Here is a 72,089-nt window from a genome sequence, read left to right as displayed (position 1 = left end):
AAATACCCATGTCTTGCCACAAATAAAATTTGTAACAACAATTCTTAGCCCAGTCTTTGTGTAATAAAACTAATAAAAGCAATAAAAAGTATTTTTTCTGTCATGACAAACTTGTTTATGTGTGCAGAGTAGGCATATAACTATATTACAGGACATTTAATCATGTCTCTTACTGGGGACAATGCAGCAGCTACATCCTATGAAGGAAGCTCTCCAGACACATTTGGCTACAGGGATCCCCAGAAGGCACATGGTACTGCAGCAGTTCTGGGTTTCTATTCTTTTCCACTAGCATGAATTGAAACTACTGCCTCTACAGTACAATATATTACATTAAAATGTAAGGCAGATATAACTGAGGGGAATAAGAGGAAGGAAGTCCAGAAATCTGTGATATTAACCAGGATGAATTAATTTGTTTTCAAATGTGTTTGATTCCTAAAGGCTTGAGTTACCATGTTTTAAAGCACCACTCATTTTCTTAGAGGTATTAGTCAGGGTACATGAGGTGCAAGATAAATAAGATTGGATAAATGTGTCTGTGGCTCAGATCAACATCCACTAAGCAAGAATCTGCCTGTCATTGTGTCTGCTTTGTATGCCACCACTGTTGATCCCTGAGTGCAAGGATTCATGGCATTATCACAGCTTCCTTCTCTAGACCTAAATGCTGGCTTCACCGCCATTTGTTTTTTTATTATTATATAGTAGGAAAATTGAATGACTCACGCTGCCCACACACACTGGCTCATGCATTTGTACACAGCTGTCATAGCCAAGGGTTGTCTAAATGACACACAGAGTGATGCTTTGAAAATTCACGGTAAAATGAGATCCCACTCCCATTTCGAAATTACTGTTCTTCCTACTTGCAAATGCATATGACACATCCACATTAAGAAACAAGCTTTTTTGCTATACCAGGGCTGATTGTTCAAGTGAAGACTTATTTCCCCAACACATCATCAATTTAAAGAGAAATATATCCCTCTTTATAGGATTTGTAGCTCTAGAAATATATAGTGAAAACATCATTAAAACGCTATTAATAACTACTGTTTAATTCTTAGTGGTTTTAGAGCAATTTTTGTAAACCACTATTACATTTTCATTGAACTTGTTCAGTTTTTTTAATGGATTTTAAAGCTAGAAGGGAGTGCCGAATCATTTAATTTGACCTCCTGTATTGCTTTTAAAACAGCATCCGGGTCGTCCTGTCTTGAGCTCATTGCATTTGTTTGTTTGAGTTGCACACATCTTTCAGTTTCACCTCATTCATTCTAATGGATCCCTGGGTAGAATTGCCCTTCAAAAATATCATGGAAGTCACATTTGAATTGGAAAGAAAGGAATCCTACCTCTTCGCTCCCAAAGACAAAAAAAAAAGACAGACATGAAGAGAAAATTCCTATGAAGTACTGCAAAGCAAGGCAATATTGATTACCAAGATTCCTCTCAATAAGTAAACCTATAAATAATCACCTGTTGTCCCCTAAGCCTAAGCAGCTTGTCCCCTGGCCTGAACTAATTTAGATCACTAATTGTGAAACTTCCAGGTCTCAACACCTCTTGTGTGTTTGAGGTATCTACTTTGGTATAAAACAAATTGCATCCCAGATGAGCCTAGTTTTCTTCATTAATTAATGAAGGAAGGTGATTAGTTCAGCTACAGACAGCTGCATTTGGGCAGATGAGTCTCATTCACAATGACTTGGTATTTAGCTGTCAAAAGAAACAAAAATTAGAAGACTGTAATGTAGTATTTCCCTGCGTCACATACAGCTATAGGATCTTCAATATAGGGAGAATGAGATCCTATAAGATCTCATCAGGGGTAAGCTGAAAATGTAACCTGTTAAAGGGTCTGACAGGTATTGCTGTCCTGCCTAGAAAAGAAAGTCTTCATGAGGAATAGGCTAAAATAGCTGCTTATTTCAGGGTTAGAAGCACCAAACAAGTATTAATGGGAAAACTGCTTGTCCGTCAGTAGACTTCTTAAAAACTGAGCTCTGCAAGAAATAATTGTCTCTCAAGGCCTTGTCAGTATCTAGGTGTAGCCATGAAATGGTGGAGTCAGACTACATGAACTGAAATGACAATAATCCATCGACAACACACAGCACTGCATAGCTTTTTTTATCCCTACTCTTTGTTCAAATCACAGCTGCACAAGTAATAGCTGAATGCACTGACTGCATCCCCAAACCGGTAACAAGCCATGCCATAAAGTATAAAAGTATATATATATATACTTTATATACATACCATATACCGTATGGTATATGCATATATATATACCATAAAGTATAAAAGATGCCATGGGGGCCACACCTTTGCTATTGTGGAAAAAGCTGGGGAGATGGGGAGGATGACTATACTGGCATCACCACATGAGCCAAAAGTAGTTTGTCTTTGAAAAATGACTGGACAACCTGGAACTTGAGAGACACAAAGGTTACGTTGGAGGATGTGCTGCATGCTTCAGAAAGTTTGCAGTCACTTTGCAATATCCTTTCTTTGACAGTGCATGCCCACAGTATTTAGTTTAGGTTTGGATTTCTCATTCAGACCAAGCTCCCAAGGAGCTGTATCCATTGATAGTGCTTTCTTTTATCTCTGGCTGGCTAAAAGACTCCATCCTAAGCAAGTCCATCTTAGTTATTTATGCCATTATTAACTCCCATCTGGATTGTAACAGTGCGTTTTATTTGAACATGAAGCAATCAGACCTTCAGAGACACTTACTAACTGATTACAGTGAACAAATTACATTACTTTCTCCACTGACTCCGCAAAATATTGAATTAAGCTCAAGATCGCAGTGTTTCTGAGGTCCAGGACTCCCTGGACCTCAGAAAGTTCTGTCAAAATGAAGCCTTACAGGGTGAGAAGAAAAGTTATTTGCCTGAGAAAGAACTGCCTTGTGGTCTAGTCTGCAGCCCCTGAATCCCACAGAGCACCACACTGCTTCCACCAAGGGGTCTATGTGAAAAATTAAACATTCTACAAAAGCTAAAGCTCATGAGCACTGACCCCGCCTCCCCAGGGATGAAACAAAAGAACAAAGCCCAAGCAATAAACGTTACTTGTGGCAATAAATACTTTAAGATTTCGATGGCAAGAAAACTGCTGCTACAGTGAACACATTCTAGACTGCCATCTCTGATAAAAATTGTCATGTTCAGATGGATTAATAATAATAGAAATTATAATATTTTTTCTGCATTTGCTACATATTATTTAGCTATTTTTTTCCTGACTTTTATTGCAGTTCTAGCTATGTGATTGACCAGAGAAAGTATATGCAAAGTAATCCCTTCTTCCCTTAATGAAATAAAAAGACAATATATACCATGACTAACTTGCTTCTATCAGAAGTTATAATTCTTCAGGCAGACACATGAAGGGCAGATTTTGCCCAGTTTACCTCTGCTCAGGAAGGACACGCTTCTCCCCGTTCTCTGCCAGACCACTCCTGAGGTTTATTACTAACTGAAAGATTATATCTGTAATAATGTTATTTTTCTACAAGGTAGTGCCCACCAGGAATAACAGATTAAATAGTGTTCTATCTTAGACAATTGTTAATGCACACCACATGAATTCTCTCCCGCCAGCTTCAATGATTCTTCCTGAGAGTTTACAGAAGCCTGTTTCACAAAAGCGCTTACTTGTTTTGCAAGCTTTTGCACATAGGAAACTGGGGAGGGATGGAGTTAAACGGGGGGGGGTGGGGGGGGGGATAAGGGAAAGAGGAGAGAAAAAATTAATTTGCAACACACAGAAGGATGAATAAGGATGTACAAATTTTACTGCCTGTAAGGGACTGTTTCTAGTTGCGAATAGTGACTTCTGTGAGATGTCAGGGATTTGCAGGATCCTCTCCCCCAAAACAGATTCCATGGTTTTAAGCACCTTTAGGAGAATGTTAGCTTTGAAGGCTGAATTTCCAATTGGTGTACAATGAGGGTCAAGGCAGAGAGGACCTCTGATGGGGAGAACTGTGAGAGGGGACCTGACACCCTTCATATGGCAGCAGCTATTAACAGCACTTCCCAAAGAGAAATGGCGGGAGAACAGCAAGCACTGCTCCTGAAACCAAACGCATCAATGTCAGTGTTGTCCTTGCTAGCTCAGATCCACAGCTTTCAGATGGCATATTTATTATTAATTATTATTAAATATATTTATTTAAATGTGCTTTGCATAGATAGACACACTGTCAGTCACCAAGGACTTAATATCTAAATTAGTTAGGACAAACAAACACAAGATGAAACAACACTGCAGCAATGAGCATGTGAGGGGATTACTAATGAAAGGAGAAAGAAGTAATGGTTTGAAGTGGTGGGTTATTTAAGTGAGCCCTTGAAGAAGAATCCACGGATTATGATCCATGATCAATATGATCATTACGATAGCCTAGGCCAACCACTTTATACGATGCAAGAAGCAGGCTGTAATGTCAAAATGGACATTCACTGAAATATTTCAACCTAGGTCTTGAACCAACCTCACAGGTAGGATTCAATTCCACATCTTAACACCTACTTCCCTGACTTTTTTTCTTCCAGTTAAATGGAAAAAAACATCAGAAAATGAGGACAAAGAAGTTTTCCTGATACAAGAGAAGAAGGGGTGCAGATAGTGAAGCACAGATAGGAGAAAGGGAACAAACAGAGCAAGAAGATGACCCAAATGGGCCATTCAGAGGGAACTGGAGTATGCATATACTCAACTAAAAAACATGGAGGGTGTTCTTAGGGTATACAGCCTTACAGGATTTTAGTGAGCTTACTATTTAAAAAGCTGGAGGTAGAAAGCCAGTTGCAGAATTAATAATATATGTTTAGAGTAGCTGAAAAGGATAATAACTGTATCAGCAAAGCACCACTAGATAAAGAGAGGAGGAATGAGTAGGGCATCAAGGCCAAATGAGAGCTAAAATGTCTTTGGCTCTTTAATAAAGAAAGGCTTTTATCTGAGGTCTTTTTCATTTCCAGATAGAACAGACCAGCAATTTATATCATTTATTAGATAAACCAGAATCCATTCTTCTGTGGGTGACTAGAATATATGTCTGAATTCTTTCAAAAAATGATAAAAGCAGTGGAAGAGGAAAATACATGGACTCATAAACTTTGAGGATCAGCTACTTCACCCCAGAGCACCATGTAGACATACCAGGCAAAAACAACTGAGAAAGAAATTACAGGAGAATAAGAGACTTTAAAAAGGTCATTTTTTGGATCTGTTACCTCTTAAGTGCATTCTTAAAAGGTTTCTTATAATCTTGATCCCGCTTTCCCCTTTAGTGACAATCTCAAATTGGCGACCCTTAATTTTCTTTCTGTAATACCAAAGCTGTGCTTTAGTAGAAATTCCTTAAAGCCCAAAATGGCTCATAAAACACTGGGGTTTCTGTTTGTTTTACATCAGAGTCTGCAGATGTTTCAGAGTGAATGTAAGCTAGGTCTGGCCTGTGTAGAGGTGAGTCCGGTGTAACAGTTTTCTCAGGCTTCAGAGAAGGAGCATTTAGGAACAGAAACCAAAGCTGGCAGCCACAGGGCAAATATTTAGTGTCTGCTACTCTTTGTGTGATATTCTTCTACTTTCACAAGTACGATTTTTAAAATTGTGTTGTATGGCTTCAATTCAATTTCTGAAGTGCATTTTTATAACAAAGAAATGCTGTTACTGCGATTCAGTGCCATGGGAAACAAGATTCTCAGTTTACAGGGCATAAGCACACCTCCCTTCCTAGCTACGTAGCTCACTTTTCCCCTGCAAAGATGACTTGTGGCACCAATAGCAAATTCTGACATGAAAAAATGATGTCAGAGAAGCACTTAATCTCTTTTCACCTGTTTTTTATGAACTCTAAATCCTGGAAACAAGAACCATACCCATGTTACTAAATATCCCAGCAATCCTATCTAAGTACTACCAGCAAAGCACTTCAACAAGATTCCTTCTAGCCTGTTTCTCCCATCCTGCAGTCTTAAAAACCCACCTAGGACACATACAATGCTTATTCTTCTTTATCAGATCTCATTCAAATACATCTGAGACATTGTTCCCAGGTCCAGAACACCTTCACAGGGCATTGGATATATTTTTCTCTCATTTAGAATTAATGTTCTTAATTAGCTCCATCAAGAAATAGTTGAAATCTAAAAGAACCCACTGAAAGTGTTATTTTAAGCATGCACATTTGTAGGAAAGTCACAGGATTCAGGGGACGTCTTTGTAATGGGGGAAAATAATACAAAGAAAGAAGCCTTTATCAACAATAATAGGTGGAGATTGGCCAAAAGCAGAGCCAAAAGCTGAAAATCCTCTTAGGTCATTTTCCAGGTAGGGTGTACAGACATCTAATAGACTATAGCTTTATGCTTTGAGAAGATATAATCATAGAGAAATTCCTTGTTAGGCATCTGACGCCTAGAGAAAAGGTTCCTATTTGTGGAGTGTACAGAATGTCTGAGTAGAAGTGTCTTGTGTAGCTCTCTTGTGTAGCTCCTCCCGTCCTATGCCTCTAGCATAATAATATGACCATAACATGGGTACAGACTGGAACACAAGAGGTTCCACTTAAACTTGAGAGGAAACTTCTTCTCAGTGAGGGTGATGGAACACTGGAACAGGCTGCCCAGGGAGGTTGTGGAGTCTCCTTCCCTGGAGACATTCAAAACCCGCCTGGACACATTCCTGTGTAACATTATCTAGGTGTTCCTGCTCCGGCAGGGGGATTGGACTAGATGATCTTTCGAGGTCCCTTCCAATCTCTAACATACTGTGATACTGTGAATATTGACAACAGACCCCACTGATATACTTTGCCAGGGAACTAGTGGCCTTTCAGCTCTTCTTTTAGCCCCTCTCTGCTCTTCCCGTGCCTCCCACATCCTGACATCCATGTTGGGAAGTCACATATTCCTCAAAAGAGGAGTTTCTTCTATCCTGTTTTCACCACAGCAGGACCAGCTCTCGCCTCTGACCTAGCGACCTGGAAGAGCAGGCTGTGGGCATCAGAAAACAAGGCTTGCTAGAACTGCTTGTGGATTCAAGGCATTCAATCTGCCTCAATAAAAGAGGTACAAGCATGACTCAGTAGGTCCTAATGGCTGCATTGGTAACAGTCGATAAAATGGACCAGAGCCTGTCCTCTAGTCTTGAGACCAATAATCACTGCACAGCACATACCAGTATAGATTAAGTCTCTTCCCTGTAAAGCACAAGCTAGGGTCAAACCCTGATAAACCCTGTCTGGGGGAGAATTCGGTGTCCTGTGCCAAAGCCCTATCAAGGACCATGCTGACCATTTAACAGTGTATAGATCCCCAGTCTAGTGCTCAGACCTCTACCCTTATTACATCTTCTAATATCAGCTATGAACTACAGTAGTGTATTAGTATAGCCACGACCACAGAAATAATGCATGTTCTCAAATGCAGTGGTGGGTGCACGAACAGATGGAGCTGTTCATGATAGATATTACAGACCTCCACAAGCAACTGGAAGAACCCCATGTACTGCTGCACATAAGCAATTAATTATGTTTTGTTTCTGTGCTTGATAGTGGTTAGATCTGTTTTCAAGGGGGAACTGCATTCTCCTGAATATTTAATGGTTTTAATTTATTTTAATTTCTGTAATTAATTGCAGGTCCTCTTTACTTACATGTAACTAAAGGGTGGGGGGAAAAGAGATGAATTTCTGAATAAACTTACAAGAGCTATTGTTTTAGTTCGAAAAACAAGGGAGTCTCAAATAGACTGATTACATTTTTTTTTAAATGCAGTAAAAGATAAAAAAGCCCAAACAGCAAAAATGGAGTTTTTCTGACAATCTCAACTTGCAATAAAATCTATTTTTAATGAGACAAAAAGTGAAGAAAGCACACCAAAAAAGTCTTAAGACCCTTCCACAAAGAAATTTGATTCTAACAACAAAACTGTCGTATTCACAGACAAAGATCTGTCCTTAAAATATCTGCAGAAGGGTTACAGAAATAAATCAACTACAGCCAAAACAAGAGTTCTATAGTCAGTACCACAGTACCACCTTGTGGGGAAATAAAAATGGCCTCAGCATTGAATTGCACTGCACAATTTCAGGAAATACCCATCAGATAACATAAAATTCTAAGACAAATGAAACAGACTCGGTCACCAGCAACATTATGTGATGCATGATTTCTCCCAGTGTCAACTGAGTTTTTTTGAAGAATCCACATTCCAGCCAAAATCCCCCATAAGTCTAATGTAAAGACTTTCTGGAAGAAAAATGTCTTATTTTACATTTGTTTGCATTCCTTTCTCGACTTCCACTTGCTGCAAAATTTATTTCTCTAGTTACACTGAATCAAGAGAACAATTGCATCAGGCATGTCAAATTCCACCCCCACAAAATGCTTCATAAAGTTAAAGGCTATGACAAAACCAAACTAATGCCAGGATCTCTGAGATGACTTTTTTTATTGCTTTTCTGTAACTGATGCAGAGATTAAAGACAGTAATATTCCTGAGTACATCTGAAGAAATAAGGTTATCAAATCCTCAGATGCCCAAAGGGAACTATCACCTGCTTTTCTCCATTTCTTTCACATAGTCGAAGAAATTTGTATGATTAAGTAATTGCTGGCTGTCAGAAGAAACAGTTGCCTAGTCATCATATTTGAAGAGCTCTATTAAATGTCATTTTCACACTTTCAAATATAACTTCTTACAGGCATCTCTGAATTTAATGCCACCAATAAAACAACCAGTTCTTTCTTTCCTGAGAGGTCTGAGCATTCACCAAACAAACAGGCAGGCTTCGCTTTGCATTTTACCAATGAGCAGCACTCTTAACATAGCTCTTCCTCACATTTTGTTTTGGGGTATTCTTTGCTGGAGACCAACAGTCAGGTCAAATTGGGATAAACTGTGCCAAAGTATACATAATAGTCTTTAATACAAAGTTGGAGGGAGAAGGCAAGGAGGGGAAGGAGAATTGGTGGCGTGGAGGGGGAAAGAGAGAGAATTTTTGTTTGGTTAGTTGTTTTAGGTTTTTTTCCCCCAATATAAAAATAAAGTTAAACCTTTTTGCATTCACACTGTGGAAAATCTTCCATTAATGGAAACAGCGCAGGATCAAACCCAGAAGAAACAAAATTGTTTACTCTTCACACAAAACTAGGCTGTGAATTTAGACATTCAGAGTTCTGGAGTGATCCATCTGCAGTTATATTTTGCTGAGAGAAGACTGACACTGACTTTAACTGGTTTAGGGTCAGATGCCAATGGTGGGGTTCCTCTCACCTCACTTTAACCAGAAACTTTACAATCAGTCTAGTTACCAATACTTACCTATCTAGTGTCATCTCAAGATTCCTGGACCTTCGGCTCATGACCTATGTCTTATTTACCAGCCCCATGCAGACGTCTCTGTAATCTCTGGGGACCTCCAAAGTCACTAGGTAGCTACGGATGGGAAGCTGAATCAAGCCCTAGGCGGCTAACCAAAGTCTGTCATATAGACTCCATCTACAGTCAACAAAGAGACATCTCCAAATAGCAATTTGTCACATCCTATCATATATGTACAACAGACTATAGACTTTCTCCCTATTTTTGCATCCTCATACTACACTTCAGGTTGCACATTGTACATATGATTTGGAAAATGTGATTTAAACTATAATGTACACATGATGCCACAAGCCTCAGCAGAAGGATACCAAAAAGCCAGCTCAAGTCCTATCATTAGTGGTGGCCTTAATCATCATCATCAGCAGCAAATGTGGTCTTATTGCTAGGTAGTGTTCATATGCAGGAAGCAATGCCTCTGCACCCAGCTGCTCTTCTAGGATACCATGCTGTACAGACCCGCCTTCCCTGCTCTCTTCCCAACACAGGCAAGGCAACATCTCTCTTCTCCAAACACACATTTCAGTTGGCAGAAAGACTTCAAAACCGATGCCTCCCTCTCACCAAGTTCTCCACCTCCATAAACCAATAACCTGAAGTCATAGCCTCCTTCACATTTCCGAAGTTCAATCTCCACAGCCCTAGTCTTCATCAAGGTGGATCTGTCACACACCCCAAGTAGATATCATTCTACAAGAGCCATGGCTACTGCCATTACCTGGCACATTTACCTTGGAGTGCCTGCTGTGGCACTAGAGAATGTGATAGACATCTATGTATTTAATCTTTTTACAAAAAATTTCTATTCCTTCCTCTTCACAAGTAGGGGTCAACAGGCACAGATTTAGATTCCCAAGAGGGCACAGGCCTCCAAGTCTCATCAAGGTAAATGAATTACACAGTTAAATGCCTTTGAGAATTTGATCTACCTGGCTCCAGCAGAAAGTGATATGGGCAGTGGTATCAGTTTGTATTTCAATGCAGACTCTTCCTGGATGCAAGAGAACAGCTGCAAAGCACCATGTAGCCAAGCAGTGGTGAAGGGGATTCACAGCTGCACCTCTAATTCTCCTTCTTCACATGACACGAGTCAGTACAAGCTTCTCAAATTGACAAATTAGCCACTGATCTGAAACTTTAGCATGCTGTGTTATTTTCAGGTTTTCTAATTGCTCAGCTTTAATGTTCTGGTATAGGGTTTTTTGCAAGAAAATCAAACCAAATTCTGTACTGGAATGACCAACAGTAGATGAAGAAAAGTATCACTATTACAAGCGCTTATCTAGTAGTTCAGTCACTGTGCAATAGACCACCATTCAAATGATTTCTCTGCCTGAGGGGACTCAAACATTCATCAGACATTCATCTCCCAAAGAGGTCATTAAATACCATTTTTAGTGCATAATGAATGGAGTGTTCTTCATCCTCTTTTGTTCCTCTTTGTGTAAAAAAAAAAAAAAGTGAAAAATCGATTGAGTCAGGGAGTAACAACACATTCTCTGGGATCCTTCCCTTGCTTCAATAAACGGCAGATCATATGGGGTGGAAAAGCAAAAGGGGAATGACTGAGAGCACCTCCCATGTAAAATATTCAGTGTTTTGGGGCTGGATTCTCCACTAGCAGGCAGCATCTGCAGGCTAAAATTCTCATGATTTTTAAGGAAATTGAGCCTTGTTGCAAGGCATAAATTTATGAACTACCAGGTATAAAAGAGAATAATAATTTTACATTCAGCAGCTTGACCTTCACTGAGAAGAAAAATCTCTCAAGTGCCATTAACATTTAACCTACTGCTCTGATATCAGGAGATAGATATATTTATGCTCACTGAAGAATTATATGTTTAGATACTAGAACTTGTTGAAGTTATGCCAAAAATTAGGTCTTAGCAAGTTAATTGGCTGAACACTTCTATTACATTGATCTGGCTGTTGAAGTAATGGCTACAGAAATGGCCTGAAGAATGACTGGCTTTATGAAACACTCAGTTACTGACAGTGGACAAGTACCACCTGACTGGAAGTTTCTAAGGAGGGATGGGAAAAATTCTGCTGCTTTGTCACTTCCAGTTTTACTGTGACTTTTGCTCCTATCCGATCTCATTTAACTGGGAGCACCATGTGCCTTGTGCCCGCAGTAAATCAGAAGACAATGATGTCTGCTTTTCATTACCAAACAAGAGATACAAGGACATAAACACCTTACTTTCTTCTTCTATGATCATATTTGATTTATTTTCCACTGGTGAGAACATGTTATCTTGATTACAGATGATTTGGACTTACCATTTTTTAGGATACCTTCCAGAAACATATACCATCCTAACGACATACAGGAAAGCACAGTAACTAGTATCTCTTTAAAAAGAGCCAGATCTTGGTGATTTTTATTGCACATTTCAAAGCACTGACTTTTAGCATATTTCCTATATAACATGTGAATCAGATATCAATAAGAAATACAACTACTTGGTGGCATCTTTGTGTCCTTCGTACACATACATAGATTGTATGTTTGTCAAAAACACACTCACAACTGATGAGCCCAGCCAGGCTGGAGCTGGTGGTCTGTGTTCTGCACTGGCACTACTGAGAACCACACAAGAATCAGGCTGCTTTCTGCAGAGATGTTTCTAGCCTGCTAGCACACTTCCTAGAAAGACAGAACAGCCAACGCTGGAAGGGACCTCAAAAGATCATGTGGTCCAACCCTGTGTGGGAAAGGGAGGCTAGATGAGATTATCTAGCACCCTGTCCAGCTGTGTCTTGAAAACATTCAGAAATGGGGATTTCACCAAGCCCCTGTGGAGGTTGTTCCAGTGAGTGACTGTTCTCACTGTAAAAAATCTACTGAATCAAAATGAAACCTCTTCCAGCACTTGTACCCATTGCCCCTTTTCTTCTCTTCATGAAGAGAGACTCCATTCTCTTTGAGACCACCCTTTAAGTACTCGAATAGTGTCATACGATCCTCTCCTGAGCATTCTCTTCCCCAGGGAGAAAAGAGCTAACTGCTTCAGACCTTCCTCACAGGGCATGTTATCCACTTGACTTACAGTTCCTCATTTCTGTCAGTTCTACCTGGTATGAACCAGAAACTAAGCACACAGAGCATCTATTTCTGTTTCTCATTTGAACAGAATAATAGATCTTCCAAAATGTAAAAAAATTTAAGACAAGCTCTTCATCCACAGAAGCCTTAGTGTACATGCATTCAGGCTACATTAGTCTTTATCATCATTACAAGACAGAAGTCATGAACAGCTTTCCCCTCTGCTTCAAAGCCATTGCTTCTAGTGCTTTGTATACTCCGCCCTTTTGGGTATCTTGCATAAAACATACAAGGCTGTCATCCCCCTTTTCTAATACTGCTTAAAAGTAATACCTGTCCTCACTCTAACTCATTGTTGTGGTTTAAGCCCAGCTGGCAACTCAGAACCACGCAGCCACTCACTGCCCCCCCCCCCCCAAGATAAGAACAGTCCATTAACTAAGGTACAACACAAACCACTGCTGCTACCACCAATAATAATAATGATAAAGGAAATAACAAGGGAAGAGAATACAACCACTCACCACCTGCTAACCAACACTCAGCCCAACTGAGGAGTGATCTAGCCCTTCCAGGTAACTGCCCTCAGTTTATATAGTGGGCATGACATGCTGTGGTATGGAATACCTCTTTGGTTACTTTGGGTCAGGTGTCCTGTCTCCGCTTCCTCCCGGCTTCCCCTCCTCCCTGGCAGAGCATGAGGCTCAGAAAGCCCTTGGTCAGAGTAAACATTACTGAGCAACAACTAAAATCATTGGTGTTATCAGCGCTGTTGCCAGGCTGAAAGTCAGAAACACAGCACTGCACCAGCTACTAGGAAGGAGAAAAATGACTGCTACTGCTGAACCCAAGACACTCATGAGTGTGAAGCTTTAAAAGATAAAAAGTACTGATATCCCTTCTCCAAGAAATAAAAAAGTAAAAATCCTCCCTCCAAATTTCACCTTCTACTTCAGAAAAAGGCCTTACTCACGTACTTCAATCAGTATAATTTTTAATTCATCTTGAGAACCTACCAGTTCATTTCATTGTATACCCAGCTAAAGAAAGACCATAAGAATTCATTGTATTACTTACACTTTTAATAGCACTTGTTTGGCCAACATACAATTGGAAGAGACCTCCTTAGGCAACAATTACAGTGCTCAGCTCTCGCAGACAGTTACGACAGATAAATGATTTCACTGATCAGGCACCATCCAGTGAAACAACTTTTGCCCTGATGGCAAGAGACATTTTTCAGGTTTCCAATCAGCATGCCTCAACAGGATTCTTGTGCCAAAAGAAGTTTCCTTTTGCTTGAACATCACTTTTCCATCAGTACTGTTCACTCAGTATCTTTAACTTCTCAATCTTTTTAAAAAGAGGCAACATATATCCTCTCTTTGTTTTGCAGGATTAAGCATGCCAAGGTGTTTAATTTTCCCTTCTGTGGTAAGCCCTCTCTTATCCTGACCATCTTTCTCACTTTTCTGTGCAACTAGTGAGGTCTCAACTCATTTTTCTTGGGAAAAAAATAACCACTGCTGTAGAGTCTTTCAAATGAGGTCTGCATAACCTTGTATTGCTTCACTGGATACATCATTCAGGGTATATAACCTTGCACTTTTTTTAGGTGCATTATCTACAAGACTCATAGTCCTCCTAAAACCAGTCAAAACATGCAAGTTGTATTCTTATTCATCTCTTCCCAAGAAGTCTGTTATAGGATAGCAAGATCTTATGAGTTCTCAAATGAATTCATGAACTTGCACTCTAATATTTTAAATACTAGCCATTTTATTTCTCTTGTCCTCGGAGTCATCTAATTTCTCCCATTTGATATTCTTATCATCCTTTCTATTAACTATGCTGTCTAAACTCGTGTCACCAAAAATCACTGTCACTTTCGTAATTCTCTTATCAACATCGTTAATGAAATTATTAAGATTAGCAAGGTTGCTCTCAAAATTCAATCTTGACAGGAATCTATTAGTACCTTCATTTCAATACTTCCCTTTTGATGGTCCCTATAGTCTCCTGACTACTCCCCTACTCTCTTTACCCACTTTCAGTTCTTTTAATGATTCTTATCATGTCCAGCTTAATTAATAATTTCCCACAGGGCAATATATCAAATACAATCAAGATAGTTATATCCATTCCCTTTGCCTAAAAATATCACAGAATTTATCAAAAATGATCTTTTGTTAATCTGAGATAATCTACTTTTGATTAAAAAGATGTGCCATTTCATTCCATTTACCTCCATGCTATTCATTATTTTCTCCTAGGCATTTCATTTTAGAGACTACTGAGAGCAGACCAACACATACTTAAGATGCTTGGATCAGTTTTTGCACCTAAGACACATTTGCTACTTTATAGTTACCTGGTAACATTTCTGCCTTTCTCTAACACATCTTGTAACAGAAACTTCATTTACCATGCCTCAGACCTCCCAGTTGAAGATTAGCCGCTCTACTGCCATCTGTCTCGTTTTCTCTGCGCTAAATTTTTTAGTATCTTTTCCCACTAGTCACCTAGTCAGTCAACCCCAGCTGCTGATAGCTGCAATAGAGGAAACACATTAGTTTGGTTTCAGGACTGTATCTAGATCATCTCTCACGTTTACTTTGTCCTTACTGCACAGTGGCTGCCTTCTTCTCTTTCCTAGCAATCTTGGTGGTTCAGGCTGCTGGAAAACTCTACCTCCTCATCTGCAGCATGTTATATCTCTCAAAGTAAGGTTCAGAAATAATTGCAACCATTTGAGTTCCTGTAACATTCATACAAGAGAATTATTTTTTCCTTTTAGCAAACTGAGTACAGTTCCTTGTATATGGCTGTGTGTGCTATTTATCAAAGCAGCTCATACATTTATTTTGCAAGGATTTTTTTTAACATGGGCATTTTATTACAAATGATAAGGCACACCTAATTGAAGGAATTCATAGGCTTTTAGAAGACTTTACATAGCATGGAGAAGCCTTCCCAGAAAGGCAAGAAATAAATAAGAAAACATGAAGCATGCTGGGGCTGCTATCTCAGTGTATTTGGCATAAGGCACCCTTGTGCTGCTTTGCAAGAGTTTGCAGACCACTAATGGAAGACAGAACTGGTGAAATCATTTGAGATTCATAGTGAAATCTGAAACACAAAATGTTGCAACTTGCTCTCGGGAAATTGTAACACAAGACCCAAAGGAGCTACACCAGAAGAGTGGATTAGACAACAACTGTGCCATGCTGAACAACAGCAATCTTTCAATATCACCATGGTGATTTGTCCTCATGAGATATTTTCATTGTATCTGCACTGGAACAAGAAGTGGGCTTCTCTGTGATCAATCCTGGCTGGGACCTGAATTTGTACAGCACATGTGTTTTATGGTGTGCTCCATACTACTGGTCAGCAGAGACCTGCATTGGCCTCACACTCACAAGGCAGTGCACAAGACAGTTCACCTACCAGTTCTTGTCATTCAATCACCCAAATTCCTCTCATTTTAATTTCTGTAGGTTTCCTATGAACACTGTGCATTCAGACACTTTCCAACACAAAGGTGAGATGTGGCTGATCGCTCGCCATCAGTTCTACTGCTGGTGTCAAGGACTTCAATCACACAGGGTTCCCATGAACTGAAATGACATAACCTCATATTTACAAGACAATATTTAACAAGAAAAAAATAGTCTTGTCAGAAACCTGAACTGTTCCTACGCTGAGAACTGGAAGGGAACCCTTCTTGTAAGTATGCCAGTTGCTGAGACCATCCAACATCTTCTACCACTGTTTTCTAGTATTAGTCTTCCATTGCTTCAAGTGAGATATTTAAACCAAGAGAAAAAAAAAAAAAAAAATTGCATATACTGAAAATACAACACAACCTGAAATTTTTTTTTCTAAATTAAGTTAGAGAAAAATAATGCTGGTTTGCTCTTCTAAAAAACTTCTACAACTGTTACACAGAATGATTTCAAGGGAGCTGGATAGAGGGTAGCCAGGATAATGCAGGATAGTGTATCTGTACCTTTGTCAGCACTAGTGAAAATGTACCCAAATTCTAAGCTGTAACATTCTGTATATGTTGGATAAATTTTAGCAAAGATATACTGATGCTAGGGCTTAGCCTCAGGTTTTTCAATCTCGCCATGTAGACTTACTTTATATTTTGCATAACACCTATGGCCTCATCTTCTGAAAAAATATAGCCCGTAAACCTGCCCTATGACAGGAGCTACAAACAACTCCCCAGCAGTTATCTCAGGTTTCAGCATTTGCAAGTGCTCTGACCATGGTATCCTGAGACTTCCAATAGTCTGTAAGTAGTCACCTTCCTGGCAGTGTAACCTCTTTCCACTGTTAAGAGACAGGTGACCGAAATCCAGAACATGGGCTTCCCAGGGTTTTCTCCTAAACACAAAAGCAGCTTTCCTCCAAACTGAACACAGTCTGTGGCAGAAGCAGCTTTTCTTTTCCTTCACCCTTCAAATGTGTTAGATGTTTAAAAAATTCTGTATTGGAGATGTATAAGTTATACCCAGTCTGTGTCAGTCAAAAAAAAAACAAAAAGAATTAATATCAAAATTTCCACATCCTTAAAATCCCACCTCATCTTCATAAAGGTGACATTTTGATAGTGATGACTCTGCCTTCACAAAGAAAGCTCATTTTTTTGAGATACATATTTCTATATTAATTTCTGAAAGGAAATGAACCTTACAAGCAACTATAATTGGAATGCTCTCCTCTGCGCTCTTAATTCTCATGAACAAAAAAAGATAAAGGAAACAGAAAAATCTCACTACTAAAATATAAAATAATACAACTGTCACTTGTCTGATGTATATTCCCAGGAAAGGTCTTTGCAACATAATAAAAAGCTAAATACTCAAGTTACTTTTACTAGAGATCACCAACTGCCACCTAAACTACCACCACCCACCCGGCCACCTTCCTAAAAAGCACTGATGCAGTTCACCTTTCCCAATATGTAATGTGTCAAAAAAGGAAAAAGAAAAGAAGTTTTAAGTTCAGAATTCTACCTGAAACAATGCTCAAGATTGCAACTAGGTATCAAGACCAGCAGTGATAGAATTTCACATGTCCTCTTTTTGTTTTCATTCACTCCTCTTCCTTGGCTTCAGTTGACTTTATGTGTTGGCTTCCTTGAATATTAAAAGTGCTTCAAAAACTGAAGCAATTCATAAAGCTCTATAAATTTACCTGAGAAAAGTGTGGTTTTGGTCTGATACACAGTTTCTCCATACCTCAGAAATCCATACTCTTAATCTTTCAAAAATCAGTACATTGCACACTCAGCAGCTGAGACAATAGCACCTGCTTACAGAGAAGAGATATGCTTTCCTTTAAGAATTCATCAGGCCCAGGTACAAACACAGCACTTTGTGACTCTATGTCACAGAATGAGCAAGATGTGAACTAATGGTGGCTTTCATGAAAGTAAAACTCAACACACCTCTGGGTATAAGCAGGTGCTTCCAGAGACTCGAGAGCACCAGGGTCAGTATGAACATCCAAACTTATACAGAGCCTCTGGGAAACTAGGGGCTCTGAATAATCCCATTGCTGGATGAAGCAGGTATTAGCAGATTTCATGATACCTGGAACCTTCCCAAGCCTAACAGAAGCCTCTAGAGATATTTCCAGACCACATATCAGGAAATCAAAAAGCAACAGGAACTCAACACATGCAGGACACAAGTCTGCTCCCCACGCACACAGATAGTTTGGGCAATGTAATTACACCAACCCAACCTGTTCTGGAGACTAGTTTTGTCTTGCATGCAACAGAGTCAACTGGTACATGTACCACTACTGCTTGCCTGGGATTTCCAGATTGCCAGCCATATGGAAATCCTGGTCAAATCACTGAAGCTGACAGAAAAAGGCAAGAAGGGAGCAAACACCCCCCAAAAAAACAGCCTGTCAAATTGTAGTAGCTCCGATAGAGGCACTTTCACTTTAGCTTTTCTAATAGCAGATGAACCATCACAACAGGTCACTTCCCACATTCATTCTGTGATCTTCTCTTTCCTGCTCAATTGCTTAAGCAGCTTTCTCAGGTTAGCTCTGTAAACCAGCTGTATCTCCCATTTAGAGTACTGCAGTGGGAGGTACAGACTTTCACTAGCATTTTAGTGGCAAGAAAGCTAAGAAAGTTTACAGATCTACTAAAATTACATACTGTTAATAGCATTCTAGAAAAAAATAACTTTTTACATATAGCCCTACCTGAGTCTAAACATATCAGAATAAAGCATGGCTGTTTCACTGAAACACAGCAGCTATATCCACTTGCGCCAGCACTGATTTCACACCATGGGTTACCCTTCAGGTGTTGGAAGAATGAGCTGAGATTCCCATTAACTGGGGACTGAAGAAGTGAAGCAGTGAAAGTTCATTCCCGAGTCCTAACCCCTCTGCTGTGTGCCACTTGCTTAACTTCCCTCAGCTTCCCGACCACCCTCCTACACACACCTCACCCCGACAAAGAGCCGCTCAAGAGCAGGCCACACACGGCTGCACTTCTGCTTTCAGAGAAACCTTTTTCCCAGACGCGTGTCCTCCATACGTATACTTTTCCCCTGGAGAAACACATTTAATACGCATTACAGAACGGAACATTCAGGACTGAGGCGTGCGACCCCACACCCGCACGCCGGTAACTCGCAGGGGGAGGCGGCGAATCGGCCCGGGCGGTGCTCCGTGGCCCCGCCGGCCCCCTGCGGAGTGGGGGCACCGTGCGTCCTCGGGGAGGCCTGCCTGTCTTTGCCCTCCCCCCCGCCCGCCCCGGCGAAGAGACGCCGGCGTCCTTCCTGCCTCCGGGTCGGGCAACGCTGCCCGCCTCTGCATCAAGCACCGGCCATCAGCAACATCCACCGCTCCCTCACGCCAGCCAGAGCCGACCGGAGCAGAAACAGCTGAGCGGCTCTTGTACTCCCACCCCGCCGTGGCCCCCCTGCCCGCTGCTGCTGCCGCGGGGCTGGCGGAGGTGGCCGGCTTCGGCCTCGGGGGCGCCCCTTTCTCCCCGCTGTCGACGCGCGGCCGAGGCGACTCCCAGGTTCCACAGAGGCCGCGGCCTAGGGCGGCCGGCGCGGCGCTCCGCGGCGGTGCGGGAGGGCGCGGGATGCGGAGCGGTGCCGCCGCCGGCGGGGCCTCCGCCCGCCGCCACTGAGGCCCGCGGCCGCCGCGGATGAGGCCTCGCCCCGAGCGGCGGCCCAGGCGGCGCCTCGGCCAAGCCCCCCCTGACCTGCACCCGCGCGGAGGGCAGGAGCCGCCTCCGCGTCCCGCGTAGCCCCGGCCCAGGCCCTCGGCTGTCCGGCGCCCAGCCCTCCGCCTGCAGCCGGCCCTGGCCTCTCCTACCGCAGGTGAAAGAGGAGGGATGTCCGCTGCCGCCTCCGCTGAAATGATTGAAACCCCCCCGGTCCTCAACTTCGAAGAAATCGACTACAAGGAGATCGAGGTGGAAGAGGTGAGTGAGGACCACGCAGCCCGGCCGCCTTCCTCTGCTCCCCGGGCGCGGCCTGTTTAGTGGGCAGGAGGGGCCACGGCTTCCCCCTCTCAGCCCCTGGGGTGGTCCTCCCCAGGGCCGGCGCCCGCTGCGGAAGGGGCCGCGGAGGCTTCCTGAGTGTGTGAGACTGCTGGGACACCCCCCAGTGTGCCTGCGTGGGGATTCCCTTCTCCTCCGGATGCTACAGCACTTGGCATCGGAGAACAAAGGCGTTATGTCTGGGAGCCGAGGTGCCAGCTTACTTTTGCTAACCTTGGTGCTGGGTTATGGGGGTTGTTTAAGTGGGGTACATTTATTCGGGACTTTTAAGTTTTGAAGTTTCTCCTCCTGTTTTGCCACCTACTTTAGTATGGATGGCAAAAGCTGTTGTCAAACACTGACTTAAGGGAGAACTGTTAATTCCAATACTTCTTCTGGGTCTCTATTTCTGTATGCCCCTGCTTTCTCCTGCTACCACATAACTGGACCATTGTATATATAATCATCATACCGGTGTTAATTATTTGTTAAATTAGAGGTCTCTTAGATGTAAGGACATACAGATTTTTTTTTTATTATTATTTTTTTCTTAACATAGCCTTGTGATATTTGCAGTCATGGATCTGTAACTTTTCATTTGTGACCTGTGCATGTTACCCAGGAAGTGGCATTCAGTTGTCATATAACATAGCTGAAAGCAAGTATTTCTTAAGTGGAAAGTTTCATAGTAAAGTTGCCGTTTTAAATTCTTCGAGGCTGTAATGAGATTGGTAAAGTGCAGAATTTTGGATGTACCTCTCATCTGTCTGGATTTCCTGTGAAAGTAGGATGGGTGTGATGTAGGATAGCTTACATGCTTTACTACAAGGGCTCAGTGGTATGCATATATCACAATGTTGTTTACCTCTCAGAATCACAAAAATAATTGCTGCTTTTGAATTTCTTCCTCCCTTGTTAAATTCTCTACAGGAATGATGTTGCTTCACACAGATCCTGATTTTGCTGACATCAAAAATCTACACTGAATTTGATGAGGCCAGCTTGTAGATGTTGGACCTAACAGACACCCAAGACTGCTGAAACTGCCTTTGTGCTTTTATTCATAGATTGACATAATTCTCTCTCATTATTAATTGCCCTCTTTTTCTTAAAAAGTTTATGTGGAAGTGAATTTAGTTTTGAGGTCTAGGTTTTGTAGGTATAACAAACAGTGTCTCACGTTTTTAAAAGGGTTTGCTAGACACTGTTTGTCATTACTGTGTTGGGCTCACATGGCCTGGGAGAGTTTGCAGAGCATAGAATCCCCAGTATTTTCATGGAACATCAGGTCACTTTGTTGTGTTCAAGTAGCGTTGTGGAAACTTTGATTTTTCACTGCAGCAGACACTGAAAGTTCTCAGAAGATGGTGTCTTCCAAAAGATTGCCTTTTCCCCTCTCTATGAAAATGGCAGTCATTACAATATTTGATTCTAAGTCTAATCTTCCCTTTGTGCATTCAACTGTTCTGAAGTGAGAAAATTTCACAGTGTTTGGGACCGAAGGTATTTTTGCATTTGATGGTTTTGCAACACTTAGTAATGGACACGGATCAAATCACATGTTTTGAGAGAAATGGCTTTTCTTACCCAGAGAAGAAAATAAAGTTCATGTGAATTTATCTGTCATAAAAAAACATGCCCTGTGATGGCTCGTAGAACAGAGTAGCACATGTAATATGTTAGGCATAGAACTTTGAATTAATAAAATGCTATACAAATCTTTAATCCTCATGACACCCTTGGGAAGGCTCTTAGCAAGGATTATATTGCCATTTTACATGCAGGAAATGTGGAGCTGTATAGTGTGTAATTGGTGTAACTAGAATTTATCATTCTCAGGCTTAGTGTTTGGAGCTTGTCTGTGGCCTGCATACCTGTCTAGCACCCTCAAAGACAGGGCTGTATGCACAAAAATGTATGTAGAGAAAATGCCTAAACAGTAATTTGTGCTTTATTTAATATGATTGTTGCATTATCCTCAAAGTAGTATTCTGTTGGAGATGACAAAACTCATGGGATATAAGCAGGGGAGCTCTGATGAAGTGTTTGCTCCATGAGAAAGTGGTGACAGCTGATGTAGCATTTGAAGTTATACTCGGGGTACCTGTCCTCCCAGAAATTCTTGTAGGCAATGGGGATATCGCAGTGCTGAACGCAGTCTAAAAGTCATTGCACAGAGGAAGAAATAAGATCTACTTTACAATAAAACAGGTGAATTAGAGACCATACTTAGACCTTGCTTTTCTCAACTGTGGGCGTTGACCTCTTACTTATAATGCAATTTCAGCACAAATAGTCAACTTTACAGTCATAACAAAACACATAGTTACTGAGGGTTTTCTGTGCTCTCACTTCAGGCTTGGAAGTTTTCAGTGACTTTTAAATGGCTGTAAGGACTCAAAATGGTCAGGTTTTGATATGCTTGGCAAAATTCAGATGTTTCAAAACGGATTGTCAACAGACCTACACTGTTAAGAGCTGTAATGAATGCTTGTATAATCATAGCTTTGCTGTTGTATTATCAAGGCTGTCTTGTCAGCAGATAGCAGTCCCACTCTGCCACTGGTTTATTAATAGATATTGAAGTTCTGGAATAGTTGCAAGCCCTGAGGACTTGCTAATAAATGTGAGATCTATAAGTGTGCTTTCATTTAAGTTTGGTTGAACTCTGTTGGATAAATCCAAGAATATACCATGTTTCATTTTAGCTGCCATGCACATGACTAACTGTACTGTATTGTTATTTCCTACCAGTCAAGCATGTCTCCAACTTCAGGCTGCCTTTTCATTATTTAAAGTGCTTAGGTTGAAGTAAAATATAGAGATAATTATTATGAACAAGTTGGAGTCAAATCAAAATCAGTGTGATGCAATGGGAGCATCTTCAAAACTAGAAGGAGAGAAACAGTATAAAACTTGTGTTCAACAAAAACAAACCCTACTTTTACTGTGGAAATTTTTGACTGTTAGAATGTCACCTCTGAAGTTTTCAGGTATTAATAGACAAATCATTAGAAACTTCATAAATAAAACTGCAGAATTTATCTGAAAACTTAATATCACTGAAATCAAGTTAACAGTCTGACAGCCCTATTTTAAAATCTCATATTGAAATCTAGGCTAAAAACTGTTGCCTTTTCTTCCCAGAGGAGCTTGCACATCTAAGCAATGAACAGACTATGGCTTTTGATTGTTCTGGCAACATGCTCCCTGCCACTTTTTTCCTGAAAATCGCACAGCCTTTCCTTGGTCATGTAACTTGATAACAATCCCATACATGACCAAAACACAGACTTCTTTATCACATGATGTGTGTATGCCTTGGACTGCATGGCCAGAAGATACATGTCTGGTCATGTATGCTGTGGCCCTGCCCATGACTGTTTGATGTCACCAGGTTGAAAACCACTGCCATATTTATGTAATTGCAGGTTACTTTTAAACAGTCTGAAAGCATAAATTAGTTGAAACCTGTTAACGATCTACTGGTAGACTGTGGTATTCTGGTATACATTGAAATTTATTTCAGCAATCTTAGTTGAACAACACTAGTTAATTCTGCAGGGGTTAGGGTAACTTTTTCTTGCAGATGAGCAGACAAACTTTCTAAATATTTTAGAAGCCCTAGTTAAGGTGCCAGCAACTAAAGAAATGCAATTTATGGCATTTTAGAAACAGTTCAATAATTTCATTAGCTGTGCTGAGATCTGCATGTGTACATTGCAATTACAGAGCAGAGCAGTTCAGAGACAAGAGAATGAGGAATACAGTGAGACGACTGGGTTTTGCTCCCCTTTATGGTAGTTAATTTTTAAAAAGTTAATGAGATGCAGTGACTAATTAAGTCCGTTGCATTACAAAGGAAAGCAGATTTGCATTTGCTGAAGTTGCTGCTGAGCATGGAGTTGTTACCACCTCCATTGGTTTTATGTCATGGGGGTTTGTGTCCCGTTGTAGAATGCCAATCTTGAAGTTCAGATGAGAACCACAGGTGTGATTTGAGATCTGAACAATATTCTTGGATATCTGACACCAAATACAAAAGGCTTGGTTTTCGAGAGGAAAGGCTGATGGTTAGGAATTTGTTTGAAGTCAGTCACTTCTACAATTTCTCAACCTTTTTCAGAAAGTAAGCCTTCAAGCTGCAAAGTTGGGCATCCAGGAGGGAAGGCAAAAAGCTAGTACATGGTGAAAATGTACTCCAGAATCCTCTGTGATTTTACTCTAAATACATCTCTGATTTAATTCAAATCACTATTTAAATTTAGTTTAGTTATACCAGTGGAAGATTCTCTTCATTCTTCTACAATGAAAAATACCTGAAATGTCAGCCAGAATGTGAATTTATACTGGTGGTTTACACAACACGAATTTCATGTGGATGAAATGTAGTGTGCAGTTAAGTGTTAGAAGACGGCTAATAAGCTTGTTAAACTGTTAATGTAAGACTTCACACTTATTTCTACACGTACAGATTTATCCAATGAACCAGTCTGCATCCTATATAATAAACTTGTATTTTACTCATAAAGAATGTATGTGAAAGAAACCTCACAGGCTTTTCTATTCTAGTGATGAAAATAAGACGTGTTATTTATGAGAAGGTTATAAAATGAAGTTCCATGTCTAATGCAGCATCTAAGATCACAACTGAGTGACAGTGTAACTGCGATCAGAAACAGGGGTAGAAGGCCTTTTCCTAAGAAAAACTAAAACAACAGAACAAACTCCATGTGTCCCTTATTTCTCCCACCCCATGGATTCTAGCAGTATTGTACTAACTGACTGCAGAATGATTGTTTTTCAAAGACCAGTATTTCCAGACTGTACCAGCTCATATCAGAGTCTTTCACCCTGAGTGCCTCATAACCCAATATTTTGTGTCTTAAACTGGAATCTCTTGTCTGGGCTGCTGTAACAGAACAAATGGATTCATACTAGAACATGAAGCAAGTGTTGTATTAATGTTTTTAACTAAAGACAGATGTGTAAAAGGCTATCAGTACGCAAAAGCTGGAATGGAAGTATGACCTTGATAAATTGTTATCTTTGCTTGAGATGCACACATTTCTTAGAATGACTAAGCTATCAGTGCAAGGGGGATTGGTCGTGTGTTTAGAGCAAGTGAAAAATTTCTGGAAACACCCATAATTTTAGGAATATATGATGGTACTTTGATTCTCTATGACATGTTCTGAAGAAGTTGAAGAGAGAGCGATTTCTTAAGGCAGAACTACATTCAGATAGCTGAGTTGCTAAATAATAACTGTAAAGTGCTGTACCCTAACAGATGATGCCCTAAATATGGACCAACTGTATTAGTTTGTGGCAAGCAGAAGTTATGTATATTTGTTGAGAATATAAGTTTCTTTTTAATAACTGATTTTTTTTTTTCATTAAGAAATGTGGGGTTTTTTTCCTATGGTGTTTTGTATAACTTTGAAGCTGAAACTTGGAAACTCAATCTAAGTTATTTAGTTTACTTAAAGTTAATGGGATTGCTTGTGGATTGAGGGGGGATGACAGTCAGTTTTGGGGTTTGGATTTTTCATTGCTGTATGAATCCCAGAAAGGGAAAGCAACATTTAGAAATGTACAAAAAAAATCAAACAAGTCAAAGAACATAGCTGTAAGAATTGGCAGATCTGAACTCCTTCCTAAAAGTGCTGCCAGGGTATTGGCCACAGTCATTTGTGGCATGGGGCCGATTTGTTTCAACCTGCTTAATAAAGCATAGCATACACAGAGGAACCAAAGTTGGAATTTGAAGCTGGTTGAATGAATGGTAGAAAATGTAGGCATGTATTTTTAGGTAAACGGTTGTTCATGGCTTCTTTTGGCACTTCTTTTATCTATATCCTTTCCATGTGTTATACAGGCAGATGTGTTAAAACCTGAAAATATTAGTATGCTATATTGGTACTGCTTGAACTGTGGTAGATGGAAAGAGTAGAAGCAACTAAATTTAAAAACATGTTTCTGGTTTTGCAAAGCATTGTAGAACTTTGTATCTATTTACCTTTTTAACTTGCACGAAGTTCAGTTTGCCTAAACCTTTCATCTGCAAGTATACCAAAGGGGTATTGATAATAAAGATAATTTAGAGACTGCTTTCTATTGAGAAGCATGGGTTTTGTTTGGTTTGTGTTATGTTTTTTTTTAACTCTGCTTGTCTTGCTTCTCAAAATTGTAAACAAATATGGCATGTAGATACTGCAAATTACCGTAGTAATTCTCCAAAGAATCTGCTAACTAGGGAGCTATTATATTTTATTGCTGTCTTATGTATCCAGCAAGGTTTTTTTAAAACAGAAAAGTACTAGGTATCCAGCATGCAGAGCTAACTAACATGGAAACTTCATGAACAGAGATGTAAACTTTGCATCTTCATATTTTTGAGTGAATACTAAACCTGTGCTCTTAATGCAAAGGTGAAACGAATTCTTCCTGAGTTTCAACATTTGGTAGGGGAACAGGGTACATCTGAATAAACAGATGTGGTTTTGTTATTGGGAGGACGGGGGGATATTATTGGTCACATCCCTTAGGACAAAATACATCCTAAGATTTTAATGTATCTGCAGTCTTTCCTGCATTCCTAGTCAACATACTTACCAGTCAGTATAGTCTTCATACTTGCAAGTCAGTATCATGTATCTTTGTTTATGTACAGCATTTGATACTATTTGTACACAGAGGCAGAGGTAATGTTGGTTCCAGGGCTCTTGTATGGTTCATATTCTTTAAATAAAACTCTAAATACATAATCTGGAAAACATGCGCTTTTCTTTCACCATGTCGCTTTGTTGCGCAGTAAAACATAGCTTTTTATTGGTATGAGTTTTATAGGGAGAAGAATAAATTTGTATATGCTTTTCAGTCTTCAAAGCTCTTTAAGCATTTTTGCCAGTTTAAAATGTATCTGTTTCGTGTACTAACCGAGTGGTAAGTAGTAACTTAATTCTGTTCTGTGGAAATGTAGAAGCACTGGTGTTCTATTTCTAACCGTGTCATCTGCCCTGTATTATTCTTTTTTCTCCTAGAAGATATTTAGAGGGCCAAAATCGTTTACCAAAACATTGTGTCTATTTTTAGATCATTTTCCAAACATACACAGTGCTACAGATCAACTGCTGTTTATTGATTTGTTGTGTCAATAATTCCATTAACTGTGCTTCATATAATTCAGAATATGCACTAGTGCCCAAACATATGGTGTGGCACCAACAGCAGGGGACAAGAAGGAATGAGCTTGAAGAAACTAAAGTTCAGGCAGTGCCTCCCTCCTGTGCTATTAAGTTACTTAGTTCCAGTGCACGGTGTTGAAGTGTACATAGTGTTTAAATTGTTCTGACAGATTCTAAGATTTTTAATTTTCAAGGAGTTGGTTTAGTGAAAACTTAAGAGGAAGAAAGTATGACATCCACCATAAGCTGTATTCTGTCAATTATAAGGTATGTTTTTATGATGAATAAGGTACTTTTTCCAGATTAAGTAGGAAAAACATATTGGGCTTTCACACATGGTAAACTCCACGTTTGGATTGGATCCGTCATTGCTTTTGACGGTTGTTCCTTTCGTATGCTGTCCAAGAGCTGAGCTGCTTTACTCAACAGCTCTTCTGTTTTCCCTGTATCCTAGGTAAATATTCAGTGCATTCGTGTCCTCTTCTCAAGTTCAATCCTCTGCCTAAGCAGGCACCAAGTCACTGATAAATTGTTATGATACCTTGACTGCATAGTCATTTATCAAGCTCTTTTTGCCAACTGTAAAGTTTATATATCTGATGGTCTCTTGCAACTTTCTATTATGTAATTAAGATTTAGATTGCCTGGTAAGCTCTTCCTCTTGATGCCTGACATAGATAATATTATTATTGTTGTTGTTGTGTTTGTTATTTTTTTATTATTATTGGTTTTATTTTCAGTCATCGGCAGGACTTCATAAAGTACATCTGATTGTTGCAATTTATTATACTTTTCGACTAGAGCCCAAGTATTGTGACATTCATGGCACAATATAAAACATTACATTGGGAGGTGTACTCGTATATCTTAGTTTCTTTATTGAATAGAAATGTTATTTAAAAATGAATCAAAATTGGAAAATAACATTTCCTCTAGTATATGAACTGGAAATACATGTACCATTTCTTGGTATTAAACTTGCAAATAGGGATACATCTTAAGGGGAACAGAATGTAATTATATTGGCTTATGGGCTGAATTTTTAATTTGAGTATAGAATCATAGAACAGTTTGGGTTGGAAGGGACCTCAAAGCTCATCTAGTTCCAACCCCATGGACGCATCCTGCTAGATCAAGTTGCTCAAAGGCCCATATAACCTGTTCTTGAACACTTCCAGGGATGGGGCATCCACCACTTCTCTGAGCAACCTATTCCAGTGCCTCACCATGCTCATAGTTAAGAATTTCTTCCTAATATCTAATGTAGATCTCCCCTCTGTCATTTTGAAGCTGTTACCCCTTGTCCCATCCCCTTGTAAAAAGTCTGTCTCCAGATTTCTTGTAGGCCCCCTTTAGGCACTGGAAGGCTGCTATAAGGTCTCTCCATAGCCTCCTCCAGGATGAAGAACCCCAGCTTTCAGCCTATCTTCATAGGAGAACTTGTGACCCCTGATTTACCAGACCAGTGTCACTGGATTAAATGTAACTGGGCTGTAGTCAAAACCCATGAAAGAGTACAAGAAAAGGTACATTAAGAAATTGAACCTTTAACAGGAGTCTCACTCAGCCTTGTACCATAAGGCCAACTGTACCTAGCTAGGAGAAATCATTATATGCACACCTCCTTTTCCCAAAGTGGAGGGGAGAGTTTTTCAGTTACTTGGTCAGTTTGGTTTCCTTCGTATTGTAGGGGAGCAGCTGTCTTGGAACTGAATTGCTGCTGCCAGTGCACTTTGTCCTACCGAGTTCCTCTGTGGCATCCTTCTCATGTTAACTGTCTAGTCTTAGTACTTCCTAGGTGTGAGCAGAATGCCATCTGAGTTACGCGTGCTTGCATGGTGGATAATTTCCATGTGGTCAGTATATCGCACTGCTGTGAAATGCAGACTTACGGCACAGACACAGAATGATGAAATTTTTCTTGAACTGTAGGTCTGGTCATTTTCTGTGTGAGGTGGATAGAGGGGTTGTAATAAGCAGTTTTTGTGCTGGGGGCACGGGGGTTGTGAAACCCAAGGAACTGGGCAATTTTATTCAAACTGTGGTCTGAGAGAGAAGAGGAAATACCAAGGGAGACTATTTGTACTTGGGACTTTTAGGTCTTCCAGTGACTCATTGTTTCCAATTTGTTTATATGTACTATTTTTGTAGGCTGCTTGACTATCATTCGTATGGCTTGGTGTTTCCAGCCTCAGTTGTGGACTGCAAGAAAATGGTGTGTGTTATACAAGTGAAGAGTCGAGGCCCTCTACTGTAGATGGGGGGCAGGTTACACAGGTGTCTTTTTACATTAGGCAGAATGGAACATGTTCTGTGGAGCTGCTGCATATATCTTGTGGTAGACTCAGTCTGTGAACCCCTGTTGTGGAGAGTAAAGGTGAGAAGCCAAGAACTCCTGGAAGGCTAAGTGCATGCTGTAATGTAGAAGAGAAAAATTGTTATTTGTGTGTAGTAAGGAAACCAGAAGGGGAAAATGCTGCTGATCGCCATTGCTGGGCGTTGTCTCTCCTATCTATGTAACCCTTCAGAAATACTGAGCATACTTCGCCTTTTATAATCTTTCTGAATGCAAATTCTTGATTATTTTTTCAGTTTTTCTTTTTACCCGTCTTCAAATTTGGCCCTTGACTGCAGGCTTTCTCATATTCGTCGTGAAAGTTTAGCAGGTCTTGAACTATGCACCTGCAGACTTTTCCACCCCATTCTCAAGGGAAATCAGCTTCGCTATTTATTTATTTATTCATTCATTAGGAAAGCATGTAGTGGGAACCTAACCCAAGCATGGTTTACATAAATGATAGTCAGTTTGCTTTGACATGGAGCTTTGACAAGTACAGTCTGGTGCTTGTACATTCCTAGCTACTGAGTTGCTTTCTCTGGATCAGCACTGTTAATTTATGTTCCAGATTATTACTATATTGGGTGACATTAAAAATAAAATATTAAATGTTATTCCCTCAAAGGATAAGCATTCAGACAGCAGGCAGTTGGCATTGTTTTAGCATTGGGAATGTGTGGTCATTCACTGATTGCCTGCAAATCACTTTTCTTTTAAGAAGCCATCCTGGTAAGGAGTGAATTCACTAGTAAGCCTATAAGAATAACTGATCACATTGAGCACCTCATCATGACTGTATCAGAGTCCTGTTCAATTGTTTGAATTCCTATTATTAGCAAGAATAAAAAATGCAGTAGATAGATGTAATTTCACTGGTCAAATCTATAAAACTAAATTTGCCATCATTCCCCTAATTTTCTCCTGAGCAAATTTTGTTTGAAATAATTAAGGTCATCCTTTGCTGACATTCTCTTACTGCATGTTAATAAAATATTTGTGTGTTTTCCAATTCTTCTATAAATGATCTCTGGAGGAAGCTTACCTAAGTGCTGTTTCCAAGTTAAATTTTTTTCCGTCCATGAAGTCCTGTGTAGCTAATGAAACCATTTTGAGTTATAACTCAAGTGTTTCATGTTTTGTTCTAGGTTGTTGGAAGAGGAGCCTTTGGTGTGGTCTGCAAGGCAAAATGGCGAGCTAAAGATGTAGCCATTAAACAAATAGAAAGTGAATCTGAAAGAAAAGCCTTCATTGTAGAGGTACAGTAAGTTTGCTGGAAAATACAAGGTTTGGTATTTTCTTAAATTCATGGGAGCATTCAGCACACCCACCTACAGACATTTATCTTGTCTGTATTACAAGATAAACGCAGCCTGTGGTACCCAGTAGAAGCCTGAACCCCTTGTCTTACAGAGCAGGACAGCTGTCGGAGCACATTGCAGCTGCTTTAGTTTGCTTCCCATAAAAACTGGAAAGCAAGGGAGGAGAGAGGAGTGCACACTGCTGGGGAAACACTGGTTCCTAAGTTATGTTCCAATTCAGGGTGCAGCTGAAATACTCACCAAAATCTCGGTGGTTAACAGTTCCAGGGACTACAGCATGGGGTCTTCATACAACCAGATCCATACCTAAAACTGTTTCTTTGTTTTGTCAACAATTCTAATAATTCTTTTTACTTACGTGCAAGTTCATGAATGCATGTAACTCACTTAAGGGCAATCACTTTTTTCATTCAATGTCTACTTCTTCAGAAAGAACTTGAGTAGTTCAGATATACTGATAAACTTTCCAAGATATGCAACATTTTCTGAAATCAAAAGTTAGACATGTAATTTAAATGAGATATATTATGACATACTGCTTGGTATTTAGTCAGTGAGGGTCTAGGATGTTCAATATATACAAAATACGTTTAAAAAAAAAATCTCAATTTTGGAAGTAAGAATGTGACGCACTGAAGGGTTAAAGGAAGCATATTTGTAATAAGCCTTTGTGTAAATATTTATATGTTGTTCATTACCATGGAAAGTTTTTAATGTTACTAATCTGAGTCTAATTTGATACTGAGTAGATCTAATCAGTCTATTACCATTTTTGTTAGAAAGAGATCTGAGAAGGTAATCCCAGAAATGCTTCAGTAGTTACTGGCATTCAGGATCCTGTACACAGGGCAAGCATCAGTTGTAATACTCCATTCCATTTTTTAGAACTTATGAAGTATGCAGAAAAAATAGCATTATCTCCCTAGACAACAAACAGCATAAGCTACCTCAGAAGTCTGTATAAAGGCGGCGGGGAAATTCCTTCTGATTTTTTTTTTTTTTCCTGTCTACTACCTACTGGTAAAGAAAAATTCAGTGCAAAATAGTCAGATTGTCAATTAGTACAAGCAGTAGTAGGTTCTTGGAACTATGTCACATTAGTAATAAATTGTCTGGCTTATTTTCCAGGGGTTTGGGTTTGGTGGCGTGGTTTGTTTGGTGTGGGCTTTTTTGGGTTTGTTTTTTTTTTTCTAGAACAGTATTCTATATTGTGAATTAGGACAATATGATTCAGATTTTTTATGTAGTCAGGCAGTCAGGATTCCAAAATTGGAGGCTCCAGGAAGAGCACAGAACTCGTAGAGGTCATAGTTGCACAGTGCTTATGACTTGAATGATTTTACTACACCATGAAAAAAATACTTTCTTTAAATTTAATTTCTTCAGAATTTCTTTTCAAATACAGTTCCAGTTAGACACAACCCTAATTACACAAATTAAAATGCAAATAGTAGTACCTAAAATCACCATCTAGGGTTATGCATATGTATAAAACTGTAATTGCTGTTGTGATGTTTGAATTACAAATGTGAAAATAAAGCATTAGGCTTATTTTTTCCATAGTTTGAAATGAAGTGTGATTTGTATTGCAGCTTCGACAACTGTCACGAGTAAACCATCCCAATATTGTCAAGTTATATGGAGCCTGTCTAAACCCAGTAAGTTATATCTTTGTCAGTATGGCAAAGGTGACTAGTTCAACATATGCAAGCACCACTGTACAAGATGTGTACTTTATATACAAAAAACTGTATATTGTGTGTATATATATATATATATATAGTATGTTTTAGCCATCAGAAGGAAATATACAGATACGTAGATTGGTTGATATTTTCAGGGTTTTATTTTTTCTTTCCCCTGCTATAAGAAGTAAATTCTTTCAAGAAAACCCCACAGCTATTTTTAAATACCAATTTTACTTCAGTTTGTCAGAATGGCATCTGATGTATTAAATACGTAGTGTCATTCATATCTGCAGTCTTATTAATTGCAAATCAGCAATATGAAAATACATTAGCAACACATGATTCATAGCTTGTACTTGTTCCTATTCTTACATATATAATTTTCAGGATTTGCTTTCTTTCTGCCACAGCTGCAAGCAGTCCCACAAATTCTCAAAGCAGAAAAGCAAGGATGTGACAGGCCAGATGTATCCGTAGCTATTCTAGTATGGGTGATTTAATTGGTTAAAGTAATGCTGCATCCCTTTTTAATTAGTACTGGTGGTATTCTTTTGACATAGTGTTTAAAGTCTATTGTAAGCCACTAAAGTATAGGCTAATGAATTGCCATTTGAAGGCAGCATTTGCTTTTCAAGCCTGAGGAGAGGGAGGTCATTCTTTCTTAACTTACAGTAGGTACTAAGTATAAAACTGATTTCTGTTTCTTATGTGTAAATATGTGCCATTCAAACTGACTATTTATCTCATAGATAAATTTTCCATTAGCTTAGATACAGAGATTTTGCAGTTCCCCCTAAAGAACTTTTCCTTTCAGTTTGCAAAAGCTGTTTTCTGCCCCTACATTTAAAACATTCCTGTTTTTTTTGTCCCCCTCTCGAAGGTGTGTCTTGTTATGGAGTATGCTGAAGGAGGTTCTCTATACAATGGTGAGTATCGCTTCAACGTAGTGACTTCTGCTAGTATTAGGGCAAGCATGATCTAAAATATATGTTACTTCATACATATGTCTCCATGCTTGGAAATACTCGGATGCCACCTGGACACAGTCCTGGGCAACCAGCTGTAGGTGGTCTGCTTGATCCTGCTTGGTTTACCTCCAGAGGTCCCTTCCAACCCAAACCATTCTGCGGTTCTTTAAAATTCTTAAAATAATTTTAAGGAGATTGGAGTCCACTGATTTGTTTCTTGATACTAGTTTGTTATATTTTATGCAACTCATTTAAGGTTTTCCAGTGGAACATCTGAAAGATTCTTCCTTAATTTGTAAAGCCCTGAGCATTTGCTTAATACTGACTTTACCAGGGATAGCTGAGAACAAGCAACTCCTTTCATACTGAATTTTAACATAAATAATATGAATAACATACTAAAAAATGGAAAATATTTTTGATATATTATTTCAACAGTCTGCAGAAGGATATTTTCAGCTTCAGTATTGAGACATTCATAATTACTTAGATCCTGTAGAACTTTCTGACTGGTATGTTGTTAACTCCATTGTATCTGTTGTAATGTGCAATAAAGTTCTTTTTAGTTTGTGCCTTTGTTTTGCAGTGCTGCATGGTGCTGAACCTCTGCCTCATTATACTGCTGCACATGCCATGAGTTGGTGTTTACAGTGTTCCCAAGGAGTGGCTTATCTCCACAGTATGAAACCAAAGGCTCTAATTCACAGAGACCTGAAACCACCAAAGTAGGTTTATGTCTCATATTTCATATTTTCTTACAATTGGAATTTAAGATCATTTAGAATAATTTCATTGCATTTGAAAGAAATACCTTCAGTTGATACTCTCTTTTTTGGATGTACTATATGTATATGGGAGTGATGAGGCACTCATCAACAGGTTGCTCAGAGAAGTGGTAGATGTCCCATACCTGGCAGTGTTCAAGGCCTCCAAGGCTCCAGGGGCTTTGGAGCAACCTGGGCTAGTGGGAGGTATTCCTGCCTATGGCAGGGGGATTAGGACTAGTTAATCTTAAGGTCTTTTCCAACCATAACCATTCTATGATTCTGTATTCTAAATGAAAGCTGTGCATTTGGAACTTCAGTTACAGAATGATGGTGCACACTACAGGAAATGAACTGTACTGTTATTTTCTGTTAAGCAGGAAAAACATCCTGCTTCTGCCCTGCATCATGGAAGAAGATTTTGGTAGGGGTAGGGCTTCTAATCAGAGGCGTTTGAAATGCCCAAAATTTACAGTGGCTGTGGTGTTCAATGTTAGGTGGGGGCAGTTGTTTGGTTTCTTGGTTTTGACATTATATTTAATCGGATATATTAGAGTTGTTTCCCCACATGACATCTTTTTCAGTCCTCTCTGTCAGCCTGTTCCACTACCCCTGCCAGAATCTCCCATCATTTTCTACCAAACCAAAAATAAATAGTTTTGTGCCCAGGCAGTTTGTTGATCTGATTCATTTTACAGCTTCAGATCTGGCTCCACTGATTAGGTGGAAACAGATTTGGGGATCAGCAGGGTCATTCCCATTTGGTGGTAGCCTGCAGATATTACCAGTTAAAATTACAATGTGAAGCCACCCTTTAATTCTTTCTTGTATTCCCAGTTTTGATTTAGAGAGCTGTTAATATGTAACTTCAAGTGCTTTCATTTAAATAAATAGCTACGTTAACTGATCTTAATGAGAGCCTTGATTGCACTTCTTTTGGTAAAATTGTTAACAGCTCTTGTCGTTTTGCAACCTCTGGCATCAGAAAGACTAATTTTGTCAATTTATGCTTAGTGATTTATTGTGTCTAAAGATACTTATTGAAAAATCTAGCATGTAGAAATATTAATAAATTACAACATATTTGATTATTTTAAAAATCTGTTCATATTAGGCACAAGTGACCCTACTTATTTCTCAAATTGTGAAGCTAAGCACTGAAAAGCAAAGCCATAGATATTCAGTTGTATTAGAATGATAATCGTTGGGGTAAAGAAATTTGGTTTACTACCAGATTATTTAATGCTATGATTAAAAATTTTTATTTATTATTTTTCTTTGACAGTTTGCTTTTGGTAGCTGGGGGGACAGTTCTAAAAATCTGTGACTTTGGTACAGCCTGTGATATTCAAACACACATGACCAACAATAAGGGAAGTGCTGCTTGGATGGCACCTGAAGTTTTTGAAGGTAACAGTAATCCACAGTGTCAATATTATGTATCCTTTCTAGGAATGCAACTGTAAATTAATTTGGTGCAGGAAATAAATTCATCATGTAATCTTCTATTCTTTCTGTCAGTTTATATTAAAGTTTGAGGTAACAGCTGAAAGAGTCTTGGCAGAACTTATTTACAAATCAGTATGATTGTGTATTGCCAAATCATGATGCAGAGTTTAGAAGAGCAGCACTGAATTGACTCTATCATGTTAGTATTAGTTAATTACAATAACATGTGGAACTTTTATTTGTGTTATTGCTGAGATTTACATAAGGAACACCTTTAGACAGCTGCTCTTGTTTTATAAGTAAGTAAAACATAGCCAGAGGGCCATTTCCCCGTGATTGAAATTACTTAAGAATCTCAGAAATAGCACAAACTCTGACATTTTAAATATACTGTCATTACCTTAACTCCCTATTCTGATCAGCTTTTATCATTAGAATTTTCCTGTTAGTGTCTCTGAATTGAACATAATTGACTTCATTTTCAGTCCTCTACTTTCTTGTAACTCTCATCTTCATCTTCTTTTGGTGTAATCTAGAGATTTGATGTGCTTCCTTTTTCCTGCATACTGAGGAACTTGATGTTAACAGTTAATTTAGTTAAGTAGGAAAATAAGTTATTTGTTGGAGTGTAGCTGGGGAAGACTGATGGCACTTCATAATTAATAGGTGTAATTGCTGCATGATTATCAGAGAAAAAAATTAGTCAATATTAGATTGCAAATTAAACACCTTTTAGCCAGTCAGTACCTTAAATTACCACTGCAATTAGCAGAGTGGCCTGGAGAAGTCATCTTCCTGCTTTAGGAAGCAGGTATCCTGGCTTTGATATAATATTTGGCAAGTGCCTCTGTGCAGAAATGGTTTCCCAGATTCTGGATCTAAGTGGCCTCTTTTACTGTCCTTACTCTGGAGAGGAGCAGCGAGTTATGTATGTCCATACACAGTTGTAGGAGGTGTTTTCTCCGGAACACCACTTTTTGTATTCAGTAAGGCAGAACAATGAATTCTTGTATTGCAAATTTATTGTTGGATGGAGCAAAAGCCTTCAGTTTACAGCTGGTTTTATGTACTTTTATCTGAAATTTTTTACTGATAGTGACACAAATCTTTCCACAAGAACAAGAAAGAAGGGAATCTAGTAGCTTCTGTGAGGTAGCATATCAAATTACTCTTGAAGCAGTCATTAAACTACTACAGTAATCACGCCAAATATCAAAATTGTTAAAATTTGTTTGCTTGTGCTACTGCATCAGAATTCAACAATGGAATAAATGGTAATGTTTTAGTACTGTTCTAGTACTGACATTTTTAGGTAAGATCAATAAAGGCACAAGAAGTATCATTTGTAGGTGGTAAAGGGTTCATTGAAGTCGTTGCCCTAATATTAAGATTTGTTCCCCTCCACCTACCCCTCGAGGCCCAACCACCACCACCCCCCCATATTAAATATTAGGGCACCTAAAGACTTGTGCAGATCAAACTATCTACATTAAAATAATATTTAGATTGGGATAAAGTGAAAGAGAGCAAGTGTCCAATCTGGGTATTCCGTTTAGAAAAAACTATTTAAAAATTACTTTGGGATAATAAGATAAATCGAGGATTGGCTGTGTCATTGTGTCTATCCTCCCATGGTCTGTTACATAATGAAACAATACAGAATACTCCTTCACTTCCTTTGGACTCAGTTTTCAGAATTAATTCAAGGCTTCTCATCAGCAAAATAAATTTCATTGTTTAAATAGGAGAATAGCATTTCACATGTTTATCTAGTTTGATAAAGGTGTAAGGAGTTTTGGAGATGCCAAGTTCTTAAACGATTTTGTAAAAACACTAGCTGGGAGAAGTAGACATTAGTGCCTTAGAATTTATGATTTATGCTGCAGCCCATCTTTTCTATCTGCCTTTGCAAACTGGCTGGTCTGCAAGAACTGGCCTGAGAACATGCTGCTTTCTTCGCACAGTTTGTCAGAGGTATGGAGGCAGAGGAAGATGGCTTACAGGTAGAGTGCAGGCTTTTGCAACTGGATGTTGTATGGTGCATGTCCACATGAAATTAGGCTTCTTTAATTCTGCTATTTATTAAATTGTCTTTATGCTTTCTGATTATGTATTAACAAAAAAATCTCCTGGCCACTTGATGCCAATTTGATCCTCCTCTGAAGACAGATGAACAGATCTCTATCACATTCACACATCTGTTATCATTCACACATTTATTATCATGTCATTCACGTTTCTTTTTAGTATGTGCATAAGTTATGGTTACAGAGCATACATTCTTGCTTTGCGGTGTCTGAACATTTTTATTCATTATTCTATATACCTACATGTTTTCTGCATTTTCAGTGGGAGTCTTAGAGATATTGTACTTTTTGTTGAAGAACTTTTAGTAATGACATGACAAAAAGAGTAAGAGTAATAAACAGGAAGGAAATAAGATGATGAGGAATTGAGGAGTCTGCCAGTTTGTACATATGGTAACTTACTAGTTCTGCTAAAGAGTTGTAATAAAGAGCAGTGGATATGACAGAGATGTTATTGGCTGGATATTGCAACTAACATGGAAGAAGTGAGTTGAAGAATATTTAGAGGAAGCAAGCATAGTCAATTATCTTTGAAGAGAACTTTGAAACTTAATAAATGTTATAAATATAAGAAAACTGACACATTTTATCATGTCAGGATGACTCCAAGTGAAGAGGATTGATTTCCAAGTTTCCAGAGATAAGCATTCTTAATGATCCTGTGGTTAAATGATTTCAGATTTAAGTTAGCATGAATCAGCCGTCTTTAAAAAACTTTTTTTTTCTCAGCAAAACAAATGACAAGTGAAAGGAAGCATATACAGAGCTATTTATCAGCTCAAACTGTTCCTTTTTAATGTGTTATATAAAAAAGACAAATTATATCAATGGCTTTCTTCCAGGTAGCAATTACAGTGAAAAATGTGACGTTTTCAGTTGGGGTATTATTCTCTGGGAGGTAATAACCCGTAGGAAACCTTTTGATGAGATTGGTGGTCCAGCTTTCCGCATAATGTGGGCAGTTCACAATGGTGAGTTGAAAATACTTAATTGCATTTGAACCTGTGTATTTGACCCATACATTTGCTAAACACTCTTAACTGTCTAGCTTTAAATTACTAGGTATTTTATGCTTAAAATATGCATTTTTCTGATAATGACTTAATGGTTAGATACCACCATTTTTGTGTCAGTGTGGGGTTTATGTTATTTGCCTGCTACAATGCTTGCGTTTCCTGCTCCTGTAACTAGTGTATGACCAAACAAGCAAAACAAGCCATGTTGTTTTTTTTTTTTATGATGCTGCATTTTAAAAGTGATCTGAATCATATGCTAAAAAATACCCCCACAACTCCCCTGTCTGGGTGAATATTTTAGTAGCCAAGTTGTCTTGTCTTTTTTTTCTTTTGTTTTTCTAATTGGGCATCTGCAGTAAATGTGGGAGTTTAAGTAACTTGACCTGTCTTTAGAAATGCTAGAAAACGTCAAACTCCTGCAGGGCCACTAGGCACTGAAAATGTTACTTTGTTTTTCATCTGCTTTTATCTTTGTCCTGCTGTTTGAATTGTTTTAGGTTTTTATCTAGGTACCTGCAATCATGGAGTAGGACTCTACTGTGCTAGGTACTATACACAACATATTCTCAGAAGCTTAGAATATAAACAGGAGACAATTGTTGGACTAAAATGGACAAAAGAAAGCAGTGATACAACGTGGGTCAGAATAATAGGCCATAGTTATCTTCATGCTAGTGGTGTAACTTTCTTAATAGTGTGGCTTTAGGTACCATGGCAAAGCAGTTTTCAGAAAAGTAATGATAGTGTAGTTCAGTGAATGTCTGCAAAGAGTTTCTGCCATTTGTGAAATCAACATCAAAGAAAGCACAGACTTGTTTGGAAGATGTAATGAACAAATAAGTAGTGAAGGCCTGCACTCTGCCTAAGTGTCATTGCTTCAGTACTAAAGGATAAAAGCATAAGGTGAGCACATGCATCCTGTTTGATGAAAAAGAGAAAGGAGCAGTTGTTGCAGATGTAATGATGCACTTCACATGTAAGAGAAAAATAGCATTGTGTTTATTGATATAACCAGTTTATTTAACAAAGTTTGATATTAAATACAGCAGTGGTTTAACAAGATTCACTTGCAAAGTGCACTTGATTACTTACCGCATAGAGGGACAGGGTCAGACAAATTGTCAAGGAGACATTCCATTGAGTCATGAGGTTCAGAAAGGACCTCTTTGTGTTCTAAACTGCTTCTCAGAGGGGAGTTTAGGTGTGGCTGAATCCAGACTTGGTCAATGGTTTATGTCTAAAAGATTATATGTGCACAATCAATCCTTTATATTGCTTAGCTAAGATTTAAAAAGTTTCAACACACTTATTCCCAATTCATCTCTTCAAGTATCTGACATAAGGATTCTCTCAACCTCAAGGAGTAACCTTGAGAGACATCCCTACTCAAGGGGAGATCCTGGCACACAGCCCTCTGCCATGCAAGAGAGCTCAGTGAGCCATGGACTGTCCACTACTTATGGAGTAAGATAGTTGACTCATAGTGATATTTGCATACTGACTACAGATGTTGGTTTCTTCCAGACTTGGAACTTCAGTTGCACCTTGACTAACACTGTGGTTGGTGGGTGCATTGCTTAAATTAGCCCTTGGCTCTTGTGGTGTTACCAGTCTTCCCTGAATCCACTTTGAGTCAGCTGCAGTCATCATAACCAGACGCATCCAATATGTCCGCCACTGTTGGTTATCACTTTAGCGGAGTTACAGGAAATAAAGGTCAGGTTGGTAAGGGATCACACGAGTTCAGGCAGACAGTGATAGGTTGGATGAGCATTACAGTTGTAATAATAAACAAAGATAGATGTTTGCAAATGGCACTTCTGAACGAAGAAACCGATTCTCCATTTTACTGAGTCATTGAGTTTAAGACTGGTGAGCGCCTTGCATAAAAGCATTACCTGTGCAAGGAAGCATAAACGTAGTTAGTAGTCATAAATTGGAAAGCTTTGGTAAGGTGTGGGAGTATCCTTTAGGGGAAGACAAATCACCTGTCTGTCCGTATTTTTGTTTTAAAAACTTATCTCTCTTTTTTTACCCCTCCCACAACTTTTTTTTTTTTTCTTTCTGTATTACTTGTTGTGGTTAATACATTTTTAAATACTCGCTGCTTTCTATGCAAAATGTCACTATAACTCATGTATTGAACACAACTGGGTATCTACTCATTGCAATTGTACTCATTGCTGAAACAGTAAAAAGAGTAGAAACTTGAACCAAACCACAGCTGAATAGTATTTTACATTAAGCATTGTATAACAAAACCAAAAATGTGTATAGGCTGTGAAAAAGTCACCTGAAATTGGTACTTCAGTGCTTAATAATTTTTCAGGAAGTTCTTAAGAACAAAATCAGCCCTTAAAAATACACACCTTCTTTTTTTTTTTTTTTTTTTTTTTCCTGTAGGGCATTAGGAAAGAAGTTGCTACTTGATTCCTAGTTTGGTCTAAAGCTTTATTCTTTAGAAAATGATAACTTATTCATTAGCCATGGTAATATGTTGTATTTTGTCAGGTCATGAATTTATTCAAAACATTACTGAAGGAAAATTTAATTTTCTTAGTATTTGTTGTAATTGTAACTTGTATGAAATACAGAGGAACTTGTGTCAGTTTTTTGTTTGTAAGAGAGAAAATCAAGTACCGGCCAATTCTTTCAGAGCACAATTAACTGTTTTGTTTTCTATATTTATTTATCAAAATACCAGAGAGAGATCAGTCACTGTCAGTCATCTTATAGTTTAACAAATTGTTTTTTCTAATTTAACTTCCAGGTACTCGGCCACCCCTGATCAAAAACTTACCTAAACCAATTGAGAGTCTAATGACCCGCTGCTGGTCCAAGGATCCCTCACAACGACCATCCATGGAGGAAATTGTTAAAATAATGACACACTTGATGCGGGTATAAAAATTTTAGTATTTTAGTAATTTCTTAATCTATGAAGTTTGAAAGTTGAATTATAAAGGGCATGCCTTTTATCGCACTCAAAAAGTGGGCTTGCATCTTTTCTTTCTCCTATCTTTTTGATAAGAGATTATCAAATTACTACAATAAAAAAGGGAAATCATTCCCCTGTTTATGGGAGAAGTATGCTAAATCATAGATTTTGGGAAATTAATAAAAAGAGTCATAGATGTATTTAAATGCATTACTAAAAATAAGTAAATTTCTCTCTCTTCTAAGTAGATTAAGATGTAATTTATATTTACAAATTTTATGAGTTGCTATTTAAAAAATTTCAAAACAATTCTGAATTACTTTTTTTTTATCAAATCATTGCTGGTTTTTCACAGTACTTTCCAGGAGCTGATGAACCTCTGCAGTATCCTTGCCAGTATTCAGATGAAGGCCAAAGCAACTCTGCCACTAGTACAGGTACGCTTGTATAAATAAAAGAACAACAACATGAAATTATGCAGATGGATTATAAAGCACATTCTCATACTGATTCTGAACTCAAACTGGGAAAGGTAACCTTTCCAAAAACTTAAGCATTGGCAAAAATCTATTGGTTTTTTTTTAAGACCTCATGCTACATCGTATTTAGTGTTCTCAGCCAAATGGTTTGATGAAGTGTACCTTTACTGGAGAATTGATGGCTTGGCTTTGCGAGCGAAGATTTGGGAAGATCTTTACCCATGCTTACTACAAGCATGTTGACTAAGGGCATGTGGAATAGGCAAGTCTGTTTGGAAAAAAGGCTGCTTAGGCAATCAGGAAGTTTCTGACCAGGACTGTCATCTGCTGAGGCAGTCTCGAGCAACCAGAGTTGCCTGCATGCAAGGTTGGATCTGCTTGGACCGGCACCTGAAGTTTTTGAAGGTAACAATAATCTACAGTGTCAGTATTATGTGTCACCTGCTGTTTTGGCCCTCGCCTGTCCATACAGACAAGCAAGAGTAAGCCCTTCCAGCCTGTGCAGTGGATTTTTTAGGTGAGGCACAGCGTGCGCAGAGCTGGCCCCACCCTTTATACCTGAGGTTTATCTGCCATGGCCTAGCTAGCTAGGACGGTGACAGCAAAATCTTCTGGTCGTAGGTTTTGTAAGAGTGTCCATCTCTTGGATTGAAGACCTTACAAAGCTAGACAAGGTCTGTCTGCCTGGGTTTGAAGTTAGGAGTTTTCAGTCTCCTATGAGGAAGGCCTGTCCTCGCTAATGAAGATTCTGGAAGGGCTTTACCCACGCATTCTGAGCAAGACTGTCATCTCTTGGGTCAATCTCGAGCAACCAGTGACACAACAGCACAACATCAAACATGTAGGAGGGGTTCTGACTTAGACGGCCGCACACAAAGAGTTGTAGTCAATGGCTCAATGTCCGGCTGGAGACCAGTAACGAGTGGCATCCCTCAGGGATTGGTGTTGGGACCGGTCTTGTTTAACATCTTCGTCGCTGACATGGACAGTGGGATTGAGTGCGCCCTCAGCAAGTTTGCCAATGACACCAAACTGTGTGGTTCGGTTGATACGCTGGAGGGAAGGAATGCCATCCAGAGGGACCTCGACACGCTTGTGAGGTGGGCTGATGCCAACCTCATGGAGTTTAACCATGCCAAGTTCAAGGCCCTACACCTGGGTCGGAGCAATCCCAGGCACAACTGCAGGTTGGGCAGAGAAGAGATTCAGAGCAGCCCTGCAGAGAATGACTTGGGGGTGTTGGTTGATGAGAAAAATGAACATGAGCCTGCTTCAGTGTGCGCTTGCAGCCCAGAAAGCCAACCGTATCCTGGGCCGCATCAAAAGGAGCGTGACCAGCAGGTCAAAGGATGTGATCCTGCCCCTCTACTCTGCTCTTGTGAGACCTCACCTGGAGTATTGTGTGCAGTTCCTGGAGTATTGTGTGCATTGTATTCTGGTGTCCTCAACATAAAAAGGACATGGAACTGTTGGAACAAGTCCAGAGCAGGGCCACGAGGATGATCAGGGGACTGGAGCACCTCCCATATGAAGACAGGCTGAGGAAGTTGGGGCTATTCAGCCTGGAGAAGAGAAGGCTGTGTGGAGACCTCATAGCAGCCTTCCAGTATCTGAGGGGGGGCTGTAGGGATGCTGAGGAGGGACTCTTCATTAGGGACTGTAGTGATAGGACAAGGGCTAACGGGTTAAAACTTAAACAGGGGAAGTTTAGATTGGGTATAAGAAGGAAATTCTTTCCTGTTAGGGTGGTGAGGCACTGGAATGGGTTGCCCAGGGAGGTTGTGAATGCTCCATCCCTGGCAGTGTTCAAGACCAGGTTGGACGAGGCCTTGGGTGATATGATTTAGCCTAAGGTGTCCCTGCCCACGGCAGGGGAGTTGGAACTAGATGATCTTAAGGTCCTTTCCAACCCTAAGTATTCTATGATTCCATGATAAGCCTGCAGATGCAACAGGACACTGTGGGCAGCTGCCTGAGCTGGCAGGAATTGGTGGCAGGGTGGCTTTGGAGGATATACCCTTCAAATGCTGTGCTTTGGTTCTTCTGGCAAGCTCGTGACTAAATCCGCTCTAAACTGCGTTTTTCGTACAAATTGAAAAAGCTGGGGGTTTTGATTAGGGAGATGATGGTTAAAGCTGGAGCCAGGCTGCAGTGCAAGATTAAACAAAGTAACGGTGTTTTTACCCACACGCTGTGGCTGTGGAAGTCAGTTTTGGGCTGATCCTGCAGAAGTAGGTCATTCACTTTTCCCAGAGTGAGCCTGCCTGAGGTCGGTGTCACCTATGGTACTCAGCCCCCTCAGTGCTACATCTCCATTACTGGAGAATACACCTATAATAAAAGCTGTCTCTGAATGTCCAGGTCCTCCCTTTTTATTCCGCTCCCCCCCTAAGGTTGCTAGCAGTTGACATGATTTCATTCACGTGCAGTGATTAGGAGCTGACATTTTTAAATCTTTTGCCATTTTTGAAAACTGCACCTGCTTTCAGTTATGTTCTCCACAATTTAAACTTGCAGTCGTTTTATGCTCAGATGCAGGAAATGCAGTAATTTAAATATAAGTGCAAGGAAATCCCTAGAAAGGAGAAAGGAACAAATTGCAGGGTAGATTTTTTCGGTTAGTCCTGCCCTCAGAGGAATTCTTTTACTAATAGGAAATAAAAATTATTTGATCTTCTCACTTTTTTAGTGTACAGTTTTCTCACTTCTGTTGTTTTTAATCATAGGTGTCTTTACTTTCCATTGCTTGGTTGTGCTTTTTTTTTTTTTTTAATCATCTCCAGACAAATCGCTGTTATTTTGGTTGAAGTTTCCTTGGCTATTTTGCAACTTAGTGACCTATATATTTCAAAATCCTTTCATCTGTAACATTGTACTGACTCTGCTAGCTGTTCTCCAGCCCTCAGCACATGACTTCAAGATACAATTTACCACTTGAAACTATGAATATGTATTGCCTGTTATTTTTCAGGTATCTGTGCTCCTTTATGGTTAACGGTGGACTTTGTCGTTAATTGTGAATTAGATTGCTGGCTGTGTTGTTACTATAGCATCTACCAAAACTATTTGAGAGCAAGCTAAAGATTGACTTTGGAATGTCATTATAGTACTTACTCATGTATTCTTTTTCACTCTTTTTACATTAATGGATCTGTTGCAGTCTTGCAGCTTGCCTTTCATTAACAGTTTTCAAAAGTCATGCTTTAAAGCAGAGTTAAGCTTCTGAGAATGCTCAAGTGAAGAGATGTACTTTAGTATTTTTAATTGAAATTCTCAGCTATTTTTCCATGTTACTGATTTTTAGGTTCATTCATGGACATTACTTCTACAAACACAAGTAACAAGAGTGATGCTAACATGGAACCAAGTGACTTCCAAGGAGCTTCTACAAATGATACTATTAAACGTTTGGAGTCAAAATTGGCACAACAAATGAAAAATACAGCTAAGCAGCCGGTAAGCCAACATGCAGTTTTGAACCATAGACAAAAGTGCTGTAACATCTTTCAAAAATACAAAATTGGAGCCAGTTAGTTATAAGAAAAGAACATGAAAAGTGATGAAAAGTAGTGAATGATTTCAGAAAGGTAAGCTGGAAGTCTCTAACATCATCTCAAATGAAATAAAAAACCCACTTAATTTTAAAGGGATTCCTTACGTTAAATATATAAAGATATATGTTTGAAAATTACTGCCTTAACTTAGAATGAAAGTATTAGTATAATATGAAAGGATTAAAGTTATATGAATTTTGAAAATACTACGTTTTGTTTTCAAGTGGGATGGAAAAAATACAAAGATTCTTTTGTGACAGTATCAGCCTAATTCTACTTTATTTTTATCTGCATAAAGTTAGACTTTTCAGAACATTGCAGATAGTTGGTTCCTGCAACTAGTAGCTGTATTATTACCATTTATTGAATTATAAATGTTAAATCTTGTCACTTTTAACCAGCACATTATTAGAAATAGATTTTAACCTACATACTGTGCATATGTCATGGAGGGGCTTCTGCAGGTTTTGGTTTTTTTTCTTTTTAAAAATGTAACTTTTGAAACAGGGTGATGCTGGCCGCTTGAGTTTACCCCCATCTCGTGGGAGCAGTGTGGAGAGCTTGTCAGATGTTCGTGCACGACCACAGTCATCCCTTGTTTCAGGAGAAGCCAAAAGGATGAGTGCTGACATGTCTGAAATAGAAGCAAGAATAGCTTCCATCACAGGTAAAATTAAAGGATGTTTGGGAGATAGACTAAGGAATTGGAAGGAGGGAAAGGAGAAAGGAAGATGCAGAATGTGCATACTCATAGAGAATGTAAATACCATTCACTTTACGTGTTGTCTTTATTGTCCTTTATTAATTGTGGGGAAAAATAGCTTCATTCATGGTTGTATGCTTGACAAGGTTGCGTATTTTAATTGGATACTTTTAAGGTTGTGGAAGAGATTACTTTTGCTGAATTAGACTTTCAGCTTTTTAAAAAAAATCATTATGAGACTTCTAAATATCAGTCCTATTTCAAATGCAAAACTTTCTCCTTTGTATCTGAAATCATATTATAGGGTAAATTATTTCTAAAATAACATTTCCTTCAAGGTTATTCCTATAATATTTTGAAATTGAGTTGGGTTTAAAGTTCAGCATGTTCCCAGATAAGTTTTAAAATTCACTTTGACAGATTTTAGGAAAAGAAACATAGTTAAATTTTTTAGTGGCCAGATTAACAAAGTGTCATTATCTTTTGTTTAAAAACAAAACAAAAACTACAGGTGTTTTGCCAGGTTTGCTTCAGATATTTATAAACTGTTGTGTCTAAACATCGAATCCTTGAGTGAATTGGAATTGATGTGTAAGTATAAATACATTCTTTTATGGTGAAAATATTTATTCTTCCCAAAAGAGCAAGTTAATAAAAATGTGTATACTTGGCAAACACTTTCTTGTCTCTTTTCTTCATCAAATATATTGTTTGTTAATCTATGCAAACTCCAGGTGATAAATTTCTTTTATGAAGCTTTTTTTTTCTTTTTTTGTTATGGTATATAACCACAGAATAAGAAACAAAATTTCTTTGGTTAGTCCAGGGTTATTTAGCCGTTCTAGTATTTTCCTACAAATCTGAAAATTATGGTAATCAAGGAGCAGTAATAAGGAAATTTACATCATATTCTAGCTTTCTTGTACACCACAACTGTTCTATTTTTTGTCCGTTGTATTATGATTACTCCAGAATCTTGTTTTACTAAATGCTGAAGTTACTCATTAAATAATATTTGTCTTAGCCTGAAAACACTTTTTACTTTTATGTTCTTATTTTAAAGCCTTATTTCGAGATTTGTCTTTTGTATTGTCAGTCTTTGACTGGATGATTGTGTAGCACATCTCACCATGAATATCTCTAAGGGTTTTCTAACACAGAAGGCAACTGTGTACTTACCTGATAATAACAACATGCTGGTTTTATTTTCAAATGTGTCAGGACTCGCTTTGGTCGCTGACACTCTAAAGTCAATATAAGTTTTTTACCTTAGTGGAGATAACTAGCCCTCCTTTGTGTGAGTTTTTAATTTTCCTGGTTTGTCTTCCTTAAGTACATTGTCCCGAATAGTAATTATTATTTCAGAATCTGCTAAGGTTTGTTCATCTAGTTTAATAACTGTAAGGTTTCTTTTTCTTGAAACAAAATTATATACTGAGCATACTAAATTGAGGGGTTTGGGTTTTTTTTTAAGAAATCGCTTCAGGCCTTAGTGGACTACTAGAAATGAGGTCACACCCATCTGACTATAACTTTTTCAAAAAGAGCTGAAACAGCACTCTTGATTTTGCTTTGTTGGGTTTTTTTTATTCTTGTGAACTGTGTGACAGAAATAATATGCTGTGAACCTGAAAAAAAAAAATTGTGTGGTTGGGAGAGTATTGAGCTGTTGTTAAGAGTAAATCAGATCAAGAATTATTTAATCTTCCTGTTCCATCTATAGCTAAGTGTAAAAGTAAATCAGATAATGCACATAACCAGTACTTAAGTTTGAGATGGATACGCTGCAACGTTCTAACTTTGGGAGATGTATTCAGACTTTTCTCAAAATGGGAACTATTTATCTTAATCTATACAAGTAGTAAAACAAAATAAAAAATGTGTTAGTAGATTTTATTACAGAATAGATGACGTTTCTCGAACATCATTCAAAAATTTAAAGGTTGCTAGTGATACCCAGTTTGCAAAACAAAAAAATCTTCACTAATAGGTCAAAAGAATGGAAGGCAGGAATTATTAAATGTAATTATAGAGTATGCACTTTTGCAGAGACAGATAAGATTTGAAATGAGGTAATCTAAAGAAACAGAAGTACCCAACTCTTAATATTGTTTATAAAATAGTTGGTACCCAACACAAAATAGAAAATGTTAAATAAATTCAGGCAATCAAGAATTTATTCTGAATGTGCAGGTGATCTGAAATAATTTAATATGTTCTCTTTCTGGATAGTTACATTTGGTTTTCCCTTCCTTATTGCCATGCTGCTTTCTGTGTTTGACTTTTGTGTTGCTAACTATAACTAATTACACAGTGTTGTAATGATGGCTAGTTCTGCATTTTTTGCTTTTTAACAGTTGCTTTACTATGTGTAAGCATGAGTGGAAGGCAATGCAGTTTATTCTGCATGACATTTTTGCATGAACTATAGTTTAACCAAGTTTATGAAAAATGCAATATTAGGAATTTAATAATTTTGCTATTGCTATTTTAGTGTTTTGCATGTGTATTGTATATGTGTATTTTTTCAGCCTATTCCAAACCTAAACGAGGCCATCGTAAAACTGCTTCATTTGGCAACATACTGGATGTCCCTGAGATCATCATACCAGGTATCGCAGACCAGGTGAACGGGTCAATTGGTTAAGATGCCGGAATAATGATCAGACTGCTAAAATACTTCTTGCTCCAGTTGCTCTAGGACAGAACTAGGAATTGTCCCAGTAATTTTTTTCAATAATGTCTCTATGAAGAGGAGCATGATATTTCACTATAAACCTACTTTTATCAGGATTCAGTCTTCTAGTTCAGATTTATTTCTATTGATGAATGATTTTTTCCTTTCTGATCTTGTTGTTCAGAGTCATCTTACAGAGCAAAACTATACATGCAGTCTTTTATTACAATACCACAGTTGGTGAAAATGGACTTAGGTTGAAAATTGCCTCTCTGGGTAATTATCTTGCCCTGATTTTTATTGTGTTTAAGCACCCCAATAGAACAATTTAAATACATTACATATAGAACTTCAAATTCACATGAAACTTGTGATTAAATAAGTTGTAATCCATGTAATTCTTATATTTGACTACAATTTTCTAGAGCTAAAATGTGCCTGCATGAGGTATTTCTGTTTTTTTTTTAAGTTAATGCAAACTAGAATTATTAGGAGAGGCTTCTGTCAGGAAGAAAATCAGTGTAATGAGGCACCATAACTGATAATTTAAGTTGGGGCATATATGAATAATTCTTACATATCCCAAGTCTGTATTTAGTTAGCAGCATATCATTTTCATTTTGCATTTTTTTTTTATTATTTTTATAATTAAAGTGGATTTATTTCCTTCAAAGCCTTGAAAATAAATATAATCAGTCCTGAACTGGTATATCATTAGCAGTATGCAACTTGCTTCAGAATTATTTGTCAGAGGCAGGAGATGCAAGTAATACTATCTACCACTAGTCTAGCGATACATTAAAAACTGTAGAAAACCCTATTCTAAATTTGTGTAATCTGAGGAAGTTTCCTTGTAAATCTTGACATTCTTGGGTATTTTAAAGTAGAATGCAAAATACATTTTTTTCCAAAAGTTTATTTTGTAAAACAAGTTTATTTTGTAAATAACTTTATTGAAGTTTACATATAAAGACACAGAATATAAAAAAAAGAAACAAAACAGGTTCCAAAGAGCAATAGTACTACCCATGAAAAGAAAACTTACTTGACATTAAGGCTAACAAATCAGTTAGAAAGTTTACTAGTGTACTAATTTACAGTGTAGCTTTCCACTGTAATTTTCAAACAGTCCTGGCCTGCCATGACATAAAGAAGATCCTAAGAGCAAGGAAAGTGAAGAGATCCATCAAGTTTTGCAGTGCCAACATTTGAGAGCCTTGTAAATAAACTCTAGAAGCTGAGTGTCTCTGGTCTGTGCACAGTCTGCTGCATGTAACAGCACTGAGGCTTCCAATAAACCTTGAAACTTTCAGAAAATAATTAGGAAGTGAAATGGAATGCCATGTTGTTTTCACAAAATAAGCTGTACCGGTTTTACTTACTTAGGCAGAGAAAGTCAATTAGATATTCTTTACCTGGATTATTTTAATTGAATTTGACAAGATGGGAATTCCAAGGTGAATTTGGAAAAAGATACAAGAGAAATAGCAACCTGTAGAAATGAAAGAAGGTATAGGATTGGAGCAAGTATAATAATGAATTTTCTCAAAATTTGCTCTTAAAGTATTTAATTCTTACATAAGCAATAATGAAATTTAATGTTAATGCTTTATCAGAAGCAACTATTCATAAAGAGGAGGACTTCTAGTATCACATACAGTGAATTTTGTTGTGACTGGGGAGAAAAAACAGAAATAGGGTAAAATTCAGGGTCATGCAATGTGGGTCATACACTAGCAACAATTCTTTTAATAAGATAACATGGGACTTTAGCAGATGCATGCAGGTTAATCCCAGGTAGTATAAGTCACTAATGTAATGCAGCTGTGAAAAACTGAAATCTTAGAGTTCATTTCCAGGAAAAATAAGGAAGTCTTAATGCTATTTACAGGCCCTTGTTGAGATTTCATCACAGATTCAACATACTGTTCTGAACAGCCATATGAAAGAAACGTGTGCTCTGAAATATTAGCAAGAAGAGCTACTAGGATGGCATGGACAGTAAAAAGAAGAATGTGAAGGCATAGCTTTTTTAGCCCATAGAATGAAACCTGGGAAATGAATAATTATTTTCTATAGATGAATTTGCAGCCAGAGACTAGGAAGAGAGAACTGCATAAGCTAAGAGACAGTACTGGCACTACAGAAAAGAAAAAAAAAATACATAAATTGTCTGCAGATAAGTGTGGGCTGTATATTTAAAGTTTTCTGGTTGTCGGAACAGCTTTTCCATAAGAATCCCAAGGTTTAAGAGGGTTTAAAGAGGTTAATAGTTATGTGGCAGGGATGTGATCATCAGCCCATTAAATTATATTTTTCTGTATACTTAAAGCAGTTATTAATGAGTACATTACTCAGTTATTCTTTTAGAGACAGTATAGTGTTGCCAGTTTCTCACCTCTCCTTTCCTTACTCTCTCAGCACAAGGCTTTCAGCCTTGGCCTTTTTAACATGCTTTTCCCCTTTTAGTTATACTTCCAAGACCCCCCAGAGAAGCACCTCCATCTCAATCCCACCCTATTAATTTCCTTAGCACTACTGCCACATACCCAGCTCCCCGATCTTCCTTGGGTATGTCTGTTAGTGAAGCAAACAACTTATCTTCCTCCTTGGAGCAGCACAAGTGCCGACCTAATCTCTGCTGCTGCCTGAAGTTCTGCTGAGCACATGGTAAAGCAGCTGCTTCCCAGAGGGGAGGCGCCACACAGGCATGTTACCATGAGTCAGCTGCTTTGGGGCAGGGCTATTTTAGAAGTATGAGTACTACGTCTGCTATCATTGGGGGTTTTCATAATGTGTTGCCTCAGCTGCTTTTCATCCATGAACTGATAGGCTACCAAGGTCATAAAATGCAAATTTTGATCAGTTGAAGGTAAAATGTTGACAGAACTACATTTTTTTAAATATCTATTTGATCTTTTTTCTGTTCACCCTTATTTAAACCTGTTTGGAGCTTCCGTTCATTCAAGATGCTATTTTATGTTACTAGCTTGCGAAACTTAGAAACTGAAAAAGAGATCAACTAATTCTGTTTTGGTGTAAGAACTTGGCAAATGAGTTTTTAGTCGTGGTATTCTACAACCAGACAGCAAAGTGAAGTATCGTCTTTTAGTTGGCTGGTTTTCGGTTTATAGTATATAAAATATATAATATAGATAATAAGAACCAACATTTATATATATATATATATATATATATATGAAAAATAAAAACCCTAGTAAGTACAGAAGGCTTAAGTAGGTGTATGTTTAAAGAAACAGAAAAAAAATCAAGTATAATTTGTAGTATGATAAAAAAAATAATCAGAGCACCTTTTTGATACAAACCAATTAAGCAATATCTTGCAAATAACACCTTCAAGTACAGCCTTTTCTTCACTGGCAACATCAGACATCTCATGCATATAGCATGCACTTGCCATTGTAATTTTGTCATCTGAAGCTGTGCTATGGCATTAAAATTTTTATAGCATTGAGACTGCATAAATGATTACTCAGAATAGACACGTTTTTTGAGTGGCTTTAGAAAGTGGATAGGAATTGCAGATACTTTAGGTCTGTAAATTTTCTGTCTACTTTTAAAATCAATAAAAGCCAGAAATCCCACCTTTGTCTCCCCAGATCACTTCATTCTTCTGGAATTCAGGCCCATGTTTTAACTTTAAAATGTCTTCTGGCACTGTTATGTTCCCTGATCATCCTGCACTGTGAGAGAAGTTTGGATCTTGTAGATGCATAAGGAAGAGAGAGTACTGTGCACAAACAGGAAAGTGTAAAGGGAGACGCAAACATCTGCTAAAGGGCAGGGAGAAGAATTCTTGGCTGGTCTGAATATTTGGCAGGGGGAGTGATCAGAAGCCTTAAGAAGTCATAGAATTTGGTTTCTCTGGAGTACATAGGGCAAGGCAAGGTAGAAGTTTCCTGTTCCTTTTGAATTTCATTGTGGAAAATAGCAGTATGTGAAATGTGTTTGGTTGTTGGGCTTGGGTTTTTTTTTGAGGCCAGGAAATATGTTTATGTTGTTTGATCATCTTTTTTTTGTCATCTTAAACTCCTGTAAACCACTGAAATCCTGTCACAGTGCATCAAGCTACCATATTGTAACTTCTGTGCATTTGCAAATCTCTTATTAGTTTATATAACAAGAAAAAAAAATAAATTTAATTTAAGGAGACATAGAGGTAAAAACAAAATCAAAACTGTGAAAGGAGAGCATAGATAAATAGCAGTGATCATTTTTAGGATTCTGTGATTTCAAATAAAAATGATGTATAATGTTGCAATTGAAATTTGCCTTGAATCTGGAGCAATAAGTATTTGTTGATTCGTAGTCTGTTTCTGCTTTGTCTAAGCTATTTGCCAGATGTCTGCAGTAGTTATACTAATTAAAATGGCATTGCCTAGTAGAGCTTGCTCTTCTCTCATGCTACTAATATGAAGATATTTCATTTAAAGGTATTCATTTATTACAACACAGTAATTTTGGCCCCTCCTTCCCTCCCCTCCCCCGCCCCCAAAGCGTTTCCTTTTCTTTCTTGCACCCCACCCTGATTATTTTAACTTTTTGGCAGCCATGTCTAATATTTCAGCAACACATGTCCTGGGTTCTTTAAATTCACAAATGTTGCTAATCTGAAATGAGAATTTCAGATATTTTTGCAAGCCTATTTCAGCTGAGCTAATTTTATAACAGTGTTGTTGAATGAAATGTGCACATAATTTTGTATCAGTCATGGGTGGATCACCCATATCTTGAATATTGAGATGAGCTGTGGCAGCCAGATGAAGTGTCAACAGCACAGAATTCTATTAAATGTATAGTCTTATTTGCTAAATGATAAGATAATGAAAAAGTTCAGCGCAAATGAACAAGTTCAGAAATTTTTATGTAGGTTTGTCATTCAAACAATCTCCAATATCAAAGTATTATACGTAATATAGACATTGTTGCTTAGGTAAGTATATACTTAGCCTGAATTTCAGAAGCAAAAGATCAAGACCACAGAGAAGTTGCAATTCAGATTTATTTGTAGTCAGGGCAAAGAAATATATTCCTGTTCTAGAATGCTTTTTGATTGTCTCATATGCTTGTTTCTGATAGTACTCTTTAAATTTTAGACTACAAAATGTCGCTACAAATTGTTAAAGTGACACTGAGAATTTTGTATTGCTGGTTTGTAGTAATGTGTTCCTGCATGTAAGAGTATCTATATTTAAAAATTTAAAGTATGATGACATTAGATGTATTGATTGCTATTAAATAGGCTTACATTTTAGTAGTAACTGTTGCAAATCAAAACACCTGTCATGATAGGCTGTGGAGTCATATGGAAGTGATTCCGGATAGGAAGTATCTAAAAGGTTAAAAGTGCGATGCCTGTTAGAGGTGGGTTGTTTGCTGCATGCAGGGTCGCTGGGTGAGGGGCTGCCACGGCTGCAGTACATGTTTCGGATGCTCCCCTCCAGCAGAAAAGTTATGTAATGCAGAGCTAAGAGCAAGAATTTTGAGCATTGTCAGCTGTTACTCAGAAAGTTTTGGTGTTTCCTTTTGGACAGCTGACCTGCTCTCAAGAGGCACTATAAACAATCACCGTAATACAAATCAAAGGAGCAAGGGGGATTCTGTTGCATAATCTCCTTTTATTTTTAAGGAGACTGTTTCCTGGAAATGCCTTTGATTGCGTGTCAGTGTGAAAATATAAACTGTTTTATGTAGCTGTCACTGGTGGATAATTGCTAACAGGTGGAAGGGGAAAAGGAAAAGATTACAGCATTGTGCTCAGTAGGTTGATGGTGAGATGTGATTCAGCCGAGCAGTCCCCTTTTCACACTTCTTGGAGCATGAATATAGGACCTAGAAGGGAGCTAACACCAGAAGGAACAGTTTTCGCTGCTTAAGTTTTGTGAGGGGAGTGGCACACGGGCAGAAGTCATTGATGTGTTCCTTAAGCATGCCAAAGAGCAAGAGGTTAAAGCTGGCAGCCTGTTATCTTTGTGGTCTAGGTTTTAGAAATCCCCATAACGTAACGCACTTGAAATAGATGTCGTCATCAGCTCCTGCCCTGAGTACTAAGCCTGACCAAATACATGTGACAGAAGATGGTGGAGTAGAGTGCAGCAGCTATTCATGTGGTAGGAGTGGTTATTGTATTAGGGTATACTTTTTGTTGACAGGCCAGCATGTTTTGAGTTAAAATTCTGCAGCTGTCTCTCTCTCCCCCTCTCTCACTTTCTCTCTGTGGATTTGTACAAATTCCAAGCTCCTCTGCAACAGTCGCACCCTTCTTATTTTGTTCTGAATAGATTTCACTGGTTTGTTTTTGTTTTGTTTTTTTTTCCCAGCAGGAAACGGACAGCAGAGGCGTAGATCCATTCAAGATCTGAGTGTTGCTGGAACAGAGTCCAGTCAGGTAAGGTCTTTCTTGTCTCTTATCTTTCAGTAGAGTCAACACTGAATCTGTACAGGGAGATTGGTCTGGAAATCTTCACCTTCGATGCTTTCGTAGAAATGATGTGGAAGCTTGGCAGACTGTAATGTCATTTGTATTGTATTTAAATGAGATTCCATGAGGATAATCTAATGAATGAGCTTTAGATGAGAAGTGTTTTCTGTATAGCTCTTACTTTTTTATGTATACATAGTTTTTGTCTACCACTTAATTTGGTGAAGGGCAAATGTTGTGCAGGAAAGCCTCTTCACCTCTCTCCATGTAGGAAACAATTGTAATTGCTACTTACAATTTTCTGAAGCAGTTACACATACATGAGACTCACTTTTTCCATAAAATACAACACATGTACATCATTATTATAAATGTTTTTATTACCAATCTCTGAACCCTGAATTGTAACTTTCACATGAAATTGAGAGATATACTGTAAGGTTTACAGGATGCTGTCACAAAGTTTTGTTTAAAAAAAGACTGTCTCAATAGGATATTTTATAACAACATAACTTCTCATCTGGTATTGTAACTGCCATGGTAACAGACACAGTGGTACAGTTCATAAAATTGAAATTAAACTAAGAACAGTTGAACTAAGAAAACTTTAAATGAGAAAAGTACAGCTAATGCTTCATTCAGATATGTTTATTTTGTGGGGGTTTAATTGCTTTGTTGTCTGTTTCAGTAATTCACAGAGGCTATTTGATCGTTGGTATGAATTGGCAATTTTGAGATCCCTACTGTTATTTAGATGTAGAAAACCAGAGCTTAGAATATTCATCAGGTTAATCGGGTTTCCATGTTAAACAACCTTCTGCAGTAATCTAAAATACCTGATAATTTGGGGGTAAAATACATGTAGTTATCAGGAGATCAACATTTGATCCTCCTTTATTTCTGTGGAGTGTGGTGCCACAGAAACCTCATCAATTCCCCAGGTATTATTAGAATTTACAATGTACAGCTATCAGAAAATAAAGGATTTGTTCTAAACACATTTTAATATCTTCAGAGGGTACAGGTTTGTTAGAAAGAAATGCAACTGCAAAATTTGGTCGAATAGGTTAGCCTATTCAGTTAATTGTAGCACTAAAATTACGGAAGACATAAGAAAAAAAAGTGACAGTACATCAGTTATACCAAATGGCACTGATTGATGTATGAATACATTTAATTATAGCTTTTTTATTCTAAATTTTTCATTCTGTTAATTTTAATGAATAGTTAATATTTTAAAATATATAGTATCAGCATTTACTTTAGATTTTAATAACTATTATCATACTCTTTATTTGAAAGCTATTCTACTGCTTGTCTGGATGTTCTAGCTAAATTGCTCTTGTGACTAGGGGGATGCAGAAAAGGTTTTTTGTTTACCTCACTGAGTTCTGGTGAGGGTCTGTAGAAGTACTAGCATCACATTCTGTTTTCTTGCTTCTGATGTGTACATATTGGAGATCTAAGCATAGGAATTACAGTTACATGCTTCTATCTTGCAGGTTTTGAAACATTCTGATAAAATCTAGAAAACAATATTTTAACAGGCATGAAAAATGCTCTTGGGAAGAAATTCTTGCACTATCTCTATAAACAAATAATGTATTTTCATCCCTTTTTTAGTGTGAGAAGAAATAGAAAAGTCTGCTGAAACTAGTGCTTACTTTTGATGTACATAGGTTTGTATCTTAAAAAAAACGGGAAAAAAATGAAAAGGGCAAGCACAATGTAATTGTGGCAAAATACTTAAGATGACATTTTATGGGTTTTTGTAGCTCTGAACTGCATTGCCTTGAATTTATTAAAAGTCTTGAAATGCCATCCATATAAGCAATCTACTAACCAGAGCAGAAAAAAATGTGAGTAGTGTAGCTCTGGTGAGTTTATCCTGTCTTCCTATACACACCAGACCATATATAGGTTATCCCATCTAATGGAATATCCTCTTCCCCTTCCCTCCCTTCATTGCAAGCATCCTTCTTCCCCTCACTGCGTGCCTCTGCTCCCGCACGCAAGCCTTGTAAGCCCCTGTCATGCTCAACATTAAAAGACTGCAGTGGTGCCACTTTTTTTTTTTTTTAAACTATTTGATTGACACGTGAAAGCTGATCAGAAATCTTTTTGTTAAATGTGATTTTCCTGAAAATTGCTGCTGTGCTGGTAGAGAATGATTCTGTTGTAACCAATTTTTATTTATTTTTTTTTTAATCAGGAAGATTTTTCCAGTTTGGTATGGATTTTTATTTTTTTTTTTTTAAGGTGGAGAAAAACACATAATAATGCCAATAATATACTGCTAATAATAAATAGACCATAGTTTGGATTGCTTACCTGAAAGAGTAGACCAAGACTCTTGTCTCCCTCCTTAACTGCTGGTCTGTTTTAATCTGACCTTCTTGAATGTTTTCTGATAGTGTGTGTATTTTATTTCTGTGTACTGTTAGACGAAATTTTTTTGTGGGGGTTTTGTGGCTGGTTATCACTTTTTTTATGCTGTTGAGACACCGAAGGCATTTTCCACCATTGCTCTTACTCATGTTATCAAGTGCAGACAGTACTAGTGCTTTGCAGATGATTTTACTACTCCACTGAGCCTTTTACATCAACAGTTTGGATAGGAAAATACGTGAAGCCAAAGGTTTTCTGTCACTGGATCAGCATTTGGTGTGGTTTGGTGTTGAGAGTGTGTTTAAGTCTGATTTTTCACAGACTTCTCTAGTGCTTGGTGGCCTTAGACTGTATGTTACTCCAAGTGACATTGAGCAGCGCTGATGCAACTGTCGCTGTCCAGTCAAATGCTACATTTCCATTTGTTTCCATCCATGTGTTTCTCTATTCATTTTTTTCCACCAATTTTTTTTTTTCAGTGAATTATTTCTTCTACATTTCTATTTCCCCGTACCTGCATTTTAAAACATTGTGTTGTGCCACCTGTCCAGCACTACTGCTCCTGCCTAAACACCTTTGTAACACAGAAGCAGATGTGCAGACTCTGAACTGCAGCCATAAAAACTTTTTGGGGCTTGAAGAAACACGGGAAACCTGCTATTTACCCTGAATAGAGTCTTTACAGGATTTGATATTTATACAGGTACTGAGATTATTTGGCATAATTACTCAAGTAGTGCAGATTATGATCAGGTGTCTAGTGAGGTAGCCATGTCCTTGCCTGTGAATCTTTTATTGGGTTAGTTGTTTTGGTACATCCTCCTTCACAGCACTACAGTTAATACCAAACTATCTCCTCTTTCATGCTTTTTTTTAGTAACTGTTGCTGGGCCTTCATAACTCTTACAGTTTACTTTGAAGTGGAATAAAAATATATTTAAAAAAAAACCACATACTTTATTGAACAGTTGAGAAGCAAGCTTAGAATGTACATGCCCACATGCATGCAGCCTAAGTGTGATATTTTAGGGGATCTGATATTATACAGATGAATCATTCTGTCTGCATCATTTTCAGAACTGGTCACAGATATACTTTATTTCATCCCCTTTCACAGTGAGATAAAATCCTAGCTGAGGAGGGCTAGTAACAATGATTTCTTTAAATTGGGTTGCCTGTTTAAATTAAACTGGGGCAATATTATTCCTTGGAGTGTGGCAGTTTTTCAAGACTGGAAGTCTGAGGAAATGGAAGCTAACAATGTCATGTGGGTTTGGCCGCCTGGCAAAAATTACTTGAGAATACCTGAAAACAAGTCTGTTTGAGTGTATTGAGACACCCAGAGGAAGCAAGGGTGGAAGGATACCCGTGGAAGTGTAGCAGAAGCGGGTGGCTGAAGAACAGGCTCTGGTTTACCTGTCAGAGGGGCTGGTGTCTAGGAGGCCTAAAGCAGCTCACTTAACACATACTTCAACGCTGTAATCTAACAGGTGTTCACTTTGGGGAACTTCCTTGAATTTTGCAATGCTTTTTATATATGCTTCGAATACTGTTTTTTTGTATCTATCTCTAGTCATTTTGTCTAAATAATGTTATCAAGGAAGAGGGTTTTTCTCCTGTTGATGAATCAAAACAATCTGGTACAGCAAGAAATCTGGTATAGCATTGAGAAGTTACCGTAACTAGAGTACTTTTCAGGTGCCCTGTGCTATCAGCTGTAGATACCCAACAAATCTTTGCTTAAAGGACTTACATGCTGTTAAATGCTCTGTCTTCTGACCTTTCACATCAGCAGAGTGTGTTTTTCTTTCATAACTCAGGACAATGACAATAAGCAACTTAAACCTTGCTTGATATTAAAAAAGACTTCAAGACAAAAGCTTTTTGAAAATGCCATTATCCTGATAATATTATCCATTGGATTATTTCCACAATAGTTTATAGCCCTTTTTCTGTCTACTGACATAGAAGACTGAATGGTTAATAAGAATTACAGGACAGGCATAATGCAGTTGAAATAATGGATATTTCAAGTGTGTAAAATCTTGTTACTCTGGATTGTTAGTTGCCTGAAATCCTGACTTTTAGAAGTCAAATTAAGATAGGATATTTGGAAATTAGGGTCATGAAGAAACACGGTTTGTAGGTAATGTGTATTTGAGTGGTTCTTTTGAAAAACAGGATCTTTAATAATTTTATGATAAATGCACCATATTGAAAATAGGTATGTTTTAATAGCATCTTTTTACTTCATTTTTTCCCCGTAAAACTCAATGGGGTTTGTAGTCTGAAGTCCTTTACTCTGTTACTTTTATGTCAGTGAAGGGGGTATGTGAAATACAAGAAACTGTAACTAATAATTCTGAAGAAGCAGCTCAGTAGGATAATGAAGTCTTCATGGTAGGTTTTTGCACTTTTGGTAAATGAAAGGATTGGAGGAGTCAAGCTGTGTATATAAAGGAGCTTCTTACATAATTTTATCTTGGTTCTTGATTTGCTTTGTGAGAGATAATGTACGTATTTTCTAATTGCTTTGATTTCTTGATCCTTATTGATTAAATACTGTTTTTCATGTTTTCTGGAGATGAGTCACAGAACCCCTGAATTAACTTAAGAACCATAAGAAAACTGTAGATTCATATACTGAAGTCTAGTATAGCTGCTAAGCTGCATTCATTTAGTTCCATTCATTGATTAAACACTCAAAACAAACTTTATTTCTTCGTAATGTTACAAAGCTGCTAGATTTCACTGAATGGAAGTGTAAAATTGACTAGACATCATGTCACACATTTATATAAAGATCTCGAACATACTGTTCAGCACTGCTTTGTATTATTCTGAATAGCAAAATTAAATCAATTTATTTTTTGTGGTAAAGATGAAGCAGAAAGGGAGATGGAATTGGCCATGCAATGCATGTGAAGTTTATCAAACTACCTGGAGAGCTTTCAGGGTAAAAGCTTGTGGAAGGGAGTGGCTGGTAGGACTATAGGTTCGGGTTTCTTCACATTTATTTTTCTGTTATTAATGGTTTGTTGTTTTGGTTGCAGTTTTTTTGTTGTTTTAGGGTTTGTGTGTTGGTTGTTTGGTGGTTTTTTTGTTTGGTTGGGTTTTTAAGCCTTAAAAAAAAAAAATCTTCTGTTAACTTTTGTCATTTTATTCTACCACTTCAGGAGAGCAGAAACAGCAGTAGATCATCTAGTCCTAGTGTGAGAATGATCACTACCTCGGGACCAACCTCTGAAAAGCCAACTCGTAATCCATGGACACCTGATGATGCAGGTACTCCTTTGTTCATTAGTTAATTTTTGCATTTAAAAAATAGGAAATATTAGATTATGGCATGGGATGTGTGCCTAGACATTTAACAAAATTAAGTGCTGAAAGTTGCAGTCCATTTTAGTTCTGCTTTAATTAAAACATTACTGCTTTGTTTTGCACACTGGCTTGAAGGAGTTTTTTTACACAGATTATATTAAGTTACATAAAATTGCAAGCATTTTGCAGTTAAAGTACTGTACATACTGTGATAGTAATGCAGGTGGTTTAGCATGAGTTTTTTGACTGTAGTGTGGTTTTAGGGAATTAAGGAAAGAGATTTTAGAGTATTTAGTCTTGTGCAATTGTAGCATGAATGCACAGTTAAAGCTTTCATTGTTCTGACTTCTGGAGTGAAATGCTGTGTAGGTGAGTATCAGCTTCATTAATTCTATTTTTGATCTGTGTTGTAATTTTGCTTATGCAGAATGTACGCATGCAAACAATCTTACTGGGTTTTAAATGAATTAACATGTGTCTGCAGAAGTATTGTAAATATTTCCGTAGCATCGCTGTTCTTTTGTTATGAAATTGCATTAAGGATACATGTAATTTACATAGTACAATTTAATTTTAAAAGTCATCATGCACTCCATTATGAAAAGAACCAGTACTGTACTGTATGAAAACAGTGGATCCCCACAAATTTTTCTTTTCAGAAACACAAATAAGAATTACATTTTTGTCACTAGAATGTACATGTTCAATCTTAAACTCAAGCTGGTACCTCATAGTGCCTCAAATTTTGAAATCTCTTTCATGTGATCTGCGTCATCTTTGGCTGATCACTCTTCCATTATTTTCCTGTAACCAACTGTGAAATGGAAACTTTCATGTGGACTGACTTTTGCACAAGCATATATATACACGCGTGTTTATATGTGCACACTTGTATTTTACCAAATATAAGGTGATTACGTAAGATGGGTACTTTCCCCTTACCCTGTTTTAGTGGGGGGGAGCAACATACTCTTGTATTTTGCTTCTGTGCTTTTTTCTTTCTGTCTGTTGTCACTTTACCTGATCACACGCTATGCCTCATCACTTATAATTTCCCAAAACTCTTGTCCACTGCTACAGCCCACCCTATTTCCTCTTTTGTGTTGCATGGGTCCTGTGTTGCTTTGTGCAGTGAGCACTTAACGGCAGTTGCTGCCTTATGTGGCAACAAGCTCTTACCCAGTCAATAGTTCATTGGGAACTGAAAGTTGCTGATTGTATGCCAGTGTAAAGACAGTTTGCCCCAAGTCTTTGGCCTTATGTGCAGCACTGCACTAGAGCTAAAAGTCAGGTCCCCTTTCTGACCCACAGAAATTGCACACCTTATACTTGGGTAAATATAGAATGTACCACGTGTATATTTTTTCTTGTTAGGTTTATGCAGTCCATGAACAAAGAATCGTTTGAATTTCTAAAGAAGGAAGTCATTTTAGTTTTCTGTAGAAGAGGGTACGTTTTGAAGTTAATGAGGCAAAATGATAAAATCGGGATGCGGCCAAATCTGGTCAATCGCAGGTGGGATTACAGTTCTGTGACGCAGTGGTGAAAGGCTCAGGAATATCATCTTGAAGTATTTTGCATGTATTGATATATTTGAAGCATTACACTAATTCCTTTGCTGTAACAGTATTCCGTATATGGTAATAGTTTCATGTAGAGAAGGACTTTTTAGACTGTTCTCACTTAAGATACAGCAGTGATTAAGTCTCTGGTTTTAGGGTTATTTTCTTTTTTTTTTTTTTTTTTACCACCTTCCAGTTTCCTTACAAGCGTACACTTAACCGCTTTTTCTCCATTTCTACCCTCTTATTTCTGTTTCCTTTTGAAGCTGCTCTTGGAGATAGCATAGTCTTTGAGGGCAACACCTTAGTTTCTCTACCACGACTACTCTGTGGCAGGTGCTATTGGGGTATGGGTAAGCAGCCCCTTTTTTTTCCCACCTACCCTCCTCTGTGTAATCCTCTAGTAGCGATAATGCAGCTGTAAAATCAGTAGTTTCTCCATGTGTCTTCACTCCTATATCTCTTAAAGCTTAACAGTAACCTTGTAATCCCCAGATTGTGGGCTACCAAAAGATAGGATCTCTAAGAATTCAGAACCATGTTAAATCTGGAATGAAAGAACTGGAGAAATACAGAGTAATTGCAATACAAGAAGAGAGCAGCCAGGCCCAGGAGATAGATTGGTTACTGGGTTCCTTGCTACCCACAAATATCTCTACAGAGCAGAGAAGATGCCCTAGAGCATGTTGTGAGGAAGATCCCAACAGACTTCATTGGGAACAGGTTTCAAAACTGAGCAGGAGGTTGTGCTTATTTTGTTTTGGCAGAATTGGTTTGCACAGCTTCTAATTTTAAACTCATTAGATGCATGGGCTGGCTGGCTGATCTTTCATAAACAAGAATGAAATGACAATTTTTTTATAAATAGAGAGCATGATTGCAAACTGTATAAAAATAGTATTTAAGAAATCTGTGTGCTGTTACATGGCTTTTAGAAGTGTAGGCTGATAACATTAATCTTTATTCCTTCTTGGTGTGACAGACCATACTTTTGAAGTTCTTAACTTTATCAGAAAAAATGATTCATCTGCCTTGGGATTGGAGCACTGTTGTTACCATTTGCCTTTTCACATTCAGACTGTGTATTGTGAAATTACTTAGAATTCTTGGGTTGGTTTTTTTCCTGTAAGAACAGAATTAGCTCTCAAAATACGTTAACATTTTCTTGGTATTGTTACAGAGACCAATGGGTCAGATAACTCCATCCCAATGGCATATCTTACATTAGATCATCAATTACAGGTAATAAATACATGCTTTATTAGATTCTTTATCTTTTAGTTTATTCTAAAGTGTGAATATTGGGCTGCAAAATACAGTGCTACATATTTACCTGTGTTTATAGTCTGTCTAACTTTCGACCAAGGCTAAAAAAATATATTATGTAATCTGAGATTGGTTGACTCAGATTTGATCAAGCTATTAAAAACAGGCCCTGGGAAACATGATCCCTAAAACCAAATACAAGCTGAGTTTGACTGTCAAAATAAGACATTATTTGCTGAGTGTTACTGAATTAAATTGTTGGATATACTTTATTTATTGTGTGTGAGGTTAAATACTACTTTGACTTTTGTGATGGAGAGACTATTGTGTCAATAACTATAGATTTGGGGTTTAAGTCAACTTTGACATCATTGCAGTAACATTTTGCAGGGCATGGTTTAACACTTATTTTTAAAAGCTTACTGGTTTTGAAAAGCCTTTATAAATACACTGCAGAGACATTCTAACATACTGTATACTAGGATGTCAGTTCATTAGTTTTTAACATGTCTGATTTATTTTCAGCCTCTAGCACCGTGCCCGAACTCCAAAGAATCTATGGCTGTGTTTGAGCAGCACTGCAAAATGGCACAAGAATATATGAAAGTTCAGACAGAAATCGCATTGCTGTTGCAGAGGAAGTAAGTTAAATGTGTTTAACCTTTTCTGTTCTTCTGTATGTTTCTTTTACACCAAGTCTGTTATCTGTAACTTGTTACTTCATAAAGCCAGAAATATTTCATAGAAATACTGAGCTGTTCAGTACAGATAAGATGCTTAGAGAAGGTAATTGGAAGTTTTAATCAATATCAGGACTCTTCTAGAGAAATCCTACTTCAAAGTCTGTGGCGCATCTGTGTATTTGACATGCTAGTAGTATTTGTATCATCTGAAATGAAGAATCTGGACTGTCAAGGAATGTTGGAATTTTATTTCCAATACTGTCCAGTAAAAGAATTTCAGTTTTAGTTTGTAGATAACCACTTGATTGATGGATTATAGAATTTTGAGTAATATGTCAAAGTTACTCATTTTACTCAGTTATATCTGACTTCAAGCATTGCATTTACAATTATATTATTAACACACATCTGATGTTTTTCTACTGGGGGTGTAGGACCTACTACTTAAAAGCCATTATGTACCTTCTCAGCCTTGTGCACCAGAAATACTCTTTCCTCTTAGATTTTGTTTGCCTATAAGTGAAGTAACTGCATGTAATGTTGGATTAAGGCCAAAGTTATAGCTGTTTCAGAACTTCAGTTGTGCTTCTTATAATTTCTGTTTCATGATGCCTGAGAGCAGCTCTGAGAGGTCATATGTACTTCCATGCTGACCAAGTAATCAGCTTGTTACCCACCAGTGTCTGAGCCACTGCAGGCAAACAGTTGTTAATGAGGAGCTTGCGTTGGTGTTTGTGGAATAGCTAATGAGTGTATAAACCTCTTCTACATTAGAAATAGCGTGCAGAATAGGGGGGGGAAGTTACAGTGAGATTGACCTATCATCTATTTGCTTTTGGCTTAGCATCCTTAGTTTTCAAGTGCAACTAGAATTTTTAGACTTCATGAGGAGATCCTGAAGCTGGCTTGAAGATCTTCAATTTGGTTTTATTTCCGTTGTCTCTAAAGGTCAATAAATTATATTAAAATGTATTTCTGTTTCAGAACTGTTAACTTGTTACCTTTAGATTCCTACTTTATCTTTTTTTCTAGGAAGTTTGCATACATGTTTCTCCCAAACTGTTTTTTCTTAGACCATAATTGCCCATAGGTGTTAAAACAAAAAAACAGTATTGTGATTGATGAATTCAGTGCTGGTTAAAGTAGTTATTAGTTCAGTCTTTATAGAATGATTAAGTTTTCTTTAACTGTAATTACAAACCATATGGCAACAATTAATTAACATGAACTTTCTCCTCTACTATTTTGTTGCTAAAATATAGCTGGCAGCTTGCCTTCTTGTCACCTCATAAACAAATAGTAAAACAAACTGCTACATCAGTTTTGCAGGATAATTTATAGTAAGTTTATCAGTGTGTTTGTTCTTCTCAAATTGTTGCTAAAAAACATATTGAGCACTTATGGCATAAATTAAGTGAAATGACGGTTACAAAAATAATTTATTTGATTCTGCTTTTCCACTGCTTTAAGAAGTTCAAGTCCAAATAGAACAGCACTTCAGTAAAAAGTTACCAAAATTACTGCAATTTTGTCTTTTTAAGTTGCCTTTTGAATTTTTAAATATACATGTAGTTCAGCAAATGTAGAGTTGAATAAATTGATGAAGTTCTGTGTGGATCCTTAGCTGTTTTACTGTGACCTGTAGAATTACATCTGAAAGACATTATATAAAGGACAATTTCAGAGACTGAGGCTATGGCAAGCAGCTATTTTAAAGTTTAAATATGGATTTGATTTGGAAGAGATTTTTTTCCCCAGACTACAGTAAAGAATAAGGTTTTAAATTTTCTTGCACAAAATACCACCAGCCATGAGTTCAGATTGATAGTCAAATACCGATTTGAAACACATGAAGTCATCTTACAAATAGAAATAGATTCTAAATAACAATTACTTTTTTATTACTTTTAGACAAGAACTAATAGCGGAACTGGACCAGGATGAAAAAGACCAGCAAAATACCTCCCGTCTGGTACAAGAACATAAAAAGCTGTTAGATGAAAACAAAAGTCTCTCAACTTACTATCAGCAATGCAAAAAACAATTAGACGTCATCAGAAATCAGCAACAGAAACGGCCAGGCACATCATGATTTCCTGGGACCTTTCAAATGAAAAATATGCACAGAAAAGACTGTATTTTTTTTATTGTTATTATTATCCCTTATTATGACAACTCATGAGTGTTAGCTTCTTGGTGTGATCTGTATTTGTCTGCTACACTTACCATCGTTTAATTTTCTTTTTCCTATGGTGGACATCCAGTTCAACAGGTTAATCGAATAAGGTGAGAGAACAGTGACTTGAATTAACCAACAGCACTCAATTTAAAGCAAGAACAGTGGCTGTATGCATGCTCCTTGTGTGAAGGCTAGCCTAACAAGTGTTAAAGTGGCTGCTAAATTTTAAGATCTTGTTTTTAGTTTTTGGTTATTACCTCGATATGAGCAAAACAAAAACTTCCTGTTTAAGAATGGTTTTGTTCCAGTGTCTCATCTCAGACTATTAATATGACGATTATTTTCAGGACTTAAACATGCATCAAGCTGCAGAGGTGATCCTGGCCGACTAGGGTAATTCATGATGCATTAATAATGCCTTTTACCTTTAGACGTAGTGTATTTTTTCCACCTGCAAAATGGTAGGCAAACTGATGCCAGCATCCTTGGTTCAGTGCTTGATAAGCCCTGCATTTTGATTAATATATTTCTTGTAATCTTGCTTTCATAAAATATTTGAAGTAAAAATCTGTATTTTCTTTACTTTCTTGGGGGAATGACATGCAGTTACTGGGCAAAAGTTAGGAAGGAGATTTACTGGGCAAAGTTGTTCGCCTCTGTAAAAGAGAGGGAGAATCAAAATTGTGTGAAAGTGTGTTTAAGACCTTTAAAGCTTTTGTCCCTACAGCATCTTTGGAAGAAAATTCAGAAATCAAATTAATACAAAACTTTAAATACTTGCTCCCTCACTTATACCACTTCTTGGGTTTTGGTTGTTTTGGGATTTTTCTTAAGCCTTATTTGCTGAAAAGCACTTACCATAAATGTAAATAAGTTTTGTTTAGCTAGGGAGGAGAAGGGTTTGGGGAAATGAATTTATTTTAAATCAAATTATGAAATGGAGTTGAGTATGCAAATAGCGGAAGCTATTAAGAGAATGAGGGAAATGGCTTAGATCTCCATCAGGAATCTCAGTTATTCCACTCATTTGAACATAGTTCAGAGGAAGTCCATCACAGAATGCCTGCTGTCTTCATGACTGAAGAATTGCTTTTAATGAGCTCAAGCAGAATATGTAATGATCAGTGTCATTATTTACTGTTATTATGTGGGAGAAAATAACTACTTGTTTACATTGCAGGTTGGTTATTTGGATTATGAATTAACTTTTTTAACTGGTGCAAAAATGAGGCACTTCTAAATATAATGAGAAATTATTCCTTACATAAGCTCTCAGTGTGCTCAGTTGTGGGCAGGGTTTTACTAACAAACAGTCTTGCAAAAGGAAAACAGAAAATTGCCGTATAGCTGCTGAGCTCTTGAAATACAAGAGAAGCAATCTGAAATTGGACTTACTACAAATTAGTAATTACTCACAAAAGCCAGTGAGCAGAACTTGGAAAAATATTAAGGATAAAAACCTCACAGTATTTTTCTCTTCCCCTTCCTACCTACCAGACAAAAAACATCAATACTATTGTGCTTATCTGTGGACAGGAAAGATGACGAACAGTTTACTGAACAGTGTCATCCTGTCTTGAAAATAAATCTATCACTGGCAAACCCTTGGGAGTCAGAAACCCTTCCCTCATTTTATTTAAATAAAGGAAGGGTTATCATTCCTAAAACCTTAGCAGATAATTTGATTAGTTAGCTGAAATTGATATTGGGATCAACTTAAGGGCACACATATTTATAGCAAAATGTAATTGGCAGAGAAAATAACTGTAGTATTAGGAATAGCACAAGTTATCCAGAGAATTGCTGTTCACATACATCTGTCCTTCTACCAAAATGGACACACGCAGTGATCAGCAGCTTACTTAACACATGCTGAAGCATGAAGTAGGGCAGCATAAATACTGATGCTCAACTTCACATGCATGGTAGATAATACACAAAATCATTTCCCAGGACAGTTTTTGCAGTTTGCTCTGTAGTAAAACACGGACACTGTTTTCAGGTAAATCATTATTGTATATGAAGAATCACTTTATGGCAAACTTAGAGTAATGAAAGCAATGCTAACTTGATGGTACATAATACAGAAGTCTTTTCTAGCAGTTGCTTATGACTTGCTAGGGTTTACATTGAAAAGGGTCTCAGATTGTAAAGTAAGTGCCGTGCTACCATGCACTGTTGAACTCTGCTCCAGTCGGTAGTTGGGTTATATTGCTCTTGTTCCAATTTTCAAAGGGAATTTGGAGTTTGAACTTTTGCCACCAAATGGTCCCATTCTTAATTCTACCAGAAGTTGAAAAATTATTTGCCCAGGTTTCACAGTGAAGTGTTCTGTGTGGCTAAGTCTCTGTATCATTAGCAAAAAAAATCCTATAAGGGTAGAATATAGTGGTTTGGGCTAAGAAGAGTTTTAACAGCTTGACTTTCAGTGACCTTTAGTATTTTCATAAGGCTCTTGTTTTAAAGTTGTTTACAAATGTACTTTTTGTGTTAAACTATCTGGAGTTTTCAGGAATTTTTTCATGGGGTTTTGTTTTTTTTTTTGTCCAGTTAAAGCTGCTCCTCTAATAATGGAGGTGAAACACCTAGTTTTGTCTGGGCACTGCCTTCTCAGAAAAGGTAACAGGCTCTGCTTTTTGTTACAGTATGTGTTCTGTAAGATATTGTATAATTGAAAGTATGCTTCTGTACACTGTGCAGTTCTGCCAAAATATTCTTTTTAGGGTTTTGGGTATTTTTTTCTGGTAAGAAGTTGAAGATTGTAATTCAAAACTTGTACATAAAATGGTGAATGATTTCATATGATTCAGGAATGAAGAGTGTGGCTTTCTGCTACAGGGTTTTACTGTGTTGTCAGGAATCTAATTAATAAAAGCTGAGAGACGTCCACAAACATGTAGTAATGCCCCAGCACTTGCCAGGGCATCCTTGATCTCCGATGGAATCCCACACTGGGTGGGGAATAATCATCATGCAGTTGTTCCCACCACCAAAAGAAAATTCTTCTGCTGTTAGCTCTTCCCTTGCTGTGTGCAGAATTAGGGTGTAGGATGAATAGTCTTACTCATAACTGAGTATCAAGATATTTTAAGAATGCAGCATCTTTCATATGCGTGTTCCACAAAAATATAAGCACCCATCTTTCATTGTTCAGTTCAGACAAATTCCATTCCACGGGATTTCCCTATCTTGTTTGTAATGGATTTTACTGCTTGAGAGTTTCCACTGCCATACCACGGACAGAGACATCCCTCCTTAACTTTCTCATTGCCTGTGAAGAACACAAAATCAGGCTTCAAATCTGTTCTGAGTTGTTTTGAACAACTAAGCTGTTTCAGGTGCCCTGCTCCAAACAGGGAAGTTTGAAAGGGTAAGTGCAAAAAGAGGTGTGGCACACTCAATCGTCAAAATACAGATTGTCCAGTGGTGAACTGGTTGAAGAGGAGGATCTTACAAAAGTAAGTCTGTGTATGTGTATACACGCACGTACTCATGGTGTTATGTACTTACGTGCATAGGCATAGAGAGTTGGATGTATCAAATCAGAATTGATAAATGTCTCTATTTCCAAAATCTGAGCTTTGATAGTTAGCTTTAACGTCACTAGGTGAGCGGTGCTCTAAGCCTGTGAGGATTGAGTTCTGTAGAGACAGATAAATACAGGTGCGCATACATGAGAGTGCATCAGCTATTTTCTGTGCCTGCAGAACGCTTTCCTACTTGCAGGGATGATTCATATCTCCTACTGCACTTGGACAGATTTGCTGGGAATGTTTTGACTTTGAACCTGTATCCTGATTGTGGGTCATGGATTTGCCCTTAATGAGAGGGCAGAACTGAATTTAGACTAAATACTTTGGGTTTAATTATTAATTTGTATCTTAAAATAATTGAAGAGCACTGCCAATCCTAGGGCTTTAACCTAAACAAGAATTAATGAAAAAGGTTTTTATTAACAGCTGTGTGCTTTACACTAAGTACCTAAACATTTTAAATACTCCAAGGGATAAAAAAGGCTTGTGTTCACACAATTGCACGTGCATTGTTGATACCCCTATTCTAACTTGGACAAAGGCAGCCCAGTTACTCTTACACTTGGGAATTATTGCCTTTTACAGATAGAAAGAGGTGCAGATCATTGCAACAAGTTCAAGGCTATCCAGTCTCATGAAGCAAAAAGCACAGGGAGAGGGAAACCTGGAAGCAGATGGAATGGAGTGCTTTGGCTTCCCTCAGACCTTTTCCTGTCCTTTAAGCAGTGAGTGCTCCCTGTCCAAATACAAGTCCGCTAACGCTGATGTGTAGGCTGGTGGGAATGCCATAGTTTTCCCTTTTCCCAGCTGCATTTTTCCCTCCCAACATTGGTGTTGAATGGGAGAGGCTGTGGAGCAGCTGCATGTAGGCTGCTCTTATGTGCTATTTAGGCAGAGGATCAAGGAGTAACTTGCATTCATATAACCCATGGGCTGAGCGTGTGGGATGTGGCAGGATTTTAGCTTATAGCAGAAAATGAGAAGAAAACAGTTCCTAGTTGTAGGAGTCTTGAAGATCATATGATGAGGTAGACATGCCTATGAGCAGCATCTGAATCTTATGAGGAGTAGCAAGGTAGACCTGTTGGGCCACCTTTGGGCAATGCGCAGAGAGCCATTGTGACTGTCCTGGTAGCTCCTGCAATGTGAAAAAAGGGGTGGCCAAAAAACTGCTCAAGAAAAGGAGGGCTGTTTGCACTGAACCTCCTGATGCAGCGTTGCTGATGTCAATGCAATAGATGTTTAAGACTACTCAGATTAGGTTACAAAGATGAAGCTAAGAGGTGGAATGAAGTGTCCTGACAACCAAGGATGGCCATATTTGCCAAGCCACCACTGCAGAAATGTTCCTGTGAACGTCTTTGTTCTCCAAGGCCCCAAAGGAGCCTGCCTGTGCCTGTCACCATAAGACTCCTCTAACAGCTGTCTCCGAAAAGTTAAACCTGGTGCATGGAAATCAGAGTCCTATTATATCATCATTAGCAATGTGTCTAGAGCATAGCTGGGAATTGTTGTGAGGTAGGAGGTGAAGCTAATTTAGCTCATCCTC

The 72,089-nt window shown here is 38.1% G+C and overlaps 1 protein-coding gene and 2 long non-coding RNA genes across 9 annotated transcripts; 2 read left to right on the top strand and 1 right to left on the bottom strand.

The window, feature by feature from the left end:
- The first annotated feature begins 19,445 nt into the window (after nucleotides 1-19,445).
- On the top strand, nucleotides 19,446-69,900 carry MAP3K7 (mitogen-activated protein kinase kinase kinase 7). 7 transcript variants are annotated; one of them, XM_062608405.1, is made up of 18 exons: nucleotides 19,446-19,942; nucleotides 30,670-30,780; nucleotides 32,436-32,501; nucleotides 33,412-33,457; nucleotides 34,086-34,224; nucleotides 35,549-35,673; nucleotides 38,642-38,770; nucleotides 41,586-41,716; nucleotides 42,109-42,190; nucleotides 45,537-45,688; nucleotides 46,294-46,453; nucleotides 49,021-49,101; nucleotides 55,508-55,575; nucleotides 61,173-61,281; nucleotides 63,146-63,232; nucleotides 64,060-64,121; nucleotides 64,671-64,786; nucleotides 66,740-69,900. In XM_062608405.1, the coding sequence occupies exons 1-18, from the start codon at nucleotides 19,853-19,855 to the stop codon at nucleotides 66,918-66,920; spliced, it is 1,935 nt and encodes a 644-aa protein (XP_062464389.1). In that variant the 5' UTR covers nucleotides 19,446-19,852; the 3' UTR covers nucleotides 66,921-69,900. The 7 variants fall into 7 exon arrangements, with proteins under 7 accessions (XP_062464389.1, XP_062464385.1, XP_062464384.1 ...); XM_062608400.1 differs by lacking the exon at nucleotides 63,146-63,232 and having other exon boundaries at nucleotides 19,450-19,942; nucleotides 55,511-55,575; XM_062608399.1 differs by lacking the exon at nucleotides 63,146-63,232 and having other exon boundaries at nucleotides 19,450-19,942.
- Nucleotides 49,108-52,346, top strand: LOC134158461 (uncharacterized). The gene is made up of 2 exons (XR_009962773.1): nucleotides 49,108-49,442; nucleotides 50,553-52,346. It is a non-coding gene; the product is annotated as an uncharacterized LOC134158461 (long non-coding RNA).
- On the bottom strand, nucleotides 50,099-52,922 carry LOC134158460 (uncharacterized). Its single transcript, XR_009962772.1, has 2 exons — nucleotides 52,773-52,922; nucleotides 50,099-50,658 (listed from the first exon to the last, which is right to left on the bottom strand). It is a non-coding gene; the product is annotated as an uncharacterized LOC134158460 (long non-coding RNA).
- Nucleotides 69,901-72,089: the final 2,189 nt, after the last annotated feature.

The sequence above is a fragment of the Pezoporus occidentalis genome, unplaced genomic scaffold, assembly GCF_034315485.1.
Source record: "Pezoporus occidentalis ecotype Australia unplaced genomic scaffold, CSIRO_AGI_Poc_V1 ctg13, whole genome shotgun sequence".
NCBI classification, from domain to species: Eukaryota; Metazoa; Chordata; class Aves; order Psittaciformes; family Psittacidae; genus Pezoporus; species Pezoporus occidentalis.
The sequence above is the reverse complement of the archived record's forward strand: the minus strand, read 5'-3'. Positions and strand labels throughout refer to the sequence as shown.

Excerpts from the sequence above, each read along its gene's own strand:
- MAP3K7 (XM_062608405.1), top strand. The coding sequence starts at position 19,853 with ATGTCCGCTGCCGCCTCCGCTGAAATGATTGAAACCCCCCCGGTCCTC. Across the intron at positions 42,191-45,536 it reads CAACTCTGCCACTAGTACAG|GTTCATTCATGGACATTACT; the intron begins GTACGCTTGTAT and ends ACTGATTTTTAG. Across the intron at positions 61,282-63,145 it reads ATGGACACCTGATGATGCAG|CTGCTCTTGGAGATAGCATA; the intron begins GTACTCCTTTGT and ends TTCCTTTTGAAG.